The following is a 72,089-nucleotide window of genomic DNA, read 5'->3' on the forward strand; positions in this document are numbered from 1 at the left end:
GCATTTCTTGTAAGCTTTTGCTTATTCTTTACTACCCTTTCTTCTTCTTGTACTGAGAGTCTTGTAGGGCTTCTCCGCCCTCGGTAGTTACCGAAAAGGAGTGTTTTCATAGTGGAGGGTGCGTGCGTGGTGTGGATCCTTGGATTAGTCATCTCCGTTGGAGGTGGATACCAAGTAAACTCCTAGTGTTAGCGTGTTTGTGTTTGTTTATGTATTTTCCGCTGCGCATTCTTGAAGAAACAAGCAACACCGAGCAACGAGCACGCGACGAGCTATTCACCCCCCCTCTAGCTACTTTTGGTCCTAACAAGTGGTATCAGAGCAAGGCCGCTCTTCACCGGAATCATCGCCGGAAGGGTCAAGCATATCAAGAAAAGCTAGAGGGTGAAGAAGTTGGAGCAAATTCTTCAAGTTCAAGACTTTATCAAGCTCAACTTCAAGATGCAATTCCAAGATGGGCTTGGATTTGACGCAAGGGTGGCTCCACCATACACTTCTACGAGTTTCGATTCTTGGAAATCAAGAATCGAAAATTTTCTTATGATGGAGATAGAGCAATGGTTTGCTCTAATGGAAGGCTTCAAGGCTCCAAGAAATTCAAAGGGCAAAGTTCTAAAGAAAAGCAAATGGAGCCCGGAGCAAGTCCAAAGGTGCGAGGCAAATGACAAAGTGACCAAGCTTTTGGTCAATTTATTGCCAAGCACCATCCTTTGCAAAATTGGAGAGTTTGAAGATGCAAAGGAGCTATGGAGCAAATTGGCCAAGCTTCATGAAGAGATCCCCTCCACTGTACAAGATCATGAAGAATCCAGAGAGGGTGACTCTTTGGAGCAAGACCAAGAGGAGGATTCCGAGGTTGAGAGATGCTCAACCTCCGAAGAAGAGGAAATCCAAGAAGCTTCATCCTCAAGGGAATGCAACGAAGGGAACAAGGAGGGAGCATACTCCTTGTTTCATGTTCAAGATGATGAAGCCTCCACCTCTAGGATTGAGGGGGAGCAATCCTTGGTGACGCCGGATCAAGAAGAAGGAGAAGCTTCTACATCCGGGTCAAGTGAAGAAGAAGAAGATGGTGCCACCTCCGAAATTCAAGAAATAGCAAATGGAGGAGCAAGTGCCATCCCTACACAAGAAGGTATAAATGTTTCAATTAAAAATAAAAATCATATAATATGTTTTGAGTGTAGGGAAAGTGGGCACTACAAGAGCAAGTGTCCCAACTTGGCCAAGAAGAAGGGTCAAGTGGCACAAAAGGGCAAGGAGAAGCCGAGGAGACCATTCCGGAACAAAGAAGAGCAAGGAGCATATCATATGCTTCTCTTGCAATCAAAAGGGGCATTACCGGAGTCAATGCCTCAAGGGGAAGAAGATGGTCAAGGCTCAAGGAGGCATTAGTCAAGGGGGAGCCTCCAAGGTAAAGAAGAAGGTAACATTTATTGAGCCTACTCCTTTACATTATGGTAAAAAGCATGATAGTTCTAATTTTTATCATTTTAATGCGATTTACCATAAGAATAGGAAGCATGAGGGCTTTAAGGAAAAGCATGTGGCCCTACATGCCAAAACTACTACACCTAAGGCTAGGAATGTAGGTAAAAGTCTAGGCAAGAACTCTAAGGATTGTAGCTACAAGCCTAGAAACAAAAATGCTCATGGACTTAATGGAAAACCAAAAACTAAGGACTTAGTGATGGAAAATCAAGTCTTGAGGTCAAAACTTGATAAAATGGAAAAGACCCTAAGAAGGATGGAAAATATCTTATTAGGCCAAAATGAGCATAGCCTAGGTCTAGTAGCACAAAGGTCATCCAATGGTCATAGAGGTTTGGGATACAAACTCAAAGCTAAAAAGGATGTGCCTAGTTATCATAGGGTTCCATATAGCTATGGAACAAACCCTAAGTCTAGAGGTCAAGTCCAAGATACAAGGGAAGATATCCCTAGAAGTATCTTTGCAACCAAAGTGACTAAAACTTCTAAGAAGTCTAAGAAAGTCACTAACAAGGTCACAAGAGAGGCTATCCCTAGAGTTGACCTAGAAAATGTGACCAAGGCTTCTAAGAAGCTCAACAAAGTTACTAGGAAGGTATCTAGGGAAGTTATCCCTAGTGAGTACCTAGAGCATCCAAGGAGCACCAATAGGTGTTGGGTTCCTAGGAGCATCTTCTCTACCCCATAGATGGGTTAGAGAGTGTCAACTCCGATTAGAAGGGTAGTTAACCCAACTTTGAGGAAATTGACACTCAAGGAGCATTTTCAAGGTTTTTGTTAACCTTTGAAAATGAAATGGAATTATTATTTACTCCTTGAAAGAGTAAAATGTGCCTAATGGTGGAAAATTGATTTTATCTTAAAAAGGCATAAATTGGGAAAACCTAGAGAAATATCAAGTTGGGATTTTGGTATTCTCTTATAAATTTTAAGGCACTCCGGGCCTTGATTTATGTGATTACTCTTGAGGAAAAATGGAATATGTCAACATTTGAGGATAAGCTTAATTTCAATTGGCATAAATTAATCAAGAGAATTAGAAATGCCCATTTAGGTTTTGGCACTCTCTTGAAGCACTTTGGGCAATCTAGGGTTTAAGTTTTAGGATTAGCTAAGATTAACGATACTTAGATAGGTAATCTAGGTATATTTTATTTATGCTAAACCTTGCCATGATTGTTTGCTCATAATATGCCATGACATCATATTTTATCTTATTTGTATTTTGCATTCATGACTTATCATGAAAAATACAAAAATACCATGTCATGCCATACATACATCATGTAGTTATAGGAATCTTTCTTTTGAAAGCTATTTTATTTTGATGTATGCCATAACATTATCATGCATTATGTTTATTTCCTTAAAAATTAAGGACATATGGCATTAGTTAAACAAGTGGCATTTGTTTACAACAAGTGGAATAAACAAGTGACATTTGTTTAACAAGTAAATCAACAAGTAACATCCTTTGTGGATGTCTACCTCTCAAAATGCCTAGATAGATATGCATGATCCCTAGAATAGGGCAAAACCAAAATCTTACATCTCACAAAGACCTATAAGATGACTTGTATGTGTTTCAGTGCACATTAGATACAAGTGAGATGTTAGGATGATGAACAAAACTCAAGATGTTGATTTAGTGCATTCTTTTGAGTTTTAAGTTCATCAAAACACATAGTTATGTGTTTTCCCATCATTGGGAAAGCTAATGTACAAGTCATGTGCATTATGCCCAAGGAACATGATGGGATATTGGTTTTGAAAATATTTTAAAAATGTTTTTGGAAAACTTTGGTGAAGGCTATCTTTTGATAGTAATCACCATTGAATAGTTAGACACAAACTTGAAGAAAACGCTAAAGTTTTTGCAAGTTTTCAAGTTTGTGTCAATCTTTGAAAATATAAAGTATTTTCATAGAAAGCTATTTTTCCATGATTAAGTATGCCCTAAATAATGTCTACACGAAATTTCATGATTTTCGGACTTTTGTAGAATTTTCTAGGGGTTTCTGAAGTTGACTGAAATGGAATTTCAGCAACTATCAGAACTCCGATCGATCCATGGATCGATTGGAGTTCCTGAATCGATCCGTGGATCGATTCAGAAGGTAAATCTCGCAAGCAGAAGCTCGCTGGATCGATCAGTGGATCGATCCACACATACTGAATCGATTAGTGGATCGATTCGGTTGGTTCAATCGATTGGATCCCAACTCCAATCGATCCAAGTTGCTGATTTTGGTTGGGACTGACTTCAGCATCTTTGAACCATGGTTAGTCTATGTAACCATTCCAAACCCTTAAAATACATTTGTATACATAAAAAGGGTGTTTTCGTGTTGAAAACAAGGATGGAATGGTTAAGGAAGACTTCATTGAAGTTTAGGTTGAGGTTTGTTTCAAATTTTGAACATTTGAACCTCAAAACTTCTAAATCTGGGTTTCCTAAAGGTTTAGGGATTCCAAGTCATTGTTGGTGCAATGACAGAAGTTACCACCATATCTTTAGGGGGAGGGACTCTTTAAAGGCATGAAAATTATTTTTCATGAACCTTGGAAGGTGGTTAACCTTCTTTAAAGAAAATGCTCATGGACGAGCTTTTGAACTTGAAATGGGGAGTGGATATCCTCATTATTTCAAGTGGGAACTCAAGATGTTAGAAAATGCTCAAGGTTGGGTATTTGTCTACATTGAGGAAGAAGTTAAGGATAAATGAAGGGTATGGGACCTTCATTATCATGTTGGTTCAATGAGTGAAGTTGTAACCAATGATGAGCAACTCTTCAGGGGGAGAGTTTTCAACAAAAGGATTTGTTGAAGTGTGCCCAAAGAGGGGGCATAGGTTGATGTGTGCCAATAGGGGGAGAATGAAAGGACGTGTGAAAGGGAGTAAGTCAGGCTTTCATTATCTAAGAGGGAGTTTTCCCTCTTAGGGGGAGAATGAAAAGCTTAACTTATGCTTTCATTACCTAGTGGCATGAAGAATGAGGCTATGGGATTAGCCTAACTTACATGTGGCATTGTAAGTGTTATTGTGGTATTGTCAAACATCAAAAAGGGGAAGATTGTTGGTGCAACATCCCTCAGGTCAAGGTTGACCTGGTTGACCAAGCTGAGTCTTGGTTTGGGTTTAGATGTTTGACAATAAGATATTAATTGAAGAAGAGTCAAGTAGGTCAAGGATGACCGGATACTTGACTGGGAAGTCCTAACTGGGATGTTAGGCAGGAGGAAAATCATGGTGAGTGAAGCCAGGTGAAAGACCTAGTGAGTGAAGCTAGGCAATTGGGAAGTCCTAGTGAGTGAAGCTAGGCAGGAGAAAAATCCTGGTGAGTGAAGCCAGGTGAAAGACCTAGTGAGTGAATCTAGGCAATTGGGAAAGTCCTGGTGAGTGAAGCCAGGCAAGAGAAATCCAGATGGGTCAAGGTTGACCAGACATCTGGTGAGAGTCCAAGTAGGTCAAAGGGATTGACCGGATACTTGGCACGAGGAAGAAAAGTCCAAGTAGGTCTTAGGGAGTGACCGGATACTTGGCAAGAAGAGAAAAGTCCAAGTGGGTCAAAGGGATTGACCAGACACTTGGTGAGAGAGTCCTAGCTGGCCAAGGGTGACCGGATGCTAGGTCTTATGTACCAACAAGTCATGGTTGACTAGATGTTGGTTTAGGGGGCTTTGGGCTTGGTTTTGGGCAAAAACCAAGGTTTGGATTGATCCGTGGATTGATCCAGCAGGTTTGGATTGATCCAGCAGGTTTGGATTGATCCGTGGATTGATCCAGCAGGTTTGGATCGATCAGTGGATCGATCCAGAAGATCTGGATCGATCCACCGATCGATCCGGTGAGTCCCCACGAACAGAACCTCTCTGGATCGATCCGTGGATCGATCCAGAGGTCCCAATCGATCAGTGGATCGATTGGGAGCTTCGCGCGATAAGTGCTGGATCGATCCGTGGATCGATCCAGAAGTTTTTCCAGAGCACAGAGGCGCTCTGGATCGATCCGTGGATCGATCCAAAGCCTCCCCAATCGATTGGGAGCAATCCAATCGATTGGGATTCGACCGTTGGCGTCGTTTATAGCTGTTGGCGTGCGATTTCTTCAGCAGAACTTCACTGATTCATTCCAGATTCAACACAGCTCCTCCCCAGCACTCTCTAAGCTCCTCACCGCCAGTTCTTGAAGGTTCTTGGAGGTTCATCCAAGTCAAGAGGCGAGTTGCAACAAGAAGAAGAAGAAGCTAGGGTTTTTACTGCATTTCCTGTAAGCTTTTGCTTATTCTTTACTACCCTTTCTTCTTCTTGTACTGAGAGTCTTGTAGGGCTTCTCCGCCCTCGGTAGTTACCGAAAAGGAGTGTTTTCATAGTGGAGGGTGCGTGCGTGGTGTGGATCCTTGGATTAGTCATCTCCGTTGGAGGTGGATACCAAGTAAACTCCTAGTGTTAGCGTGTTTGTGTTTGTTTATGTATTTTCCGCTGCGCATTCTTGAAGAAACAAGCAACACCGAGCAACGAGCACGCGACGAGCTATTCACCCCCCCTCTAGCTACTTTTGGTCCTAACAAACACCACAAACAACAACCTTTCTGCCACTGCCCAACAACTCAATTGATCCAAGGTAGGATAAAAATTAAAGATTACAAATCCAAACAACAATCTAACCTTACCTCTTCCTCACAGCCGTGTTTGTTACTCCACAGCCCTCAACTAATTGCTCTTCCTCTCCACTGGTCGGAGATGATAAGGATCCGGCGACCACGCTAGGGCACGGTGAGGTTGGCTGGAAAAATCTTGGGCAAACGTGCGAGAGGAATCTCGACACTAGTGGCTAGCTCCTGTAGCGGCCGAAGGCGGAAGGGACTCGGTTGCCGGCGAGGAGGCGTCGGCTGGAAACTAGGGCACCGACAATGTCGGCTGCGGGAGTGTCGAGCAGAGACGCGACCTCGGCACTGCTTGGCTTGCCGTTATGGTGGTCAGAAGTGGGCGTGGAGCGTGTTGCCGACGCTAGGGCACAAGTAAACGAGAAGGTCGGCCGGCGTCGGTGTGTTCCCGATCTCAGCGGCGGTGACAAACAGAGGAAGCGTCTGAGTCGCCGGCGGCAGTGGAATAGGGTGTCGCGAGGGAAGAAGAAAGGAACTCGGCACTAGGGCTTCGACTTTGTATACGTGGAAGAAAGAAACCACCGGTTAGGACGGTTAGGGCATCGCCGTCGGGCCGAGGGGAAGGCGTCGGGGAGGCTCGGGCGTGTGAGGGTGAGAGAAGCAAAACTCAGCGAAATCAGAGGAAAAAGAAAAGAAAAAAGAAAATTTAAAAGAAATAAACAATTTCTTTCCTCGCTTAATTGGGTAGCCTAAACAGGCTTTCCCGGGCCTCGTTTCCATCCCCGTTAACTCGTCCATACGAGCTCCGAAAAATTCCCGAAAAATGTCCAAAAATTTCGGAAAATTCCCTTATTCATATTCGCCTATTTTCGGTATTTTACAACAAATGTGAGATGCACACTCGGTATCCAATAGCTATGAAAAAGAAATAGATAGATTGACTTCTATAGCATATATACCTGAGATAGAAGTCTTACTTTTCTTCCTTTTCAATTCCTCTGGGTGCGACTTGCAATTCCTCTTCTAGTGTCTGATCTCACCACAGTGGAAGCATGTTCCTTCCTTAACAGCTCTACCTTTGGGTTTCAATGCATGAGTCTTACCCTTGCCTTTGGCTTGGGTCCTAACCTTACCTTTGGGCTTCCATTTTCCTTTGCCCTTTTTCACCATCAAAATAGTACTTGGCTTTATCTTCTCAAGGTTGAGTTCAGTAGTTCTCAATATGCTCAACATCTCAGGTAATGACTTGTCAATTTCATTCATATTATAATTCATGACAAATCGACTATAGCTATCGGGCAATGACTGTAAAATAAGGTTAGTGGCCAATTCTTGGCCTAGTGAAAATCCTAACCTTTGTAGATTCTCCTCATACCCGATCATTTTGAGCACATAAGGTCCTATGGGACTTCCTTCTGCATTGAAATAGAGCATCCATGTTCTATTTCATTATATTGAAATAGAGCCTTGGAGATCTCAAATATCTCATGCGTTGCTTATCCTTGATATAATTGTCTATGATGTTCAACCATATCATAAGCATTCATGTTCTCATGTTGCTTCTAAAGCTCAGAGTTCATAGTGGTGAGCATAAGGCATGATACATCTTGATGCTTCTTATAAGCATCCCTATCAGCTCTAGTGGCAGCAGTGGGGGTAGTTCAGGAATAGGCTACTCTAGGATATAATTTTCTCTCTTACTTGAGAACTACTCTCAAGTTTTAGTACCAGTCTAGGAAGTTAGCTCCATTGAGCTTGTCCTTATTAAGGACAGATCACAGAGATAGTGTATTTGATGTATTAGTGACATGATGATCTATAACAATAAAATTCAGAAATAGGTATCATATTTAGATCATTTAATTAGGTCTTCAATTAAATAATTCTCCCACTGAATTCTAAAGCTTGGTAAGAGCAAGTCACTACTAGCTCTAAACCTAGGAGCAAAGACATTCAAGTGGGACAAGATCTATATTATATCTTATCTTGAGTTAGCTTTGGCTAATCACCCAAGACTTGTATAACTTAGGTAGGCAACATGTATCAATTTGACAAGATCCATATTATACCTTATCTTGAGTTAGCTTTGGCTAATCTCCTATGACTTGTATAACTTAGGTAGGTAACATGTACCAATTGGACAAGATTCATATTATACCTTATCTTGAGTTAGTTTTCGCTAATCGCCCAAGATTTATATAACTTAGGTAGATAATGTTTACCACTTAAATCCTATGTAACTCTTGTATCATTAGGTAAACAAGACTATTTGTTCATTTGCCCATCTTATGAATTCCACATTTTAACACATCTTGAGTTAGCTTTGTCTATTCACCCAAGACTAGTATAATTGAATTACATCGTATGGAATATGCATCTAAGTTCTCAATCTAATTGATGTAACTTAATTAAGTCACACTCAAAGTCCAATAGTCTGACATCACAATTGTCCTGTCGCATTCTACCAAGATAAAATGAGTCACTTTTCTTTAGCAAAACCTGACTACAAATGATCGAGGTAGTAGTGAGTACCAAACTTTGGTAGACATATGAAAGGGACCTAATTACGATAGCTACACGTGCATCACATACATTCATGACATATCTTGTTGGTATTAGCCCTAAGAGCCAATTATAAGATGATTAGACTTTTTGCGTTACTCATTAAGTTAGACTCAAATGAATCCACTCATTGGATTGAGTTCAATCCGAATTACATACATTGGATTAATGGGTTAGACTCATTGGATTATTGGATTAATGGGTTAAACTCATTGGGTTATTGGATTAATGATTAATCTAATATAATAATCTAACCCAATCAGAGAAATTCAAAAGACAAAAATCCTTGGTATTTATTAGATGAATATAAATAGGTTTTTGATTAGATTTTTTTATTATAGATGAAAAGTGTGACTCTTGATCTTCCCTTCTTCTTCCTCTTCTTGCTTCTTGGCCGAATCCCATTTTTGACCGAATAACCTTGTGTGGCTAGCACCACGAAGGTGGTTCTTCTCCGAAGACTTAGTTTGTGTGACGAACGAAGGACGTGTTCGTGTGGATACCATAGAGGTGTGAACACTTAATCATGCTGAGATCTGTATTCAAAAAAAGTTGTTGTCGAGATTGCAAAGGGCACGCAACAAAGATATAAATTTTCATTAAACTTAGTATATGTATTTTTCTCCTTCGCATGGATCTTTTGGAGATGATCTAGTAAAATTTTCGCTGTGCTTTTCACGTGTTTAGCGCGCTAGATCCCTACATTAGGCCCCGTAAGTCTAACCAGTTATACAGTCGACCGGCTATAGGGCTGACCGACTATATGCTATATATCTTGATATTAGGAAGTGGAGCATTAAGTCCCTTAAGCCCAATCGACCCTTGGGCCGATGACTCCATACTAAAGGCCATGGTGCTGAGGAATGATGAGCTAAGCCTTAGTGAGGATGACTCGTTCAACTGTATATACTCTGACTCTGATTACCACCTCATCTTAACTTTGACCGCCACCTCACCTTGACTTTAACCGTCACCTCACCTTGACTTTGACTGCTACATAACTTGCCACATCACCTCTGAGACCACTCACAACATACCGTATTATATATATATATATATATATATATATATATATATATATATATATATATATATATATATATATATATATATATATATATATATATTATTTTATCTACACTAGTTTTAATTTAACTCTAATATTGAGGTGATCAGTCCAATCTCATCGAATTTTTCCAATACCACCTTACCTTGACTTTGACCACCACTTCACCTTGATTTTGATTACTACATAACTTGTCAAATCACCTCTAAGACCACTCACAACATACTGTATCATATACATATATAGTTGACATTAGTTATCCAAATTATACTGATTAATATTGAGATGATCAGTTCAATTCTATTAAAATTTTTTACCGATCACTAAAATAAATCGGAAAGTACTTACCATGGACGACTTATAATGTTCTTATATATTAAATGAATAGTTGGGTCAAACTTTGATAGTCATTGAAGTGTCATTCTTAATTTGTAAAGACTTAACTTAATCCTTTATTTAAAGGAATAATTCACAGTGGTGGGCCGTCCACTAAGAGAGTTACATGTTGTCTTCATAAATACTTATTGTTGTTGCAGTTATACGTATGGCACTTTAATTGAACACACCATGATGAATTTTTCAACCTAATGATTGTATTCGAGTGAAGTTTGTCCAAGAAGTCGAAAACAAAGTAGTCGACCATATTCAATACTATGGTTTTAACGGCCTTAATTCCACAACCTAATTATTTTCTTATCAATTTTCATAAGTTTATAGATTAGCCTTTTCATTTATTTGATGTCCTTATATGATCAATTGAAGAGAATCACAAAGTGCTAAGCCAAACTGCATGTGAAGATCTTCTTGATCATCCTTGGAAGTTCAGACCCATAGAAAACTTAAGTATTTTAGTGCAGTACTCATACAAATTCTACTGCCAAAAGCTAGTGGGCTTTCAGGACGTCAGTTTAACCCATATGGCTTCCTGCTACGTGCGGCCATGAACTGGTAGAATAACGGCCTTCTTCTGCAAAACCGTGAGTTGTGCTATAGACAATTAGTAGTCCTTGGACAGTTCTCATGATGGGAACCAAAGACAATAGTAAATAAATAGTTATTTATTTTTTAGTTATAAGAAGATAATTATTATTAGAAAATAATTATTTATTTTCTAATTATTAGAGAATAATTATTATTAGAAAATATTTATTATTTTCTTAATTTATGTATTTTCTTATTTTCACTTGTAATAATATTTATATATACCGTCTGCTATCATTAATAATATGTGAATTTTATCGTCAATATGATATCAGAACGATAAACTTAACAGTAACCTTTTTTTATTTTTTTTTCTTTCTTTTTCTCCTCTTTTCCGTGTTTCCTTTTCTCACGATTAAAAAAAAAACTCTTAGCTTTCTTCTCCTTTCTCTGCCACTGACGCCAACGGGATTCACCGCTATCGCGTCTTTTCTACTGTTCACCTATTGCTGCGGCCAGAGGAGGCGTCATTGTCCAAAGGTAGCCAGCCCACCATCGGCCTTATCGCCATCAGAAAAAAAGTTCTTATTGTCCCTCCGCCACCGACGTCCTTGTTTCACCAGCCCCCTTTCCCTACAAATTTAGCGACTCCACCGCTTCCTTCGCTTTCTCCTTCATAGGTTCAAGTCCATCCTGTGACACCTCCTTCATCGGTGTCACCTTTTCTCAGGCTTTCTGTCCGACTGTTTCTGTGATCTCTTTAGCTTTCTCAGAATCTTCTTTCTCCCCTATTTTCCTTTCTTATGTTTTTTTGTCCTAAAAAAAATCTCTTTTCTGACTTCCTCTTTTCCATCGTATAATTATTTTATTTTATTCTTTCAAAAGATCCATTAATAGCGAGGTTCAATTCCTCCTCTTTTCTCTTTTTCTTCTTGTTTTTTTTATAGTAAGAGCAATATTATTATCTTTTTTCTTGAGTTTAAAGACATCAAATTTCATCCTTCTCTTCCTCCTCTCCTTTGTTTGTTTGTTTTTTTTAAGCAGCAGCCGCATTATAGAGTGGTCTTTCCTTGATGAGTATTGTTTTAGCCATCTTCTGATAGGCCAAATAATAAGTTTTTTTTCAAATTTTTTTCAATAGCAGATTTTCTATATCTGTTCCAGCATATGCAACCACCAAAATGCAGCCTTCTCTCTCTACTACTCTTATTTCGATGACAAGTCAGATTCCAGCCTTCAAACAACACAACCTCGTCTCCTTCTAGTTGTTGTCTTCTTTCATCAAAGGTAAAGTTCAACAAATCGTCATTTCGTTGATCGCACATGGTGGATTTTGCTCTAAAAGAATACCCATCGACTGCCTTCTACAATGTTTGTCGCTGACGACATCACTCACCGGCTATCTCTCACAAATACTCCTGATTCATCTTCCAAACAACGCAGGGTTGCGTGCTCTTCGACTGAAGCTGAATATCGCGTCATTGCCTTTGTAGCATCTGAGATCCAATGGATTAAGTCACTTTTGACAGATCCGCTTCTTCCGATTACCACGTCTGCTGTGCTTTTCACTGATAATTTGGACCTCCGAATTGTGAGTTACTCATATTTCTGCTGAGGATCAGTTGACTGATGCACTTACCAAGTTGCTTTTTCGACCTCGGCTGTTTGCTATTTGTAACAAGATTGGTATTATTTCTGGGACACCATCTTAAGAGGACGTATTAGGAAATAATTATTATAAGTAAATAGTTATTTATTTCTTAATTATTAAGAAATAATTATTATTAAAAAATAATTATTTATTTCCTACTTATTATGAAATAATTATTATTAGAAAATAATTATTTTTTTCTTAATTTATGTATTTTTTTATTTTCACTTATAATGATATTTATATATATATCATATGTTATCATTACTGAATTGTATCGTCAATAGCTATATGTACAGGCCACGAATACTCAAGAGTCAGACCACACTCAAGATGCTACTAGCTTGGATCGGGAAGTAGAGTTGACTAACGAAATCTTCGATTCTTGAATTTTTCTGAGTTCATGTTTTTATCGTTCTTGCAATTTGCCGATGGATCGATGGAAGTTGGTTTCTGTTTCTTTTTATCAAATTCAATGGGACGGATGCAAAAGGAAAGGTGTAAATGTTGGAAAAAATGAATGAAAATGGATGGATAAGATGGTTGGGAGTTAATTAGTCTCACGTTGAGAGTTTGTAATATGAAAGTTGATTTATAATGACTGAATCCTTTATGTTGTGGACATGTATAGGTGAGGGTTCTCTCTCATGTGCCTATAGAGATGTAGATATAGGATCTGGATTGGCATTAAACCACAAGTGACTCATGGGTAGATGCAATTTGCATTGCGTTATGTCAAACCAAGCGGATAAGTCAATGTTTTGCTACTTGATCATTTTGTTTACTGCTTGATCATTTTGTTTACTGTATGATCAAGTATGTGACAGATACATTAATGATCAAAATAAGGCAGGTTATTGATGGTTGGTTGTTGGCATTTCAAGCCAAGCAAGATAGTAACAACCTTTATTCGCCTATTAATTGTCAACTCTTCTGTTTCTTTCTATGATAGAGTTTGGATATAATCTCAGTTCGTCACAAACAATTAGTACTTATTGTAAATGTGATAGTTTCATTATATTTTGAGAAATAGATATCTATTATAATCTCGAAGCACTAACAGAGGAAGACAGTAATAACCTTTATTCGGCTATTAATTGACAACTCTTCTTTTTCTTCCTATAATAGAGTTCGGGTAAAAGCTCAATTCGTCACAAATAATTAGTGCTTGATTGCGAATATGATAGTATCACTATATCTTGAGAAATAGACATCTATTGTAATCTTGAAGCACCATCGGAGGAGACAAATGTATTTCAAGACTGTGTATTTGACATAGACCCAGGTTACTCATGTGTAAACATAACTTACATAGGTCGAATGTCAAACCAATCGAGACAAAGATTATCCAAATGGAAAAGCCAATGCTTTGCTATGGGATCAAAAAATGTTCTATCTAGTCAAGTGTGTAATAGATATGATCCTGCTTGAGATTGCTAGAGAACGAGCAACCGGTGAGCTATCTGGAATGTTAACGAAGTCACCTTAACCAGGAGGAAGGATAGGGTGAGATACTCTCGAGGTTAACTAAGTCACCGTGAGGCTAGGGACTCCGAGCCAGTTGTAAGGCTAAGTATCTTCCAATTGAGGAGTTAGGAAAAAAATCTCCGAGCCTATCATAAGGCTAAATATCTTCCGGCTAAGGAGTTGAGAAAAGAAGCTCTGGGCATGTCGTCAAGTGAATTGCTAGAGCAGGGCTAGAAGCTTTGAATCTGTTGTTGTTGGTGCAATATCCCCTGGGTCAGGTTGACCAGGTAGACTAAGCTTGAGTTGGCTCAAGCTTGAGTCTTGATGTTTGGGTTTCAATTTTTGATAATACATAGAGATTGCAGATGTAATCGTATGGTTGAGGAGATTGTTAATACAATTCCCCTTTGGTAAAAAACTGACCAGTTTGATGTGAAAAAGAGTCAAGTAAGTCAAGGTTGATCGGATACTTGACTGGGAAAGTCCTAACTGGAGGTTAGACAAGGGAAAATCCTGGTGAGTGAAGCCAGGTGAAAGACCTAGTGAGTGAAGCTAGGCAGTTTGAAAATCTTGGTGAATGAAGCCAGGTGAAAGACCTAGTGAGTGAAGCTAAGCAGGTGAAAGTCTCGGTGAGTGAAGCTGGGCAGTGGAAAAATCCTGATGAGTGAAGACAGGTGAAAACTCTAGCGAGTGAAGCTAGGTGAAAGTCCTGGTGAGCGAAGCCAGGCAGATGGAAAGACCTGGTGAGTAAGGCCAGGCGCGTGGAGATCCAGATGGGTCAAGGTTGACCGAACACTTAGCACGAGACGGTAAGTCCAAGTGGGTCAAGGTTGATCGGGCACTTGGCACGAGGAGAAAAGTCCAAGTGGGTCAAAGGGTTGACCGAATACTTGGCGAAGAAGTCCCGACAAGTCAAGGTTGACCGAATGCTAGGCATGAGGAGTTTCAACAGGTCACGGTTGACCGGATGTTAGAATTGGGGACCCTAGACTTGAGTTAAGCAAGTCAAAGGGAAGTTAATCGATCAACCGATCGATTGAACTATGGTTTAATCAATCAACCGATCGATTGAAGGTGTGCTGCAAAGAAGGCTGGCCCAATCGATCGACCGATCGATTGGGAAGCGAAATCACGAGCACAGAATGCTCCCCAATCGATTGGCAGATCGATTTGGCTCCCCAATCAATTGGGGCAAGTTTTCTCGCGCGGACGCGAGAGCACATAAGAAGGCTGAATCGATCAACTGATCGATTCAGCCTCCCTAATCGATCAGTCGATCAATTGGGATATGACCGTTGTGCAGGATGCAAGTTTTAGACGGCTGGGATCAGGCTGATCTGACGTGGCAATCAATTAGGAGTAAGCTCAATCAATTGGGAGCCCTAGAAGCACAAGGTATAAAGCTGTGGTGAGCCTTCGTCTTCGCAACACTTCTTCTCCGATCTTACTGTGGTTCTCTCTGACACTCACTACCGGACTTTGAGATTAGAAGAGAAGGGCCGTTGCACTTTCCAAAGGGTCCAGAGGCGATCTACATCAACAAGATCAAGCAAGAGAAGGTTTTTATTTATACACTTGTGTATTTTCTTCTTGTTTGGGTGTATCTTGTTGTATGAGTTTTGTACGAGGTTTCTCCACCTTTGGTAGTTACTGAGAAGGAGTGTTTTCTTAGTGGAGAGTACTCGTGTGTGTGGATCCTTGGATTAGTCACCTCATCTTGAGGTGGATACCAAGTAAATCCTAGTGTTAGCATTTCTTCAGTTACATTCCGCTGCATATCATCATCAAGGAGCAAGCAACGAAGTGCAATGAGCTATTCACCACCCCCTTCTAGCTACAAATAGACCCTAACAAGTGGTATCAGAGCGAGATCGTTCTTCACCGGAATCATCGCCGGAAAGGACAACAAGCTAGAGGGAGAAGAAGTTGAAGCAAATTTCAACAAGTCGAAGACTTCATCAAAGGCTCAACTTCAAATGGAATTCCAAGATGGACTTGGATTAGACACGAGGGTGCCTCCACCATTCATATTAATGAGCTTTAATTCTTGGAAATCAAGGATAAAAAATTTCCTCATGATGGAGATAGAGCAATGGTTTGCTCTAATGGAAGGCTTTGAAGCTCCAAAAGACTCAAACGGAAAAATTCTCAAGAAAAGCAAATAGAGCAAGGAGCAAATTCAAAGGTGCGAGGCGAACGACAAGGTAACCAAATTATTGATTAGTCTATTGCCAAGCACAATCATTTGTAAAATTGGAGAATACAAGGATGCAAATGAACTATGGAGAAAATTGACCAAGCTTCATGAAGAACCCTCCACTGCACCAAACCAAGAGAAATCCAAAGAGGGTGACTCATTGGAGCAAGACCAAGAGGAAGAGGACTCTGAAGTTGAGAGATGCTCAACTTCCGAAGAAGAAGTCCAAGAAGCTTCATCCTCAAAGGAGTGCAACCAAAAGAGTAAAGAGGGAGCATACTCTTTGTTTCATGTGAAAGAGGATGAAGATGATGAAACCTCCACATCTAGGATTGAGGGGGAGTGTAGATCATTGACTCTGGAGCGAGAAGAAGCCTCTACCTCCGGATCAAGTGAAGAATAAGAAGATAGTGCCGCCTCCACAAGTCAAGAAAAATCAAATGGATGATCATGTGTCACCCCTACAAGCAAAGGTATAACAATTTCAATTGTTAATAATAAAAATTATATTATTTACTTTGAGTGTAGGGAGCATGAGCACTATAAGAGTAAGTACCCTAAATTGATCAAGAAAAAGAGCCAAGTGACACCAAAGGGCAAGGAGAAGCCCAAGGAGACCGCCCCCACAACAAAGAAGAACAAGGAGCACATTGTGTATTTTTCTTGCAACCAAAAAGGGCATTACTGAAGCTAATGTCCTAAGGAGAAGAAACTAGTCAAAGTAAAATGAGGAAGCTCAAATCAAGGGGGAGCTCTCAAAAGCAAATCCAAGGTATCATTTATTGAGGCAATTCCTTTAAATCATGGTTAAAAGCATGCTAGTTCTAATTTATATCATTTTAATGTTATTTACCATAAAAATAGGAGGCATGATAGTGTTAAAGGAAAATATGTGGCCTATCATATTAAGACTACTACACCTAAGGCTAGGAAGGTACATAAATTAGGTAATAACTCTAAAGATTTTAATTATAGACATAAAATTATAAATGCTCATAGAAATCAAGAAAAATCAAAATCTAGGGATTAAGGTTGGAAAACCAAGCCTTGAGGTTAAGGCCTGATAAATTAGAAAAGACCCTAAAGAAAATAAAAAATATTATTAAGGGTCAAAATAAGCATAACCTAGGGATAATTAGACAAGAATCATCCAATGTAGGAGGGGTTTGGGATACAAAGCTAAAACCAAGAATGATGAAGAATCTTACCATAGGGTTCCATATAATTATAGAACCAACCCTAGATGTAGGAGTCAAGTTAAAAGTACAAGGAAAGTTATCCCTAGAAGTATTTTTGCCAAGACCAATGTGACTAAGACTTACAAGAAGTCAAAGAAAGTCATTAAGAAGGTCAAAAGGGAAGTTATCCCTAGAGTTGACCTAGAGGAAGTGACCAAGGCTTCTAAGAAGCCTAGAAAGGTCATTAGGAAAGTATCTAGGGAAGTTGTCCCTAGTGAATACCTTGAACATCCAAGGAGCACCAATAGGTGTTGGGTTTCTAGGAGCATATTTTCTACACCCTAGAAGGTTAGAGAGTGTCAACTCAAATTGAAAAGGTGGTTAACCCAACCTTGATGTAGTTGGCACTTGGAGATTTTGGCAATTGGAATCATATGTTACTCTTTGGAAGTGTAAAGTGTGTCATAATTTGAGGAAATGGATTTAATTTTCACTGGCACAAAAAGGAAAGAAATGCCAAGTTGGGTTTTGGCATATTCTTGAGAAAATGAGGGCAATCTAAAATTAGATTTTGATTTAGCTAAGGTTTAAGGAAACTTATATAGATAATCTAAGTATTTTATTTTATGCTAATTTACCATGTTTGTTTGCCCATCATATGCCATGACATCATATTTTACATTCATACTTATTATGAAAAACACAACAAAAATACCATGTCATGTCATACATACATCATATAGCTATAGCATATTTTCTTTTGAAAATGACTCATCTTGATGTATGCCATACAAAATCATGCATTATTTTAAATTCCTTGTAATTAAAGATAATGGCATTTACTAACAAGTGACATCCTACGTGGATGTTCATAATTCAAAATGCCTAGATAGATATGCATGATCTCTAGTTTAGGGCAAAAACCAAATTCTACATCTCACAAAGAACCATAAGGTGACTTGTATGTGTTTTAGTACACATTAGATACAAGTGAGATGTTAGGGTGATGAAAAAAACTCAAGATGTTGATTTAATGCATCTTATTGAGTTTTGAATTCATCTAAACACATAGTTATGTGTACTCCAATCATTGGAAAAGCTAATTTACAAGTCGTATGCATTGAACCCAAAGAACATGGTTGGAAATTGGTTTTGAAAAATATTTTAAATATACTTTGGAAAACTTTAGTGAAAGCTATCTTTTTATAGTAATCATCAATGAAAAGATAGACACAAACTTGGAAGAAACATTGAAGTTTTTACAAGTTTCAAATTTTATATCAATCTTTGAAAATAAGATGTATTTTCTTAGAAAACTATTTTTTTCATGATAGTATATATATCCTAAATAATGTCTACAACAATTTTCATGATTTTTAGAAATTTGTAGAATTTTTAGAATATTTCTAAATTTCGCTGAAATTGAATTTCAGAAAATCAGAGCCCCAATCTATCAGCCGATCGATTGGAGGGCCCCAATCGATCAGCCGATCGATTGGAGGGCCTCAATCAATCAGCCGATCGATTGGGATGTGTTTCCCGTGAGTAGTAGCTCATGGAATCGATCAGCTGATCGATTCATTCACATCTGGATCGATCGGGCAATAGATTCATGCAGTTTTTCTGCGAACAGAACCTTGCTAAATCGATCAGTGGATCGATTAAGCAAGTGTCAATCAATTGAGCCCCAACCTAATCGATTAAAAAAGCTGATTTTGGCTGAAAAAGCCTGATTTCAGCACTTTAAGTCATTATTAGCCCCTTTAGCCATTCCTAACCCCTTGAAACACATTTGTATACAACGTCAGCCGCTTGGAGAGATCTACGTCAGCCGCTTGGAGAGCGCCACGTGCTCAACGTCCGTTGATTTAGCTTTCGGACAGGATCAATTTGGCGCCGTCTGTGGGAACGCTCCTGCATCCGATCGGAAGCAATGGACGAGGCTGGACGACCGCACTCGGTGATGCTCTCCACAGAGGAGCTCGACGCTTTGATTGAGACAAGAGCCGCTAAACTGGTGGAATAAAGACAGAAGTCGCAAGCCGAGCGGATTGAACACGAAGCAACATCAGCATCAGGTGGCCGAGCGGAAGCACCGCAGGCCACAGTTCCATTCCATCGGGCTCTATTCCGCACTCCTGAAGCCGCAGCAGTTAATCGTGATCGAGGATCTTCTTCGGATGAAGTACCAAGACGAGATAGCAGAAAAGGCAAAGCCCTCCGAGCGGATTCCTCGCCCGAACGGATCAACCGTCAATTCTCAGAGACTATTCTACAAGATCCTCTGCCGAAGCACTATGTGCCCCCGGCGATCAGCGAATACAATCGAACTACCGACCCGGATGATCATTTGGGTAAGTTCGACAATACCGCTACCCTTCATCAATACACAGACGGGGTGAAGTGTTGAGTTTTTCTTACCACCCTCTTGGGATCGGCTCAACGGTGGTTTCGGAGGTTGCTGGACAGATCTATCTCAAGTTTCAAGGACTTCCAAACGGTCTTCCTTCACCACTTTGCTAGCAGTCGGCGCTATTAGAAGACTAGTGTCAGTCTGTTCGCCATCAAACAAGAAGCCCGCGAATCGCTCCGAGCCTATATCCAGCGGTTCAACAAAGTGGCCATGGATATCCCTACGGCCACCTCGGAGACTATGATGAATGCCTTCACACAAGGCCTCGTGGACGGGGATTTCTTCCGATCGCTCATTCGGAAGCCGCCCCGAGACTACGACCATATGCTACACCGGGCCAACGAATACATCAATGTGGAGGAAGCCCAGGCGGCCCGACGAAAAGAAGTTTCAACTGAGCGGTCAACCCCTGCCGAACGGAAGCCTCATACTGCTCATCATCCGCCCAGAGGACCGCGAGCTGAAGCAGCTCGTCCACTACAACAAGCAAGATCCCATGCCATCCAAGAAGTATTCGCCGAGCGGCCCAGACCAAAAAGGAAGGTATGGACCCCAATGTTCTGCTCATTCCACCGGACGGACACGCACAACACAAGAGATTACCGGAGTCTTCCCTTGATCGCTCATCCCGTTCCTCGAAGTGGCGGCCGTCGATCACCATCATCCGACAGGCGACAGAGGCCTCGAGAAGCCGATCGGATAGTAACCGACAGGCGACAACAACAGACTCCCGAGCGACATCACACTCCGAGGCGTGAGAATCCTCGGATGTCTAGGGAATGGCCCCGACCGTCCGCTCGGGAAGAAGAAAATAGAAGTAACACTTCCCGAGGCGAAATCAACATTATAGCTGGCGGGCCGGCCGGAGGCGATTCCAACCGAGCAAGAAAGGCGAGTGTCCGGCAGCTCCAGATCCATGCGGTCGGTTGCAGCCAGGAATGGGCGAGCGGACCTGAAATCAGCTTCAAGCCCAGGGACTTGGAGGGAGTCGAAGTGCCGCATGATGATGCTCTTCTCATCAAAGCGGTAATAGCCAACTATACTATTCACCGCATTTTTATTAACACAGGAAGCTCGGTTAATATCATATTCAAGAAGGCCTTCGATCAACTACAAATTGATCGAGCCGAGTTGCTGCCCATGACAACCCCCCTTTACGGGATTACGGGCAATGAAGTCTTGCCGGTCGGGCAGATCCGACTGGCTATTTCACTCGGAGAGGAGCCGCTCAGAAGGACACGGACTACAAACTTCATCGTGGTGGACTCTCCCTCGGCATACAATGTCATCCTGGGACGACCGGCTCTCAGTGAATTCTGGGCGGCCGTCTCCACCTTCCACCAGAAAATCAAGTTCCCGGTTGAAGACAAAGTAGGGGAAGTACGAGGAGATCAACTAGCGGCTCGGCGATGTTACGTCGAGATGGTCCGAGCAGAAGCCAATTCTGCCCGGAAGACGCCACGGATCGAGGTGAACACTATAATTGAAAAACCTCCCTCTTTAGTTTATGAAGAAAAAGAGAAAGTGCATATTCACCCGACCCGATCGGAGGCCACAACGTTCATTGCGGCCGATCTGGAGGCAAGCCAGAAAGAGGAAGTGATCAAGTGCCTATAGAGAAACCGTGATGTCTTCGTCTGGTCAACACATGAGCTGCCCGGAATTTCACCGAGCATAGCGCAGCATGAGCTCCATGTCCGACCAGACGCTCGGCCTGTGAAGCAGAGAAAGAGGGACTTCAGCTCCGAACAAAATGCCATCATCTGAGCGGAAGTCGAGAAACTCCTGGAGGCCGACCACATACGCGAGGTCCAGTTCCCCAGCTGGTTGGCGAACGTGGTACTAGTCTCCAAGCCGGGCAACAAATGGAGAGTGTGCATCAATTTTCGGGATCTTAACAAGGCGTGCCCAAAAGATTTTTACCCTCTGCCCCGGATCGATCAACTGGTGGACTCCACAGCCGGCTGCGAGTTGATATGCATGCTCGACGCCTATCAAGGCTATCATCAAGTGCCGCTCGCCCGAGAAGATCAAGAAAAAGTCAGCTTCGTTACAGCCGACGGCACCTATTGCTATAATGTGATGCCGTTCGGACTGAAGAACGCGAGAGCCACTTATCAGCGCCTGATGAACAAAGTGTTCAAAGAGCAGATTGGGCGAAATCTGGAAGTATACGTGGACGACATTCTCATCAAGTCCGTCCGAGCGGCCGATCTCTTAGAAGACATGGAGGAAACTTTCCGAATGCTAAGGAAATATGGAGTTAAGCTAAACCCTCAGAAGTGCCTGTTCGGAGCAAAAGGCGGGCGTTTCTTGGGATACATAGTGACTGAGCGGGGCATCGAGGTAAATCCCAGCAAAGTGAAAGCATTACAAGATATGTCGCCCCCATGAAATCTGAGGGAAGTGCAGCGTTTGATCGGTCGGATAACTGCTCTGTCCAGATTCATCTCCAAGACCGCCGACCGGAGCCTGCCTTTTTTCAAAATCTTGCGCAAAGCCACTAAGTTTCACTGGGATGAAGAATGCGATCGGGCGTTCGAAGATCTGAAGGCATACTTGAACTCTCTACCTGTGCTAGCCAAGCCAACTATAGGTGAGCCACTTTGTATCTATTTATCTTCAACTGAGCAAGCAGTCGACTCGGCACTAGTGAGGGCGAGCGGAGAAGAGCCTGTATATTTTCTGAGCCATATTTTAAAAGATGCTGAATCTCGCTACACCAGGCTCGAGAAGCTGGCTTTCGCTTTGGTCCTCGCCGCTCGGCGCCTCCATCCCTATTTCTTGGCTCATACCATCATCGTCCAGACGAATAGTCCATTGGGAAGAGTGCTATTGAACCCAGAAGCATTCAGACGGCTCATCAAATGGACAACGGAGTTGAGCGAATTTGACATCTAGTACCAACCCCGTTCGGCTATAAAGGCTCAATCCTTGGCAGATTTTATCACTGAAGTGCAAAGGCCAGAGCCCGAAGCCATGTGGAAGATATTTGTGGACGGATCGTCCACTAGGCTCGGGAGCGGGATAGGAGTACTGCTGCTCTCTCCCCACGAAGAAAAGATGTACCTATCCGTCCGACTGGATTATAGAGCTACAAACAATGAAGTGGAGTATGAAGCCCTCATAGCCGGCTTACAGGCAGCTCGGCATGTTGGGGCCGGTCGGGTGACGCTTCATTCGGATTCTCAGCTGGCCGCTCAGAAGCTCTCTCGCACCTTTGAAATTAATAACGCGCGGCTCAAACTCTATGCGGAAGCCTTCGAAAAGCTCAGGGTCGACTTTAGAGAGGTCATCATCCAAAAGATACCCAGGGCGGAAAACCAAGCGGCCGATGAGTTAGCCAAACTCGCAAGTTCAATAACGCCAGTCGCCATCCAGCAGCCAATTGAACAAGTATCTTTGGTGGCGCACGTCGACTGGATGGAGGGCCTCACGTTTCCAAGCGACTGGAGGACACCCATCATGGAGTTTCTTCGCTCGGGCGCTACACCGTCCGATCGGGATGAAGCCCAACTGCTAAGGAGGAGAGCCGGCCGGTTCTCACTCATCGGAGATCAACTTTACAAGAAGGCTTTCTCCCGCCCGCTTTTGAAATGCGTGAGCTTGGAAGACGCAGCGTACATCCTCCAAGAAGTGCATCAAGGGTCGTGCGGAGGACATCCGGGCGGACGATCGCTGGCTAAGAAGATCCTGCTGGCCGGATACTTTTGGCCAACCCTGCAAGCAGACACCGCTCGGACAGTCGCGACGTGCCTTTCTTACCAAAAGTATCATAACTTCTCTCACCGACCGGCGGAGGAAATGAAAACAGCTACCGTGTCCTGTCCGTTCGACCAATGGGGAATGGATATTGTGGGTCCGTTTCCTATGGCGACCGGGCAGCGGAAATTTCTACTAGTGGCGGTCGATTATTTTTCCAAGTGGGTGGAGGCCGAGCTGCTAGCCAAGATCACCGAGCAGATGGTCAAGAAGTTTATTTGGCAACATATTATCTGCCGGTTCGGCGTCCCCAGTCGACTTGTTTCCGATAATGGGCGGCAGTTCACAGGAAAGTTGCTCGAAGATTGGTGCAAAAGCTATGGCATCGAGCAACACTTCACGTCCGTGACGTACCCCCAAAGCAATGGTCAAGCCGAAGTAGCCAATGGGGAAATTCTTCGCATTCTGCGCGCTCGGCTCGACCATTTGGGAGGAAGCTGGGTGGATAAAGTGTCGGGCGTCCTATGGGCCATCCGAACAACCCCGAAGGAGGGAACGGGCGTCACACCATTCCACTTGGTGTATGGCGGCGAAGCAGTGATCCCGGTTGAAGCGGGGATCGAGTCCGTCCGGGTCCAGAATTACGACGATGATAACGCCGAGCGGAGGAACATGGAGCTTGATTTGGTTGACGAGGAGCGGGCCAAGGCGTCCGTTCGGCTGATGGCGTACCGGCAAAGAATGAAGCAGAACTATAACCGGCGCGTGATCCCTAGAGCATTCCAAGTCGGTGATCTCGTCTGGAAAAAAGTAAAGCCGCTCGGCGACGTCGGCAAGCTGGAAGCTCCATGGGCGGGTCCCTTCAAAATCATCGAAAAGCTCCGCTCGGGCGCTTATTATTTGGAGGATGAAGACGGGCGGCAGCTGGATCGACCATGGAGCGCGAATCATCTCCAGCCATACCGAGCGGTGTAAGAGGTGCGCAGATGTAATTTTGCATACGTTTCGGTTGCCTATGTGCTTTAATGCAGGCAGCAAAAATGATGAAAGGATGACAAATAACTTCGCCGAACGGTAGTGTTAAAGTTAGCCTTAAAGGCCGTCGAGCTCCGACGTTAAAAATCAAGAGACGAGCTGGCGTCTATAAACCCTCCGAGCGGAAGACCGTCGAGCTCCAACGTTAAAAATCGAGAGACGAGCCGGCGTCTATAAACCCTCCGAGCGGAAGACCGTCGAGCTCCGACGTTAAAAATCGAGAGACGAGCCGGCGTCTATAAACCCTCCGAGCGGAAGACCGTTGAGCTCTGACGTTAAAAATCGAGAGACGAGCCGGCGTCTATAAACCCTCCGAGCGGAAGACCGTCGAGCTCCGACGTTAAAAATCGAGAGACGAGCCGCCTATAAACCCTTCGAGCGGAAGACCGCCGAGCTCCGACGTTAAAAATCGAGACGAGCCGGCGTCTATAAACCCTCGAGCGGAAGACCGCCGAGCTCGACGTTAAAAATCGAGAGACGAGCCGCATCTATAAACCTCCGAACGGAAGACCGCGAGCCCGACGTTAAAAATCGAGAGCGCTGGCGTCTATAAACCCTCCGAGCGGAAGGCCGTCGAGCCCGACGTTAAATATCGAGACGAGCCGCCTATAAACCCCCGACGGAAAAGTCGAGCTCCGACGTTAAAAATCGAGAGACGAGCCAACGTCTATAAACCCTCCGAGCGGAAGACCGTCGAGCTCCGACGTTAAAACTCGAGAGACGAGCCGGCGTCTATAAACCCGCCGAGCGGAAGACCGTCGAGCTCCGACGTTAAAAATCAAGAGACGAGCTAGCGTCTATAAACCCTCCGAGCGGAAGACCGTCGAGCTCCGACGTTAAAAATCGAGAGACGAGCCGGCGTCTATAAACCCTCCGAGTGGAAGACCGTCGAGCTCCGACGTTAAAAATCGAGAGACGAGCCGGCGTCTATAAACCCTCCGAGCGTAAAAGGCAATAAAAAAGATTTGCAAATAAGTATCCAAAGGTATTCGCCATCGATAAGCGTTTGACCGCCTCTACGTTCCGCTCGACCCAGTACCCAAAGGTACTAACATCCAGCGAACATTCTGTCAAAGCAGGACATATTTAGCCGAGCGTACAAGCTATGCGAAATACTTCGTAAAAATCCCTATAACGGTATTTGATAAGGCGAGCGGACAGCACACAAGTAGACTTCTATTCACGATATCATATCAAGGGAACAGCAAGAAAAAGGAGATTATATTAAAGTAAATAAGGCCGAGTAGCCAAAGTACAAAAAAGAGGATAGTTTGTAGCCGAGCGGCTAGATTACATTTAATCTTCTACTCAATATAATCGTAAAGGTCCTTGGGGATGTTTTCCAGAAGCACCACTTGATCTGCAGCCGGGATGACGAGAGACTCGGGAAGTTGCCCCTTGGACTTCAAGTAGGTGGTGGTGGCGGTCATGGCAAGGTCGAAGGCAGTATACATTCGCTCGCAAACTTTTTCCGAAAATTCGAGCGAGCAGATGTAATTTTGTCTTAGAGCAGCGACCCGGCTCAGCTCGGCCTCTTGGTATTCTTTGAAGGCCAATTGAGACGCGGCGAGGGACTCTTGCAGAGTTTTCAGCTCGTCTATATGCTTGACTGCATCAGCCGAGCGGCCTACCTTCTCGCCATCAAGCTGGTCCATCAGCTCCTTTACTTTCTGCTCCAGGCCCCAAGCTTCCACATTCTTTTTCTCCAGGTCGGAGATAGCCGTGTTCTTCCGCTCGGTCGCCAAGTTTATCTTGTGATCCAGAGATTTTTTCACTCGCTCGAGCTCGGCCAAATGATGAGCATGGTCGGCTGTCTTCTTCTGCTCGGCCGCCAACAAAGCTTGAGCTTTCTTCAGCTCCTTTCACAGCTCAGCATACGAAGGGCCTTGAGAGCCGGATAGACCGCCTGCCACCTTCAGTTGCCTCAACTCCTCGTCCACCATAGCCAGGCGGTTCGAGACTGCTATCTCCTCCACCCATCTATGATGAAAAAGGAGAAGTTGTTAATCGCCGATCGGAAAAAATGCATGCAAAACTTTGAAGAAAACGAACTTACCCCCGTGGCCTCCTGCATGTGGCTATTGGCCAAATTTCGAAGGGGGATCAGCGCGACGCGCGCCTGAGCGTCTGCCCACATCTCAGCTAGGGGCCCTTTCAAGGTGATAGTGTGCTCGGGCGCGGTTGGGCGGTCGGCCTCTGGCAGCAGTTCTTCAGTTGGAAGATGAAGAGTGACCCGAACCGTGCGGCCATGACCGGGGGTCGTCTGACTGGCGGTCGAAAGAGGATCAGAAGCCGGCGCCGAAAACTGAGAATGAATGGTTGAACGCGGTGCTGGTTGACGAGCGGGCGGAAGGGTGCTGACCAGAATAGCCTCAATTGGGGCTGCCGGCTCGTCCCATTCAGAGGGCGTCCGGTCGGACGAAATGGCCTCGACCTCTGGAGCCTTGCCGCGAGCAGTTGTGGTGACCCGCTCGGATGGTTGGACTGCGGAGGTAGCCGATCGCAGGGAGTCTCCACTCGGCGCCTCTTTTGTCGAGGTTGCTCCTCCTCCCGAGCGGAACCTTCTTCTTGGACAGTTGGTCCTCCGCTGGGGGTGGCTCCGCTTGCCATGTTCTGATGGGAGGCTTGAGCGGCCGACTCTTCCTGAGTCCCGCTTTCCCCTTCATGCGAGCCGACCGGCTGGATGCCGAGCGTCTCCATTTCTTTGGCTGCCGCGGCTTCGAGCGCCGCCACCTTCTTCTTGAGAATGCCAACCATTACCGACTCCATGACGATGTCCGCTGCAAAGGAAAGAAGAGAAATCAGTTAGCAATCAAAGCATATGCCCAAGTAAAATTCTTACCGAAGCTGCTCAGAAGAGGAGTCCGCATTGGGCTCAGGCCGAAGATGTACATCACTCCTTCGTGAAGAAGCTTATTGATGTCAAGCCGCAGACCGGCTAGCATATTTGCAGCATGGAGGTAATTCGGTCGGGTCTTGAATTTCTTCAGCTCAGGAGTGGGGGGTAGGTCGACCTGCCACTTGGTCCGGAAATTGGCCTGATCTGGCATACGAATATAGAAAAAATACTTCTTCCAATGTTTATTGGAAGAATGCAGTTTATTAAAGAAGACTAAGTCGGGCCGAGCTTGGAACATGAAGGTGCCCGGCTCGGACTGCTTGGGGTAATAGAAATAATAAAAGACCTCCGGTCGGAGGGGGATGTTGTGGATTTTGAACAAAACAACAACACCACAAAGAAGGCGAAAGGTGTTGGGTACTAGACTGCCAAGCGGAACACCAAAAAAGTTACAAACATCTATAATGAAGGGATGTACAGGGAAACGCAGACTGGTAGTAAACTGGTCGCGGAAGACACAAAAAGCTCCGCGCGGCGGCCTGTGTGGCCGAGCGGAGGGACCGGCTAAAAGAAGTTCAAAATCACCGGGGATTTCAAAATTGTCTGTCAGAATATCAAAGTCACGATGATTGAATCGTGACTCCATGGTAGTGTACCACGGACCGAGTGACTGGTCTTCAGGATAAGAAGAACTAGCCATGGTCCGATCGGAAGGAATCAAAAAGGCCAAGGAAGGCAGAAGAAAGAAGACAGCAAACGAAGAGAGGCCCCAAGGATTGAAACTTGGGAAAGAAATGCAGAGAAAGCACAAAGACCAGAGAGAAAAGAGAACCTTACAAGGAAGAGGAGGATCGAAGGAGGACCACCGGAGATCGCCGGAAACAGGAGAACACGATCACCTGAACTCTCGACCGCGAGGAATAACCGGGGGCACGCGAGAGCATAAGTGAGACCGCGGAGGAGAAAGCGAAGCTCTTATAGGGTGCAGCCCGAGCGACCTCCACCGTCGGATCTAGGTCACGGGAGCCAAAGCACGCATCCAGCCGTTCATTTCAAACCTCCTCGATCTCGTCGCTTGACCATGCCGCCGCCGTACGATGATGGCAGTGCACCACGTGGCAGTCAGCTAATCGATGCATTTAATGAGCGCATGCTCAGCCTTAATGTCGGAGATTGGCGCAGATTACGAGGAGATTCGAGGAATGTTGCTGTTGACTAACCTTACGGCCATCCCTACGGGAGGCCGAGCGGAGGATAATGGCACGAAGGAGCCGCCCGGCTAAACTCGCAGTCCAGTCAGTCGGACTAATCGCCTCCTTCGACTAGACTTGAAGGGGAGGCAAGTGATCCGGCGGTAAGAACAGGGGACCCCCGTTCTGGGGAGTCAACGCCACGTGGAAGTCAAAGGGCCAGGTGGTCGATAGGAGAAGGATGAACCGACCGGACACCCGAGAAAAGGTTGGATCAATAGGCCGACCGGAGAAGTGTTGGCCGACCGCTCGGACGGCCGACCGGTGTCCAACTGATGGCAAAAGACGCCCCGGCGGGAGTCGGGGTTCCAGCGCTCGTTGAACAGGATCATAGGGCCGAGCGGATGTCACGCTCGGCCGAAGACATAAGGTAGCATACTGCTAACAGTCTCCACAGAGCACATTACCGAGAATAGCCCAAGTAGATCACTATATATGACCGGCCGGACGTAAGGCGCGTGCTGGCCAGTCGGACGACCGGCAGGGAGTAAGGAGAAAAGGACAAGGGACATCTTCTGACAGCGGGCATGCTCTATAATCCGGCCATACTTCAAATCTTACGACAAGGGGTTCCGCTGTCCCATCGAAGACATGCTTGGACTGTAGCAGTATGGTGTCAGGTAAGCCTTCTGACAAGCCCTTACTGAGGTATGGGCTGGGGACATGTATTCGCCTCGGTATATGTGCATGAGCTCCTTCCCAGCTCTATATAAGGAGCCTCGCACTTCACCGGAGGTACGCGATATCACATATTCGACGCCACTTTCTTGTTCGCTTACCTGACTTGAGCGTCGGAGGGTCGTCGCCGGGAACCCCTTCCCGGCCCGACTTCTGTGCAGGTTCACCGGAAGTCCGTGCGAACAGTCAGGAGATCTACGTCAGCCGCTTGTAGAGCGCCACGTGCCCAGCGTCCGTTGATTCAGCTTTCGGACAGGATCAATCTCATATTGACTTATTTAAACATGGTCATGCATTTTAGTAGTCCTAATTAATCAAGGGACCCACAAATATCACTTTCATCATATTGAAGGGATAGACTCCATCTATATCACTCACATCCCTTTGCATAACTTATTCCATATCCAATGATTGACTTTATAGTCCACCTTGTTATATATGACGTTTATCGACACTACAACAAAAACCCTCATAGACATCGGTTTTCCACTGGTGTCTATTACATTTTCGACCGATGTCTATGAAGGCGATGTAAAAGGTCTGTCATTTTAGACATCGGGTTAAAACCGGTGTAGTATCACTTAACGACATCGGTGTTCGAATCGGTTATTAACCGGTGTAGTATCACTTAACGACACCGTTTCATCAACGGTGTAAAACCGATGTAATATTATATGTTAATGACATCAATTTTGGCAGCGGTATACGACCGATGTAATATTAGTTAATGACACCGCTTTTACAACGGTGGAAAACCAATGTAATATCAGTATTGTTTAACAGCACAAATTTGATTTCCGAAACAGTGAAAAACCGACAGTAACCAAAAAAATATACAAATATTCATAAATTACACAAATATTATTCATTCAACAGTATCCATAAAATACACAAATATTCACAAATTACATAAATATTCTTTTTACAACAGTATCCATAAAATACATAAACATTTTTTTTACATCAAAAGCTAATAGATATCAAAATCAAGGTAGAACAACATTCTTTTAACAACACATCAAAGTAGAACATCGTGAGTCAAAAATCAAGTTGAGGCTACATTAAATTATGAGAATCAGAATCTGTTTAACTTGCTATACTGCTCCATTCTTCTTGCGCCTTTCATTTCCCTAATCTCATCGCTTTTCACCTTCAAATGCCTAGTTTTCTGAGTTAAAACATCGACTGTTCTAATCTGTCAAACAAAAGTATCATTTGATCTACTTAACTACAGCAAAGAACAAAATCAGAAGAATTATACATGTGACTATAGAGTATTACTTATAGTCAAGTAATCGTCTGCTTCTTTGCACGCTTGTTCTTAGCTTTTGGTTGTTCTTCTTTATCGTCATCTTCATCTTCTTCAGCGTCTGCCAGTTTGGTCAGCTCCTCCTGGATCATGATTTGGTCAGCTCCTCCTGGATCATGAGCTTTATCGATGCCTTTCGCGGAGTCAGATCAGTTTTGTAATGACCAGCTAATGAGGAGAATTGCAGCAATTGTGTTACATTGGATTGATGTTAAATGCAATAAAGACAACAAAAATCAAAAAGTAAATACCTAGCCGCTTCAGAATGTCAGTAAAAGTTGCCTGAAACAAACAGTAGGGCAGGGTCATGAACTGATGAAACCAAACTAAGACCAATAGTATGAGAAATTTGGCATGCAAAATGTTGCATTGTTAAACAAACATCAACGACGGTCGGGTAAAATCCTGTCTGTGTAGGCAATTACTGAACATATTTCTAAGAAAAAAATTAGAGTAGGAATGAAGGACCACCAATATCAACATCTCTTGCAGACTAACTAGAACAACCTAGGAAAAAACTGCCTATCTCAAATATATTCTATCGACCAAGAGTTCCTAAAAGACAAACATACTACATAGCTCTATGTTTAACCTAATCACTGTGGGACAGTGATGGAGGCTGTGGCCCATTGTCAGGTGAGTTTTGATCCCAAAACTGCACTATTTGTGCAAGAAACTGTCACTTTTGGCCTATTTTCATAATGAAAAATAAAGAAAAAATACTAACTGTGTTGAAGTCAACTTCTTTCAAAATTTCGCATATTTTCTTTCTCAGTTCCTCTTTGCTTGGTTGTTGAATCTCTGATTTTGCTTTATCTTTACCGACCTTTTTACCTTCATGAAAAACAAAAACATTTCAGATCAAATTCACTCATAAGTAATTGTAGTGACATCCAGGAGAAATTCATCCAACTCAAAGGTCTAATAGTAAAGGAAAGATAATCAATTGAAAGATTCAGGAAAAGAAGAAAAAAGCCATTAGATAAAGAACCTCAAGATTTCAGCAACATATGTTGGCATCAGTCACATCATATGGTAATGCTCAAATACTCAGCATTAAATCCATAAAATCATCACATTTTAAAGCAGTAAACTTATGTTTACAGAGTGCTATTACAACTTACTAAGTTGTTAGTAACGGGGCCAGCAACAACATACCTTTTCTATATTGTCCATCATTATTCCTTTAACCTTAGTTATATGAGCTTTCAGTTTTGAAAGTTTACTCATTTCCTTTGGATGATTTATGCAATACTCCATATGCTCCTTCAGCCTTGGACTGTAAAAAGCAGTCACATGTTAAAGTATGACCAAACAACTACAACTAAACTAACAAACTGTAAAATCCCACTATTTCTAGTTGCAAATGTTTTTAACTGAAAATTCCAATCAACCCTGTGAAGATCATCTCATGTTATACCAAGGGCAAAGAAATTGATAAACTAGAAGCTTAAGTGCAACAATGTGTACATTCCCAAATTCCCTATCAAGACTGTAAGCAGTGCTAAATCTATCCCCAAACATATCAGCATCTTCCTCATCAATGAGTGGATGGGAGTTGTTACCACTGATACTTTGTCCATAGCGGTGCATGAAATCATCCTTGACACGTTCTAGAAACACAAATGGAACACTTCTTCCAGCTGCTTCATCAGCTACCACGAGGAACACTGCACAAAAGAAAAGCAGGTATATGAAAAAAAATATCCAACACGATACAGAAGTAAAATTTCATTTACTGTACCAAATTCTTTGTCAACCAGGAAGTTGAATGTGTGGCAATCAGATGAGAAGGTGAATTTCTTATTATTTTGAGGCAAATTCTGTAAGCATTGGACAGCAATAGTGCCGAAATTCCCCGAAAAGGGAGTGTATTCAGCAAGCACAACACTCCCTTTAGCCACAAAACTACAAATTAACAGTGGTTGGCTCATGTTTCTTGAAAAATTACCAATTAATCGGCAAAAAAAATCTGTCTTCGCACCTATAGATGAGAAACAAAAGACAAGATCTCAACTTTCACAAGCAATAAAACCAACATCACAGCAGAAATAGGAACGAAGAAAATACATTAATAATAATAATTTTACTAAAATCGCCCAAAACAGTCTTCTAGGGCAAAATTTCCAAGGAAGTACAACCCAACACCTAGCCAAAGGCTCAGACAATCACCATTAAAATAATATTACAATAGAGGAGAATATTAAATTAAGAATTACTAATATCAATACGTATATATAACAATTGTACCCTTAATCAATTAAAACAAGTTCACAATCATAAACAAACAAAACATAAAGCACCAAACACATAACAACAATATAATACGACGACCAACAAAAACAATCAATCTAGAAAAAAATATTCTAACTGTATTAAAATTAAAATAAACTGGAATTGAATAAGAAGAAGAGATCAGGCACACCTTTGCTAGCAATCTCATCGACATGGTTATCCTGACCTTTGCTCTTGATGTTGAACCATTTTTTAACAAAGGCCTTGGACCAAGACAGCTGCTCCCAAGAAACTGAGGGAACAAAGCATGCCCAAATCAACCATCTTAGAGATGAAGAAAATAGAACTAAAGAAGAGAAATATATTATTTTTTTATCTTGCAAAAAAAAACCTTGCTTTTCTTTGGATCATCATCTCTCATCGTTGCAGCACTCCTTCATGCAGTGACTGTAAGTTAGCTCGCCAAACACTCCCAAGGACCTGCGGCAATCTGAACCTCGTGGGAAGAAAGAGGTCTATTGAAGAGGTCTAGGGAAGAAAGAGGGTCAAGAAATACTAACTCGCAAGGAGAAAGAAGAAAGAAGACAAAGCTATGAATGGGCTAGAACAAGTAGATGTGATATAATATTCCTAATGTGCTACATTACTCACGAGCTTCGCACATACAACAGATCGAAGACACAGTCGGATACCCAAATCAGAAGGAAAGAGATTACAATGGATAACTTCTGAACTAGATAAGAAAATCTATCAAATATACAGTGAAAAGTTTAAAGGTGTCAACTAGCCTAGTCCATCTGAGCCATAGAAGTCATCAAAGCCTTGAGTTTAAATCTATTCCTCTCTTAAACAAAGGAAACTAAAATAAAACATTAGTATTTTGATCGCTATAGCAAGCTTTGAGAATGCTAACAAAATTGTGCATCTTGTGGCTTTCAGTACATATTGTTTAGGTTATTGTAGCTTCAAATGAATTTATTTATGCTTGCCTAAATGACGCAAATTGAGTATCAACCTCAAGTAGCTATAATATTACAACAGAAGCACAGTGATTTTGATATGCTCATCTAAGGCCAATTTTGTTGCAGCTGAAGAGAAGAAGATGATCTCTTTACAGAAAACACTTACTTTTGGGCATCTTTAACCAGATTAAGTGCAAAGTTCTCCACAGGTCCAATGGAACGGTCACTTCTAACAGAAAAAAGAGTTTGATCAAACTCTTCAGGCGCCCCATCATATGGAGACATCTGCAAGAAACATATATTGAATTACAACAAAGCAGGTTAGGTTAGCTATTATGCTGAAATATGGAAAGTGACAGTCTTTTTCTGAGACGACCACAAAATTGACATACAACTAATGCATCATAATGTAGGCCATCGTATATCAGCATCACCCTTTCACTGTAGTTCTTCTCCTGTTTCCCAGTCACAAAGAAAGGGGGAAAACATAAAATCCCTTGGCTACAGAAAAGAAAAAGTAGTAGATTCAAATCTTATGATGATACATTACCTGGCCATACACATCACACCGAGTCGATCTTATGAAGGCACAGTCGGACGAGCTCTTCCTGTACCTGCTCGTTGAGCTGGCCGGAGCTAGATTGCACGAAGTCGACGAGCTCTGACAGCGTCTGCCGCTTCACCTCCTTCTCGCGGGCCGACTTGAGCGTGTCAGAGAAGTCGAAGAGCACAGAGAAGATCCAGAGTTTGCGGAGAAAGAGCGCCTGGCGCTCGAGTATGGCCACATCGCGGAAGAGTGGGAGGGACTCGATTTGCGGGACGGCACCGGGGGCTGGGGAGGAGTGCAATTGGCAGGGGGAGCTGGGATCGGTGCCTGAGGAGCGGGAGGCAAAAGAAAGCACCTGAGGAGTGGGATAGGCGCCTAAGGATTAGGGTTTCGATTTATAATGGGCGAGGAGAAGCCCAAAAAAAAGTGTGCTAAGAAAGTCCGCCAGAATTTTGGTTCATAGACATCGGATTTTAAAAACTGCTGTTAAAATCGATGTCTATTAACGAAAAAAAGACGTTCATAGACATCACCTAAAAACCCGATGTCTATGAGCGAAAATTTGCGCTTATAGACATCGGTTTTTGGAAAAACCGGTGTAAAATACTCAAAGACATCGGTTTTTGCTTAAAACTGTTGTTACTCCACCGATGTCTATAAGGATTTTTCTTGTAGTGCGATACTAAAGTACACAACTCCTTATGTAAAGAACTGTAGTGACTTCAGGTCAAAGGACTATTCATACCAATAGTCACTATGAGAATGTTAGGGTTGATTTGTAGCAGGGGGTCAATAGCTTGACGCGCTTCATTTTCTTGCTTCGTGATGATGATGATGTGCAGTGGAAATAACACGAAACAAAAATACAATGCTAACAAGTAGATTTACTTGATATCTACCTCAAGATGAGGTGACTAATCCAAGGATCCACACACACAGCGCTCTCCACTATACTCCTTCTCTATAACTACTAGAGGTGAAGAAACCTTGTACAACACTTACACAAATAATACAAGAAGAAAGAAATACAAGCTAATACAATATCAAATCTTACAAGATCTACAATGAGAAACCCTAGCTTGCTTCTCCTTATTGTGTGGAACGTCTCTTAACCTTGAAAGTGCAGCAACACTCAGCTCTAAGAAAGCTTCAAGAACTAGCATGAACTTGTGAGAATGATCGCAAGAAGTGGAGAGGAAGAGATGCTGAATCACTGCAAAGAAGACGACTTTAAACTCGATGCTTCCTTCACAATGGTCACATCCCAATCGATTGATCAATCGATTAGGGAGGCTTGAATCGATCAGTCGATCGATTCAGAGCGCCTCTATGCTCTGCTGGAGAAGGTCTAAATCGATCAGCTGATCGATTCATCCTTTATCATGACGCGCACGATTTCCAGCCCCCAATCGATTGATCGATCGATTGGCGGTGCCCAATCGATCGCCTGATCGATTGGGGAAGCTTCTGTACCCACGATTCAGGCTCACAATCAATCGACTGATCGATTGAGCTAGCCTTCACTCGCGGCACACCTTCAATCGATCGACTTATCGATTGAACCACAGTTCAATCGATCGGCTAATCGATTGAACCATAGTTCAATCGATCGGTTGATCGATTGACTTCCCTTTGACTTTCTTAAACCAAGTCTAAGGTCCCCAAATCCAATATCTGGTCAACTGTGACCTATTGAAACTCCTCATATCTAGCATCCGGTCAACCTTGACTTGTCAGGACTTCTTCGCCAAGTGTCCGGTCAACCCTTTGACCCACTTGGACTTTTCACCACGTGCCAAGTGTCCGGTCAACCTTGACCCACTTGGACTTACCGTCTCGTGCCAAGTCTCTGGTCCTCCATGATCCACTTGGACTTCCACCAGATGCCCGGTCACCCTTGACCCATCTGGATTTCCTTGTGCCAAGTATCCGGTCAATCATTTGACCTACTTGGGCTTTCCAACATTAGGTGTCCGGTCAACCTTGACCCACCTGGATTTTCACGTGCCTAGCTTCACTCACCAGGTCTTTCCTTCTGCCTAGCTTCACTCACTAGGGCTTTTCATCTGCCTTGCTTCACTCACCAGGAATTTCCATCTGCCTAGCTTCACTCACTAGGTCTTTCACCTGACTTCACTCATCAGGATTTTCCAACTGCCTAGCTTCACTCACTAGGTCTTTCACTTGGCTTCACTCACCAGGATTTCCAACTGTCTGGCTTCACTCACCAGGAGTTCCCCTTGCCTAATCTCCAGTTAGGACTTTCCCAGTTAAGTATCCGATCAATCCTTTGAGCTACTTGCCTCTTCTTCACATCTAACTAGTCAGTCCTTGACCAGAGGGGAATTGTGTTGGTGCGGGAAGCATCCGATGATCGAACCTAGGTTTTGATAATGGCAAAGGGATTCAAAGTTAAGATTTATTGTTATCTAATGTACTTAAATGAGGTTTCAGGAAAGTCCTAACTACGGTTAGGTAGGTGAAAACCTTAGTGGGTGGTAACCCTAGGTCCTATGGGGTGGTAACCCTAGGTGAAGGAAAACCCTAGGGGGTGGTAACCCTAGGTCCTAGGGGGTGGTAACTCTAGGTGGAGGAAAACCCTAAGGGGTGGTAACCTTAGGTCCTAGGGGGTGGTAACCCTAGGTGAAGGAAAACCCTAGGGGGTGGTAACCCTATGTCCTAGGGGGTGGTAACCCTAGGTGGAGGAAAACACTAAGGGGCGGTAACCTTAGGTCCTAGGGGGTGGTAACCCTAGGTAGAGGAAAATCCTAAGGGGGTGGGGGGCAACCTTAGGTCCTAGGGGGTGGTAACCCTAGATGGAGAAAAACCCTAGGGGGTGGCAACCCTAGGCAGAAAATCCAGTCGGTCTGGAGGACCGGACTAGCATCAGGTAATCTCTCCTGAGGGGAGTAGGTGAGGACGCGTTCCCCGTAGAGGGAACAGTAGGCGTCTGGTCAACCTAGGGTTTCCGGTCGGAGATCCGAAGTCAGACCCGGACAGTCCAACGACTGTCAAATACTGCTTTTACTATATTTTATGTGTGCTAACTTTGTCTTGCAGGGTATGTGTGTGTTTTGTGAACTAACATGCTTTGTAGGGATAAATGAGCAAGGCCAACCTCGGATGAACAATGTCCGAGGCGCCTCCATGGAGCTTGGAGGCGTCTTGGGTGCAAAGGAGCTGAAGTCTGCGCGGCAAAGCTGGAGGCACCTTGGACTAAGCTGGAGGCGCCTTGGACCGCAGCTTGGAGGCACCTTTGACCAGCTTTGAGGCGCCTTCAAGTGGATCAGAGGAGAAGAGTGCAGCGTTGATCCACGCGGTTGACTCGGCTGCTTTGAGGTGCCTCGGAAGGGCTTTGAGGCGCCTCCAGCACTGTTTAAAAGGGGCATTCGAGCAGCAGGTTGAAACAAGGAATTAAAAAGCAATCTTCTCCTGTGTGCTGCGAACAAGATGACCCAGAAGTGCTGCTACAAGTGCCCGACGACCCAAAGCTTCAAATCTTCAATTTTAGTTGTTGGTACAACGTTTAATACTGTTAAACTGTAATACTTTTGTAACTAAATTTGTGCGATATAGTTGTTGCCCACAGAAAGCGATCAACGATCGCGGGCCTTGGAGTAGGAGTCGCCCTAGGCTCCGAACCAAGTAAATAGCTTGTGTTTGTGTGTTGTTTTTCTTTCTATTTCCGTTGCATTTACTCGAATGATTTCCAAATCTGAATCGTGTGAAAGCCACGAGCGCTATTCACCCACCCTAGCACTTCTCGATTACAATTGGTATCAGAGCGGGGTAACGGTGATTTGGTGCAACCACCAATCATGCATTTCTTTCGTGGTGTTTTTTGTTTTTCGGAGTCGATTGGAATTAGCATAATTGCTATTTTCTGATCAAGTTCTTTTCATTATCGAATTCTTTTCTCTAGGTCGGTACAACACCACTCGAGAACGTAATTTACCCTTACTTTCATACCGCACTGCTAATCCAGGATCAAGTTCTGGGATATTCTTGTGTTATTTTTCTGTGTCAGATCTAAATGGCTTTCCAAGAAGGTTTTAGCACTGCTCGCCCACCACTCTTCTCCAGAGATGATTTTGGATACTGGAAGGGCTGGATGAAGGCGTATCTCCAGACTCACTTTGAAGTCTGGATGATCGTCAAAACCGGCCTTGAACTACCAACTAACGGCGCCGGCAAACCGGTACCTTACGAGAACTGGAACGCAAACATAATCAAGATGGTCGAGGCCAATGCTAAAGCAACCTATACTCTTCAATGCAGCTTAACCAATGAAGAGCTGAACCGCGTCGGCCCCTTCTCAAGTGCAAAGGAGTTATGGGAGAAGCTGATTGAGCTACACAAGAGTACATCAGACATGAAAGTAAGTAAGTGTAATTTAATAGATGAATTATTTGAGTAGACTAATACTACTCCGGCCGAGAAAGGTGTTATGTTATTTGTAGGAATAAGCAAGACGAACAAAGCACCGAAGGCAACGTGGTCCGAGCCATCAGACGAATCCGACTCCAACGAAGAAGAATCGGCAAGCTTCCTCGTTCTACGAGTACTAGCATCTGTGGCGGAAATCGAGTCCGAGTTCGAGATCAAAACTGAGAGTGAATCAGAGACTGAGTCCGAGCGAAGCCACAAATCTGTATCCGTTTCCGAAGGACCCAAACCCACTGTAAGGTCTCTAATTTCTGGTACAAATGTAGATAAATTAGAAAATTTAGTTTCTTATTTGTTAAATAAATTAGCAAAATCCAACATTCGGGTCAAGTCGCTTCTAAAGGAAATAACATCCCTTAAAGAAGTGACTAATACCGAATCCTTGGATTGTTGGTGCGGGAAGCATCCGACGATCGAACCTGAGTTTTGATAATGGCAAAGGATTCAAAGTTAAGGTGTGTGGTGATCTAACAGTCTGAATGAGATTACAGGAAAGTCCTAAGTGTACTTAGGCAAAAGCCCTAACTGTGGTTAGGCAAGGTAAAAATCCTAGGGGGTGGTAACCCTAGGTCATAGGGGGTGGTAACCCTATGCGGAAAGTCTTGGTGGGTCGAGTGCTTCAGGCAAAAGTCCTAGGGGGAGGTAACCCTAGGTGGAAAGTCCTGGTGTCGCGAACCAGGTGAAAGACTGGACCAGCCGTGAAGCGGAAGTCCAACAGAAAGTCCAGAAGCATCGAGCACCGAGCAAAAGTCCAGTCGATCTGGAGGATCACACTGGCAACAGGTAAATCTCATGAGTGGAGTAGGTGAGGCCGCGTTCCCAGTAGAGGGAACAGTAGGCGTCGGGTCGACCTAGGGTTTCCGGTTGGAAATTCGAAGTCAGACCTGGACAGTCTAATGACTGTCAAACTTCATATTTATGATATTATATGTGCTAACTTTTGTGTTGCAAGATATGTTTGTGTTTTGGATCTAACATGTCTTGCAGGTACGAAAGAACAAGGTTAAGCCTCGGATAAACAGTGTCCGAGGCGCCTCCATGGAGCTTGGAGGCGCCTCGGGTGCAAAAGATGAGCTGACTGCGAAGCAGGCTTGGAGGCGCCTTGAAGGGAGCTCAAGGCGCCTTGGACTGGTGTGATAAAGGCGCCTTGAGGAAGCATGAAGGTGCCTTGAACCTGATAAGGTTCGACCAGTTTAGCCCCTATCTCAGCGTGTGACTCGGCCAGCATGGAGGCGCCTTGGATGACTTTCAAGGCGCCTTGAACACCCTTTATAAGAGGGTTTCGACCAGCAGCTCATAACAACTCATGCCAAGCAATCCTTCTGCGACTAGATGCTAACGACACGATCCCGAAGTGCTGCGACAACCCCACGACGACCCGGAGCTCCAAATCTTCAGTTATTCATATTGTCATCGGTATAATTTAATCATTTCTTATTGATTATTGTACTTCACTTGTAAATCTATTCAAGCTATTAGTTGTTGCCCACGGTAAGCGATCAAGGATCGCGAGCCTTCGAGTAGGAGTCGAGCTCGGCTCCGAACGAAGTAAATACCCTCGTGTTTGTGTTGTTTTTCTCTTTTATTCCTGTTGGTGCAACCTTAGGTCAAGGTTGACCTGGTTGACCCGACTCGAGTTGACTTGACTCGAGTTGTATTTTGATGTTTGACTTGGGAAGATTGTCGGTGCAACCTTAGGTCAAGGTTGACCTAGTTGTGTTGCATGTTGATGTTTGACACTCGTGAGAGAGTTCTATTCTTGATGTGGGACAAGAATAGATGTTTGGGAGATTATTGGTGCAACCGTAGGTCAAGGTTGACCTGGTTGACCTGATTCGGGAAAATTCCAAGTATGGAGACTTGGCACGGAAAAGTCCAAGCAGGGAGCTTGGCACTGGAAAAGTCCAAGTATGGGGACTTGGCACGGAAAAGTCCAAGCAGGGAGCTTGGCACGCGAAAAGTCCAAGTATGGAGACTTGGCACGGGAAACTCGTGAGTGAATCCAGTGAAAATCCTAGTGAGTGAAGCTAGGTGAAGGTGAAAGTCCGTTGAGTGTGCATTCGGGAAAATCGTGAGGAAGCGGTGAAAATCCTAGTGAGTGAAGCTAGGTGAATGGGAAGTCCTAACTGGATGTTAGGCGGTGTGGAAAATCCTGGTGAGTGAAGCCAGTGAAAATCCTAGTGAGTGAAGCTAGGTGAATGAGAAAGTCCTAACTGGATGTTAGGCAAGGTGGAAAGTCCCGTGAGTGAAGCCAAGGTGGAAAGTCCCGTGAGTGAAGCCAGCAAGGGGAAAGTCCTAATGATGTTAGGCAATGTGGAAACTCGTGAGTGAAGCTGTGAAAGTCCCGTGAGTGAAGCCGTAAGGAAAATCCAGATGGATCGTGGATGATCGGACTGGTGTTGAAAGTCCAAGTAGGTCAAAGGGATTGACCTGACACTTGGTGGAGATCAGGTCAAGGAGTGACCAGATGTTAGGATAAAGTACCAATAGGTCAAGGTTGACCGATATTGGTTTGGAAGTCTTGGGACTTGGTTTGGGCTAAACCTGCCCGATCGGTCACCAAACCGATCCGGATACTTTGTTTGCTCGATCGGTCCGTGACCGATCGATATCGGAAGTTTCGGTTACATCGACGGCCCCGTGACCGATCGCCAGCTAACGTAGGCAAAGAGAGCTGATCGGTCCACGCATCGACAAAGTTATGTCCCGATCGGTCGTGGACCGATCGAGCCATGGAGAGAAGGAAGGGGGATCGGTCCGTGGACCGATCTGGGGTTCTGATCTCGAATCAGACGTAGTACGCATGCACGTTCGGTAGCATCGATCGATCGGTCCGGGGACCGATCGCAGGGCGATCGGTCCACGCATCGATCAGAGTTCTAGCTGCAACGCAACGCCAGTTTCTTCGCTGCTTCTTCTTCGCAGTATAAAGGAGACGAGGGCATCTTCCGTGCTAACTTCTTCCTCTTCTCTTCTGCGAGTGCTGTCGTGCTTGAGCTTTGTTGAGCTCTTCTTCGCAGCTTCGCGTGAGCTTCTTCCTTCGGCTGGGACTCCGACTGAGCTGCTGCTGTGGTTGGCGTCTGAGAAGCTGTTGCTTCTTCAACAGTCGACAAGAAGGCAAGGGTTGTTTACATTTGCTGTGTATTTACTTCTTGTTTCTCTTGTATTTGTACTCCTTATCTTGCTGTTGCAAGAAGTAGTTGTGGCGAGGTTTCTCCACCCATAAGGAGCTCATATTTAGCCGGTTCTCCGGGGACTCATCCACCGACGGATTGACCGGACTCGTCCACCTTACGGACACGCCGAGGAGTAGGAGCCCTAATCTCCGAACCTCGTTACATCCATCGAGTTTGAGGTTTGATTTCTTTCTTTGTCGCTTCTATTGTTTTATTTCCGCTGCGCTAACTCGACATTGTAGAAAGAATCGAACGAATTGGGGTCGGCTATTCACACCCCCCTCTCTAGCCGTACAAAGGATCCTAACAAGTGGTATCAGAGCGAGGTCGCTCTTCATCGGATTCACACCCGTGGGAGCACAAGCGCTAGAGATGGATCAATTCGGAGAAGACATCACCATTCCACCCTTCTACAACGACAACTTCGCATATTGGAAGGTAAGGATGATGTATTTTCTTAGGACTAATATGTGGAATTGGTTTTGTGTACAAGAAGGGTTTACTCCTCCAATGGATAAAGAAGGAGAGCCTCTAGAGAAGAACAAGTGGACAAAGGAACAAGTCCATCAATCAACGATCAACAATGAGGTAACTAAAACAATTGAATTTTCATTACCTACTAATATTTTGCGTAAGATAGGTGAATACAACAATGCCAAGGAGTTGTGGGATAACTTGGCCAAGTTCCATGAGGAGAGCTCAAATTCAAGCCATGAAGAGGAGCTAAGTGAGCCAAGTAGCTCACATCATGGAGGGAGCGAATTGGGAGTTGAGGGCTACTCAACATCCAAGGAAGAAGAGGAGGAGAGTTCCTCTTGTTCAAGTTCGGAGCAAGAAGAAGAGACATCTACCTCCGGAAGGGATGAGGAAGAGAGCTCACACCCATCCCCAAACCTAGGTAACTCAAGCATTTCAATTTCAAATAAGTTACATATAATATGCTTTGAGTGTAGGGAACATGGACATTACAAGAGTAAGTGTCCAAAGAGGGTAAGAAAGACTCCACCGGCGCCAAAGGTCAAGGAAGCCGGAGTCCCGAAACGCAAGGGCAAGGAGCACATCGTGTGCTTCCAATGCAAGCAAAGGGGACACTATAGGAGCCATTGTCCGAGGGGGAGGCAACCTCACAAGGGCAAGAGACCGGGCACATCGATAGGGGGAGCTAAGGCAAACCCTAAGGTAATCTCTAAGGTTCATTATTGCAATTCTAATAAAACTCATGCTAGTAGTTTTGTTGCAATTGTTAATAATGATAAGCATGTTAACTTTAGGAACCAATACATGTGCTTAGGAGCTAAACATGTTAGCCTAGGTAAGGATAACACTAGAAATACCAACCCTAGGATTAACGCTTCTAAAGTTAAGGAAAACCTAGGTAGAAATCCCAAAAAGACTAGACACATGCCTAGGAATATCTCAAGAGAAAATGACAAATTAAAACTTGAGGTATTAGAGAGGGAAAATCAAGTCTTGAGGTCAAGACTTGATAATTTAGAAAAGGCTCTTAAAAACATGGAGAAGTCATCTCTAGGGTTTAAGGGTCAAAAACCAAAGCCCAAGGACAAGAAAGGTTTGGGTCACAAACCTAAGTCCCAAATGGTCAAGCCCACCTATCATAATGTTCCATTCGATTATGGAACAAAACCTAGGGCTAGGAAGACCACCACCAAGGTCACAAGGGGAGTCACCCCTAGAGTTGATCTTGATGAGACCCAAATGACCAAGGCTTTAAAGCCTAAGAGGGTCATTAGGAGGGTTGCTAGGGAAGTCATCCCTAGTGAATTTTTAGTGAACCCAATGAGCTCAAGTAGGTATTGGGTTCCTAGGAGCATTTTCTCTACCCCATAGATGGGTTAGAGAGTGTCAACTCCAAGAAGAAGGGTAGTTAACCCAACTTTGAGGAAATTGACACTCAAGGAGCATTTTCAAGGTTTTTGGGAACCTTTGAAAATGAAAGGGGATAATCTTTATCATTCACTCCTTGGAAGAGTAAAGTGTGCCAAAGTGAGAATATTTTAATCTTATTTGGCACAATTTAAGGAAACCTAGAGAAAAACCATAATTGGGATTTTGGTTTTCTCTTAGGGATATATGGGCAATCTAAGATTAGAATTTAAGTTAACTAAGAGATTAAGGATACTTAGATAGGTAATCTAGGTATTTTATTTGTGTTAACTTACCATGGTTGTTTGCCATATGACATGTCATGACATCATGTTTAGTTTTATCATCATTTGAAATGTCATGATAGTGCTAAGCTAGTTTATATGTCATGCTTTATTTAAGTTTTCAAACTTTATGCCATGACATCATGACATTGGCACATGTTTTTACTTATGATATCATTATATGCCATGTCATCATCTCTTGCATTATAATCAATGTAATTGATTTAAGGAAAAACACATTTTGATATTGAGATCAAATTGATGTTTAGAAAATGCATGAGAACTTAGCCTAAGTTGACCTTAACCCATATCTCACATCAAATTGACTTGAATGTGGTTTGATACACTTTAGATGTGTGTGAGATATTAGGATCATGAGTTAGGATCAAGGTGCATAATTCTTGTACCTAGATGACCCTAATTCAAGAAATGAGGGATCATAGGGAAAGCTTGTGTACAAGTCATGTACATTTAGCCCTAAGATTATGGTCCTAAATTCAAATGGTTTTAAAAGCATTTTAAAATTGATTTGAAAAACCTTGATGAAGCTTTCCTAGTGATAGCATTCATCATTGAACATTGTGATACAAAGTTGAGTTAAAACTTGAACTATTTCAAAGTTTTTGAACTTTGTATCAAGATTTGAAAATGGAAACTATTTTCATAGAAAATTATTTTTCCATGATAGTGTATGATATGAGGAATGTATCCTCAAAATTTCACAATTTTTCGAATTTTCTGGAATTTATTAGGGTTTGAATTTCGGGAGAGAAAAATCGAAATCCCGAGTCTGATCGGTCGCTGGACCGATCCAGAGGGCTGGATCGGTCACCGGACCGATCCAGAGGCTGTGGATCGGTCCGTGACCGATCCGGAGGTCTCGATAGGCACAATGTGTCAAATTGACCGCATGTCTAAAATTTCTACCGAAAGTTGGTTTTAGATTTCTAAAGGTTTGAAACTCTCCAAGACATTGTTGGTGCAATGGTCAAGGGGAGTTGGCCTTTAGGGGAGTTTTAACTATTAGTCAAGGGAGTTGACTTTTAGGGGAGTTTTACTCCTTGAGGATTAGTGATATGGGATTATCACTAAGTGGATTGTTGAGCTTAGTATCAAGGGAAAATAAGAGTTTCAATGAAAGGTATGGGACTTTCATTAGGAAGAAACTCTTGACCTTGATACCTTCTTATTCCTTTTGATGTGTGTCAAAAGGGAGAGTGTTCATTGGAGAATTATTGGAGAACCCAAGTTAGGTTATCGGTTTAACCTAAGCTAGGGAAGATTGTCAAGGAATGTTCGAGGAAGAACATTGGAATACTTTTGATGTGTGTCAAAAGGGGAGAATTATTAGAGAACCCAAGTTAGGTTATCAGTTTAACCTAAGGGAGAATGTCTAGAGAATGTTCAAGGAAAGAACATTGGACATTGGAAGATGGTTGAAAACCTAAGTTAGGTTATCGGGTTAACCTAACTTGATTATGGTTTTGTCAAACATCAAAAGGGGAGATTGTTGGTGCAACCTTAGGTCAAGGTTGACTGGTTGACCCGACTCGAGTTGACTTGACTCGAGTTGTATTTTGATGTTTGACTTGGGAAGATTGTCGGTGCAACCTTAGGTCAAGGTTGACCTAGTTGTGTTGCATGTTGATGTTTGACACTCGTGAGAGAGTTCTATTCTTGATGTGGGACAAGAATAGATGTTTGGGAGATTATTGGTGCAACCGTAGGTCAAGGTTGACCTGGTTGACCTGATTTGGGAAAAATTCCAAGTATGGAGACTTGGCCGGAAAAGTCCAAGCAGGGAGCTTGGCACTGGAAAAGTCCAAGTATGGGGACTTGGCACGGAAAAGTCCAAGCAGGAGCTTGGCACGCGAAAAGTCCAAGTATGGAGACTTGGCACGGGAAATCGTGAGTGAATCCAGTGAAAATCCTAGTGAGTGAAGCTAGGTGAAGGTGAAAGTCCCGGTGAAGCCAGGCATTCGGGAAAATCCTGGTGAGTGAAGCCGTGAAAATCCTAGTGAGTGAAGCTAGGTGAATGGGAAGTCCTAATGGATGTTAGGCGGGTGGAAAACCGGTGAGTGAAGCCGTGAAAATCCTAGTGAGTGAAGCTAGGTGAATGAGAAAGTCCTAACTGGATGTTAGGCGGTGGAAAGTCCCGTGAGTGAAGCCGAAGTGTGGAAAGTCCCGTGAGTGAAGCCGGGCAGTGAAAGTCCTAACTGGGATGTTAGGCAATGTGGAAATCCTGGTGAGTGAAGCGGTGAAAGTCCCGTGAGTGAAGCCGGGCAGATGGATCAAGGATGATCGGACACCTGTGTTGGAAAGTCCAAGTAGGTCAAAGGGATTGACCGACACTTGGTGAGTTCTAGCAGTCAAGGAGTGACCAGATGTTAGGATGAAGTACCAATAGGTCAAGGTTGACCGGATATTGGTTGGAAGTCTTGGGACTTGGTTTGGGCTAAACCCAGCTCCGGATCGGTCACCAAACCGATCCAGGATATTGTTTGCTCGATCGGTCCGTGACCGATCGATATCAAGGTTTCGTTATCGATCGGCCCGTGACCGATCGCCAGTTAACGAGGCAAAGAGAGGTGCCGATCGGTCCACGCATCGATCAAAGATGTCCCGACGGCCCGTGGACCGATCGAGACGAGCATCGCGAAGGAAGGAAGGGGATCGTCCGTGGACCGATCAGCAGGTATTCGATCGTCCACGCATCGATCGTAGTACGCACGTATCGTCTTCAGATCGATCGATCGGCCTCGGGACCGATCGTAGGCCTCGATCGGTCCACGCATCGATCAGGTTCTAGCTGCTGCAACGCAACGCCAGTTTCTTCGCTTCTTCTTCGCAGTATAAAGGAGACGAGGGCATCTTCGGTGCGACTTCTTCTTCTCTTCTCGCTACCAAGCTGTCGTGCTTGAGCTTTGTTGAGCTCTTCTTCGCAAGCTTCGCGTGAGCTTCTTCCTTCGGCTGGGACTCCGACCGAGTTGCTGCTGTGGTTGGCGTCTGCTTCTTCAACAGTCGACAAGAAGGCAAGGGTTGTTTACATTTGCTGTGTATTTACTTCTTGTTTCTCTTGTATTTGTACTCCTTATCTTGCTGTTGCAAGAAGTAGTTGTGGCGAGGTTTCTCCACCCATAAGGAGCTCATATTTAGCCGGTTCTCCGGGGACTCATCCACCGACGGATTGACCGGACTCGTCCACCTTACGGACACGCCGAGGAGTAGGAGCCCTAATCTCCGAACCTCGTTACATCCATCGAGTTTGAGGTTTGATTTCTTTCTTTGTCGCTTCTATTGTTTTATTTCCGCTGCGCTAACTCGACATTGTAGAAAGAATCGAACGAATTGGGGTCGGCTATTCACACCCCCCTCTCTAGCCGTACAAAGGATCCTAACAATTCCGCTGCGTTACTCAAGTGTTTAATCGAACGATTTACGATTCCGAACTGAGTGAAAGCTACTAGCGCTATTCACCCCCCCTCTAGCGCTTCTCGATCCAACATGGATGACCCTATTCAGACTGGAACCTCAACTCAAGTCCAAAAGCTTGAGGAAGAGAATTCCAGCCTGAAAAATCAAGTCAAGGATTTGAAGACTACATTGGAACGGTTTACACTGGGTTCCAAGAATCTTGACTTTATTGTTGGAAAACAGAAAGTCGTATACAATCGATCTGGACTTGGATTTAAAGCTAAAAAGAAATATCGGTCTTATTTATCGCTTATTAACAGATCGAATAGTAAGATAGTCCAAGCATGGGTACCAAAGTCTAACTTGGTCAATCAAGTTGGACCTGGTCAATATTGGGTCCCCAAGGATCAAGTTCATCACCTTAATAGACCATATCGAGGCTATGATCTAGGAGGAGCAAATAGAAAAACTATTTTTAAAATTGGGTTATGCTTGTTTTTTATTGCTTTTTATTATACATGTCTAGGTTAGGATGGATTAAGGACCTAGGCATAATTTACACTTGTTAGTTAAACCTAGGGGTTTCAAAAAGAAAACTAAATATATAATTTCTTTGAGTGATTCTGTCTAGGAAGTGGTGGATGATCCCTTACCCAAGAAGGTCGAGTGCCTCATCACGACCTGGGAACCAATCTTTAAAATGCGTATTTAATTGACTAATTGAAAAACATAAGTTTAACTCAAATATAAATTAATCCTTAGAAATAATCTAAATCAAAGATAACCATCTCACAAAACTATTTAAGGTTCCCTGATTGATAACGTAGAATCGGGTGAGATGAATCTAGGTTGAACTTAGTCAAAATCAACTAAACATAATCAATCTAATTAATTCAAATAAATTAATAAAGTCAAATATATAAAATCATTTTAAAAATTATTTAAAAATCATTTTAAAAACTTATTTGAAAATCATTTTTAAAACTTTTTTAAAAATTATTTGAAAAATTATTTAAAAATCATTTTAAAAATTATTTGAAAGATTATTCAAAAATCATTTTAAAAATTATTTGAATTTTTTTTTTAAAATCATTTTAAAAATCATTTTAAAAATCCTTTGAAAATCATTTAAAAATTATTTTAAAAAATCTTTTTGAAAATCACTTAAAAATTATTTTAAAAATCCTTTTGAAAATCATTTTAAAAATTATTTTAAAAATCCTTTGAAAATCATTTTAAAAATCCTTTGAAAATCATTTTAAAAATTATTTTAAAAATCTTTTGAAAATCATTTAAAAATTATTTTAAAAATCCTTTGAAAATTATTTTAAAAATTATTTGAAAAGTCATACTCAAACTTTCAATTTTCAAAATTTTAAATGTTTTACTCATTTGAAAGTCATACTCAAACTTATTTTAAATATCAATTTAAAATAAAGATAACTCCATCTCACACTCACTCATAAGTTGAACATGCTTGATAACCTAAAATGGGTGAGATGGAAAATTTTTCAAAACTATTTCAAAATTAGCTAAGTTACTTTTCAAAGTCAAAAATATTTTTTCTTAGCTAAAGTATGTTTCAAACTTAATAGTTCTCAGCAATTTTTCCCTTTACACATGTAATGAATCTTTTAATTTCACTTAGCTAAAAAGTTTTACAAGAAAATCAGTTCTAAAAAGCTAAGTGTTTATTAAAGTTTTTCCCTCTATTTAAAAGTTTTTTTTCAAGCTAAACTTTTCATCTATCTTCTTAAAGTTGTTATGGATAAAAATTATTAATTCTCAAAACAAGCTAAGGCTTATACTCAACTTATCCTTTACTCTTTCGTTTATTTTTGATATATGACAAAGGGGGAGAGTATAAGAAAATTCAAAGAAAGTGTAAGAAAATTTAAGAATAGAAATTTTTGAATTTTAAGGGGAGCTTTTGTTAAGGGGGAGTCTTTATACTTAAGTTTTTTTACTAAGGGGGAGCTCTGCACTTAATTTTATGCTTGTCTTTTCAAGCTTATCTTTTTATGACATTATTTTCTTAACTTTGAATTTTTTGTTGCCATAATCAAAAAGGAGGAGATTGTTGGTGCGGGAAGCATCCGACGATCGAACCTAGGTTTTGATAATGGCAAAGGGATTCAAAGTTAAGATTCCTTGTTATCTAACGTGCTTAAATGAGGTTTCAGGAATGTCCTAACTGTGGTTAGGCAGGTGAAAACCCTAGGGGGTGGTAACCCTAGGTCCTAGGGGGTGGTAACCCTAGGTGGAGGAAAACCCTAAGGGGCGTAACCTTAGGTCCTAGGGGTGGTAACCCTAGATAGAGGAAAATCCTAAGAGGAGGTAACCTTAGGTCCTAGGGGGTGGTAACCCTAGGTGGAGGAAAACCCTAAGGGGCGTAACTTTAGGTCCTAGGGGGTGGTAACCCTAGGTAGAGGAAAATCCTAAGAGGGGGTAACCTTAGGTCCTAGGGGGTGGTAACCCTAGGTGGAGAAAAACCCTAGGGGGAGGTAACCCTAGATTCTAGGGTATGGTAACCCTAGGCAGAAAGTTCAGTCGGTCTGAATGACCGGACTGGCATCAGGTAATCTCTCCTGAGAGGAGTAGGTGAGAATGCATTCCCCGTAGAGGGAACAGTAGGCGTCGGGTCGACCTAGGGTTTCCGGTCAGAGATCCGAAGTTAGATCCGGACAATCCGATGACTGTCAAATACTGCTTTTACTATATTTTATATGTGCTAACTTTGTCTTGCAGGGTATGTGTGTGTTTTGTGAACTAACATGCTTTGCAGGGACAAATGAGCAAGGCCAGCCTCAGATGAACAGTGTCCGAGGCACCTCCATGGAGCTTGGAGGTGCCTCGGGTGCAAAGGAGCTGAAATCTGCGGGGCAAAGCTGGAGGCGCCTTGGACTGAGATGGAGGCGCCTTCAAGTGGATCAGAGGAGAAGATTTCAGTGCTGATCCACAAGGCTGACTTGGCTGCTTTGAGGTGCCTCCAACACTGTCTAAAAGGAGCATTCGAGTAGCAGGTTGAAACAAGGAATTAAAAAGCAATCTTCTCCTGTGTGCTGCGACCAAGATGACCCAGAAGTGCTGCTACTAGTGCCCGACGACCCAGAGCTTCAAATTTTCAATTTTAGTTGTCAGTACAACGTTTAATACTGTTAAAATGTAATACTTTTGTAACTGAATTTGCGCGATATAGTTGTTGCCCATAGAAAGCGATCAACGATCACGAGCGTTGGAGTAGGAGTCGCCCTATGCTCCGAACCAAGTAAATAGCTTGTGTTTGTGTATTATTTTTATTTTTATTTCCACTGCATTTACTCGAACGATTTCCAAATCTGAATCGTGTGAAAGCCACGAGCGCTATTCACCCCCCCTAGCACTTCCCGATCCAACAAATTGTATCAACAATCTCCCCAATCGGATGATTGCATCTGCAATCTTCATGTATTGTCAAACATCGAAATCCAAACATCGAGACTCAAGATTGAGTCAACTCAAGCTTAGTCAACCTGGTCAACCTTGACCCAGGGATATTACACCAACAATCTCCCTTTTTTTTATTTTTGACAATACCTTTAAATTAGGCTAATCCCATAGTCTCAACTTCTTCTTCATACCAATGCATGAATGAGGGTTTTCTTCATTCTCTCCCTTTCAAAGAGGGCAAACTCCCCCTTTAGATAATGAAGGCATAATTTAGACCCTACATTGTCCCCCAAACTTTTCTTGAGAGACAAAGGTCTAACTTAACCCTACATTCTCTCTCTATTGGCACACATTATAAACTCTTCCCCTGAAAAGTTACTCAATGTTGTTCATAACCTACCATGTTGGTCACAACACCATAATGAAGGGCTCATACCCTTTAATATATCCAACACTCACTCTTGAGCACTAAACCTCTTCACAATGCTCATCCTAGAGTATTCATCATTCCAACAATGAAGGTCTCATACCCTTCATTGTAGCCAATGCTCCCCCTTGAGCATTAATCCACTTCATAATGCTCATCCTTGAGCATTCACAACTTAACAACGAAGATATCCACTCTTCATTATTTTTTAATGCTCAACCTTGAGCATTTACTCTAAAGAAGGTTAACCACCTTCCAAGGTGTTTGAAAAATACTTTTCATGTCCTTAAAGAGTAACTCCCCCTAAAGACATGCTCTAAAATTATGTCATTGCATCAATAATGACTTGGAATCCCTAAACCTTTAGGAGACCCAAAAACTTGAAGTTTTGAGCTTTAAGTATCAATATTTGAATGCAAACCTCAACCTAACTTCAATCTAGTGGTGCTTAACCATTTCTCCTTGTTTTCATCATGAAAATTATCCTTAAATGTATATAAATATATTCCAAGAGTTTAGGAGTGGTTAATGAGGCTAAGGTTGACTTAAAGTGTTGAAATCAGACTTTCCCAATCAAAATTAGCCTTTTCAATCGATTGGGTTGGGGCTCAATCGATTGACACTTGCTCAATCGATCCACTGATCGATTCAGTGAGGATTTGTTTGTAAAAAAACTGCATGAATCGATCCACTGATCAATCCAACCAGGGTTGAATCGATTAGCTGATCGATCCAACCAGGGTTTAATCGATCAGCTGATCGATTCAACGAGCTTCTGCTCATGATAATACCTTTCTCAATCAATCGCCCAATTGATTGAGATACTCCAATCGATCGGGCGATCTATTGAAGCTCTAATTTCCTGAAAGTGAATTTCACCGAAATTCAGAAGTGCTTCAAAAATTCTACAAAATTCTAAAAATCATGAAAACTCTTGTAGACATTATTTAGGGTATATACTATCAAGGAAAAATATTTTTCTAAGAAAATACTTCCTATTTTCAAAGATTGACACAAACTTGAAAACTTGCAAAAACTTCAATGTTTTCTTTTAGTTTGTGTCTAACTTTTCAATGATGATTGCTATCAAAAGATAGCCTTCACCAAGGTTTTCCAAAGTATATTTAAAATATTTTTCAAAATTAATTTCCAACCATGTTCTTTGGGCTCAATGCACATGGCTTGTACATTAGATTTTCCAATGATTGGAGTACACATTAACTATGTGTTTTGATGAAATTAAAACTCAAATAGATACATAAAATCAACATCTTGAGTCTTGTTCATTATCCTAGCATCTCATTTGTATCTAATGTGTACTAAAACACATACAAGTCACTTTATAGTCTTTGTGAGATGTAGATTTAGGTTTTACCCTAAACTAGGGATCATGCATATCTATCTAGGTATTTTAGGAATTATGAACATCCACTTAGGATGTCACTTGTTAGTAAATATCATTGTCCTTAATTACAAGGAAATTAAAATGATGCATGATGAGTTATAGTATACATCAAAAAGAAACAATTTTTAAAAGAAAATATACTATTGCTACATGATGTATGTATGACATGAAATGATATTTTTATTTATTTTTCATAATAAACATGAATGAAAAATATGATGTTATGGCATATGATTGGCAAACAAAACATGGTAAATTAGTATAAATAAAATATACCTAGATAATCTATCTAATTATCCTTAATTCCTTAGCTAAATTAAAATCTAATCCTAGATTGCCCATATTTTCACAAGAAAATGTCAAAACCCAACTTGACATTTCTTTTACTCTTGGTTAGTTGTGCCCATTTAAATTAAATCCAATTCTTCAAATTTTGATACCTTTTACTCTTCTAAAGAGTAAACAATTTATCCTTTTCATTTTCAAAGGTTAACAACAATCTTGAAAATACCTCCAAGTGTCAACTTTATCAAGGTTGGATTAACTACCCTAACCAATTTAGAGTTGACACTCTCTAAACCCATCTAGGGTATAGAGAATATGCTCCTCGGAACCCAAAACATATTGGTACTCCTTGGATGCTCTAGGTACTCACTAAGAATAATTTCCCTAGATACCTTCCTAATGACATTTCTAGGCTTCTTAGAAGCCTTGGTCACTTTCTCTAGGTCAACTGTAGGGATAGCTTCCCTTGTGACCTTCTTGGTGACTTTCTTTGACTTCTTAGAAGTCTTAGTCACATTTATCTTGACAAAAATACTTCTAGAGATAACTTCCCTTGTATCTTTGACTTGACCCCTAGACCTAGGGTTGGTTCCATAACTATATGAAACCCTATGATAAGAAGGAACATCCTTCTTGACTATGGATTTGTATCCCAAACCTCTATGACCATTGGATGGTTCTTGTCTAACTCTCCCTAGGTTATGCTCATTTTGACCCTTAATAATATTTTTCATTTTCTTTAGGGTCTTTTCTAATTTATCAAGCATTGACCTCAAGGCTTAGTTTTTCAACCTTAAATCCTTAGATTTTAATTTTTCTTGATTTCTATGAGCATTTCTATTTTTAGGCCTACAACTAAAATCCTTAGAATTATTACTTAATTTGTTTACCTTCCTAGCTTTAGGTGTGGTAGTCTTAGTATGATAGGCCACATGATTTCCCTTAATTCTATCATGCGTCCTATTTTCATGATAAATAGCATTAAAATGATATAAGTTAGAACTAGCATGTTTTTTTACCATGATTTAAAGGAATTGACTCAATAAATGATACCTTGGATTTGCTTTTGAGAGCTCCCCCTTGATTTGAGCTTCCTCCTTTTACTTTGGCCGATTTCTTCCTCTTAGGACATTTACTCCGGTAATGTCCTTTTTGATTGCACAAGAAACACACTATGTGCTCTTTGCTATTCTTTGTCATGGGGGCAGTCTCTTTGGGCTTCTCCTTGCCCTTAGGTGCCACTTAGCCCTTCTTCTTAGTCAATTTGGGACACTTGCTCTTATAATGTCCACTTTCCCTACACTCAAAGCAAATAAAGTGTCTTTTATTCTTTAAAATTGAAATAGTTATACCTTCTTTGCTTGTAGGGTTGGCACATGATCCTCCATTTGATTTTTCTTGATTTGTGGAGGTGGCACCATCTTCTTCTTCTTCACTTGATCCGGAGGTAGAGGTTTCTTCTCGCTCCGGAGTCAATGATCTACACTCCCCCTCAATCCTAGAGGTGGAAGCTTCATCATCATCATCCTCATGTATATGAAACAAGGAGTATGCTCCCTCCTTGTCTTTTTCTTTGCACTTTGTAGAGGATGAAGCTTCTTATTCTTCTTCTTCCGATGTTGAGCATCTCTCAACCTTGGAGTCCTCTTCCTCTTGGTCTTGATCCAATGAGTTGCTCTCTTTGAATTTCTCTTGATTTGGTATAGTGGAGGGAACCTTATGGATTTTAGCCAATTTTCTCCATAGCTCCTTGGCATCCTCAAATTTTTCCACTTACTCCAAGATGTTGCTTGACAATTGATTGACCAATAGCTTGGTCACTTTATCATTGACCTCACATCTTTGGATTTGCTCTTGGCTCCACTTGGTCTTCTTGAGAATTTTGCCTTTGTTATTTGTTGGAGCTTGGAAACCTTCCATTAGAGCAAACCATTGCTCTATGTCGATCATAAGAAAATTTTCGATCCTTGATTTCCAAGAATCGAAGCTCATTGATATGAATGGTGGAGGCACCTTTGTGTCGAATTTGAGTCCATCTCGGAATTTCATCTTGAAGTTGAGCCTTTGATGAAGTCTTTGAATTGTGAACTTGCTTCAACTTCTTCTCCCTCTAGCTTGTTACCCTTTTCGACGATGATTCTGGTGAAGAGCGACCTCACTCTGATACCACTTGTTAGAGTCGATTTGTAGCTAGAGGGGGGTGAATAGCTCGTCGCGCTTCGTTTGCTTGCTTCATGATGATGATGTGCAACAGAAAGAACACGAAACAATAGTACAACGCTAATAACTAGATTTATTTGGTATCCGCCACAAGATGAGGTGACTAATCCAAGGATCCACATACACGACGCTCTCCACTAAGAAAAATACTCCTTCTCGGTAACTACCGGAGGTGGAGAAACCTCATACAACAGTCACACAAATAATACAAGAAGAAAGAAATGCAAGCTAATACAATATCAAATCTTACAAAATCTACAATGAGAAACCCTAGCTCGTTTCTCCTTCTTGTGTGGAATGCCTCTTGACTTTGGAAGTACAACAACACTCAGCTCCAAGAAAGCTTCAAGAATTGGCGTGAACCTGTGAGAATGATCGCAAGAAGTGGAGACAAAGAGATGTCGAATCGCTGCGAACAAGACGACTTTAAACTCGACGCTTTCTTCGCAACGGTCACATCCCAATCGATTGACTAATCGATTGGGAGGGCTTAAATCGATCGACCGATCAATTCAAAATGTCTCTGTGCTCTACTGGAGAAGGCCTGAATCGATCAACTGATCGATTCAGCCTTTATCGCGATGCGCACGATTTCTAGCCCCCCAATCAATTTGCCGATCGATTGGTGGTGCCCAATCGATCGGCTGATCAATTGGGGAAGTTTCTGTGCCCGCAATTCAGGCTCTTAATCGATCGGCTGATCGATTGAGCTAGCCTTCACTCGCGGCACACTTTTCAATCGATTGGCTGATTGATTGAACGACTTCCCTTTGACTTGCTTAAACTAAGTCTAAGGTCCCCAAATCCAACATCCGATCAATCGTGACATGTTGGAACTCCTCATGCCTAGCATCCGGTCAACCTTGATCTGCTTGAACTTCTTCGCCAAGTGTCCGATCAACCCTTTGACCCACTTTGACTTTTCTCCTCGTGCTAAGTGTTCGATTAACCTTGACCCACTTGGACTTACAGTCTTATACCAAGTGTCCGGTCCTCCATAACCTACTTAGACATCCACCAGATGTCCGGTCACTCTTGACCCATCTGGATATCCTCGTTCTAAGTATCCGGTCAATCCTTTGACTTACTTGGACTTCCTAACATCAGGTGTCCCGTCAACCTTGACCCACCTGGATTTCCATGTGCCTGGCTTCACTCACCAGGTCTTTCCTTCTGCCTAGCTTCACTCACTAGGGCTTTCCAACTTCCTGGCTTCACTCACCAGGACTTTTCATATGCCTAGTTTCACTCACTAGGTCTTTCACCTAGCTTCACTCATCAGGATTTCCCAACTTCTTAACTTCACTCACTAGGTTTTTCACCTGGCTTCACTCACCAGGATTTCCAACTGTCTGACTTCACTCATCAGGACTTCTCCTTGCCTAACCTCTAGTTAGGACTTTCCTAGTCAAGTATCCGGTCAACCCTTTGACCTACTTACCTCTTCTTCACATCTAACTGGTCAGTTCTTGACCAGAAGGGAATTGTATCAACAATCTCCCCAATCGGATAATTACATCTGCAATCTCCATGTATTATCAAAAATTAAAACCCAAAAATCAAAACTCAAGTTTGAGTCAACTCAAGCTTAGTCAACCTGATCAACCTTGACCCAGGGATATTGCACCAACAGAGAATGTTTATGACAATCATATAACGATTCATGAAATATTCTCATGACGGATAGAATCAGTATATATTCACTAATATATACCTATATGTCAACTTAATATTTTATATTCATGACTTGGGAGATTAAATCATCAATTGGCTTATATGCTAGTCTCAACGCATTAATATTGTCCTTATATATTAATGCTTGACTAGAAATAATTAAGAGTAGTATGCTCTATATATCTATAGTTTTCCACTATTAATTTAATTAAGTTGTACTTGGATCTAGATTAACGAAGTAGAACAGAGATGCACTGGATCGGCAAGGCCAAATGGCGTATTGGATCTGTGGGAGGACAAGATGACAATGAGGGAGCAGAAGGAGACGACGTCAACGTGCGGTGGCATGAGGAAGAGACATGCACGGGTGGAGTGTGACATCATGAGGCAAAAACAAAGAGAGGAGAGATAGAGGTGGTGAGAGAGGAAGAGGCCGGAGGGAATGGCGCACGACAAAGTTCATTGAGGAAGGGGTGCTAGAGGTGGCATGACAGGGGGCGGAGATCGCATCCTGGCACCCGATGGTCGCATTGGAAAAAAAAAAAAAAGCTCTCCTCCAAGAAACCACGCGAAGAACAAAATCCTAACCCCTCCCTCTTCCACATTAAATAATTAAGAACGGATGATTAATAATGGATTTGTAACCTTTTGGATGGAAATGGACTACCACGTGTCGGCATTTCAAGCTAAGCGGGTAAGACCGTAATAATCTTTATTTGGCTATTAATTGACTGTTTTTTCTTTTACGATTATTACTCGGCTATTAATTGACAGTTTTTCTTTTACTTCTTATAATACAGTTCAGGTAAAAGTTCAGCTCATCACATCACTAATAAGTAGTGTTTGATTATGAACGTCATAGTATTATCTTGAATAATAGATGTCTATCGTAATCTCTCAAATCAGCGGAGAAGAACGTATATTTTAAGTGATCCGGCGGTAAGAATGGAGGGCTGGCCCAACGGATAATGGTCCGAGTGGAGCTATAGATAACCCATCCATGAGCTTGGGTTTCTGACGCCAAGGCAGGAGGATCTAAGGGCCGAGCAGGAGTCCGCTCGGCTGGACCTAAGGGCCGAGCGGGTGGTCCGCTCGGCCAAGATAAGGGCGAGGGTACAAAGGTAGTCGAGCGGCCTATGCGCTTGTCTCGAGATATGGGATGTCAGAGAAGGCACGTCTGATGATAAGGCCGTACACGAGATTGCACGATGGAAGATCCCGCTGTCACATCAGGGAGAGGTGGATACAGTAGCAGTATGGTCTCATATATGCTCTTCTGACAGGCCCATACTTGGGTATGGTCTAAAGCAGATGACTGCTTCGATTGACGTGCCTGGGCTCTTTCGATAGTTCTATATAAGGCCTCCATTTCTTCACCGGAGGTACGCGCGTCTGGATCTCTGAAGCCACTTCTTTGCTATTTCCTCGCCTGACTTGAGCGTCGGAGGGCCGTCGCCGGGACACCCCCTCGGCTCGGTTTCGTTGCAGGTTCACCGGAGCATTCGAGGATCTAGCAGGAAGCGCCACGTGCCCAGCGTCCACTGATTCCCGGTTCGGACAGGATCAAATTGGCGCCGTCTGTGGGAACGCTCCTGCATCCGATCGGTAACAATGGACGAAGCTGGACGACAAAACACGGTGACGCTTTCGAGGGAAGAGCTCGACGCTCTGGTCGAGATAAGGGCCGCCAAACTTGTTGAACAAAAACAGAAAGCAGCGGCCGAACGACAGGAGCAACAAGCGACATCTGCGTCTGGTGGCCGAGCGGAAGACCGACGAGCACCGTCGTTAAAGATCGAGAGTCGCGCCGACCGGCTATAAATAACCGCGCCGTCGAGCACCGACGTTAAAAATCGAGAGACGAGCCGGCGTCTATAAATCCCGAGCGGAAGACCGACGAGCACCGTCGTTAAACATCGTGAGCCGCGCCGACCGGCTATAAATAACCGCGCCGTCGAGCACCGACGTTAAAAATCGAGAGACGAGCCGGCGTCTATAAATCCCCGAGCGGAAGCCGACGAGCACCGTCGTTAAACATCGAGAGCCGCGCCGACCGGCTATAAATAACCGCGCCGTCGAGCACCGACGTTAAAAATCGAGAGACGAGCCGGCGTCTATAAATCCCCGAGCGGAAGACCGACGAGCACCGTCGTTAAACATCGAGAGCCGCGCCGACCGGCTATAAATAACCGCGCCGTCGAGCACCGACGTTAAACATCGAGAGACGAGCCGGCGTCTATAAATCTCCGAGCGGAAAGCCGACGAGCACCGTCGTTAAAAATCGAGAGCCGCGCCGACCGGCTATAAATAACCGCGCCGTCGAGCACCGACGTTAAAAATCGAGAGACGAGCCGGCGTCTATAAATCCCCGAGCGGAAGACCGACGAGCACCGTCGTTAAAGATCGAGAGCCGCGCCGACCGGCTATAAATATCCGAGCCGACGAGCACCGTCGTTAAACATCGAGAGCCGCGCCGACCGGCTATAAATAACCGCGCCGTCGAGCACCGACGTTAAAAATCGAGAGACGAGCCGGCGTCTATAATTCCCCGAGCGGAAAGCCGACGAGCACCGTCGTTAAAAATCGAGAGCCGCGCCGACCGGCTATAAATATCCGAGCCGACGAGCACCGTCGTTAAAAATCGCGAGACGGGCCGGCGTCTATAAATAATCCGAGCGGAAAGCCGACGAGCACCGTCGTTAAAAATCGAGAGCCGCGCCGACCGGCTATAAATATCCGAGCCGACGAGCACCGTCGTTAAAAATCGAGAGACGGGCCGGCGTCTATAAATAATCCGAGCGGAAAGCCGACGAGCACCGTCGTTAAAAATCGAGAGACGGGCCGGCGTCTATAAATAATCCGAGCGGAAAGCCGACGAGCACCGTCGTTAAAAATCGAGAGCCGCGCCGACCGGCTATAAATATCCGAGCCGACGAGCACCGTCGTTAAAAATCGAGAGACGGGCCGGCGTCTATAAATAATCCGAGCGGAAAGCCGACGAGCACCGTCGTTAAAAATCGAGAGCCGCGCCGACCGGCTATAAATATCCGAGCCGACGAGCACCGTCGTTAAAAATCGCGAGACGGGCCGGCGTCTATAAATAATCCGAGCGGAAAGCCGACGAGCACCGTCGTTAAAAATCGAGAGCCGCGCCGACCGGCTATAAATATCCGAGCCGACGAGCACCGTCGTTAAAAATCGAGAGACGGGCCGGCGTCTATAAATAATCCGAGCGGAAAGCCGACGAGCACCGTCGTTAAAAATCGAGAGACGGGCCGGCGTCTATAAATAATCCAAGCGGAAGAACGAATATCGGAGTAAGAAACTGCGGAAACTATAAATATTAAAGCATTCAGGCCCGAAGGGGGGTTGGTCCTTCGACACTCGGCGTCTGTTGACTCCACGCAAGCAGGATACGTGCAGAGCGAGTAGGTCTGCTCACTCGCACTTTATGCAATGAGCCAAGCCGATCGGACGCGTGAGGGAGAAAGCTTAAGAGCACGACTGGCGAAAATTTTACAAGCATTAATGTTAAGCAAACAGAAGAATATTATGGACAATGAGTAAGAAGACAGGAAAAGGGACATCGTTTCATTAGAAGAAAAATTATGTCGAACGGCACGTACAAAAATTTCACATCCGCCGAGCGGAGGAAGTACAAAAAGTGCTTGAATAACCCACATCACTCCGGATCCTCAAAATTAAAAAAGGTGTCCGGGATGTCATCGATCATGGCCGCCAGTTCGGGAGGGGGAATGCTCAGGTCAGCAGGAAGATGCCCCCCCTTCTTGAAGTACGCCGTGGTGACCTTGACCGCCTCGAGGAAGGTTGAGGAGACGTTGCCACCAAACTTTTCGCCAAATCGCTCTGAGCGGATGTATTCTTGGCGCGCTACGGCTAGGCGACTCGGCTCTCCCTCCTTGTATTTTCTGAGCAACGCCCGGGAAGCAGTTAAGGAATCTTGGAGGGCCTTCAAGTTTGCTTCAGCCTTTGTGCATTCAGCCGAACGGACCTCCCGTTCGGCGTTCAGCTGGGCCTCCAGATCCTTAGATCGCTGATTTAGCGCATGGACATCTACTTTCATTCTGTCCAGGTCAGCGATCGCCTGCCTCTTCCGGCTACCGGCGCGCTTCACCTCTTTGTCACGCTTCTTCACCAAGTCCTCTAGCCGAGCTACCTCAACAGCCAGGTCGGCAGCCTTCTTTTGTTCGGCCTCAAGAGCTTGTTTCTCCCGCTCGGCCGAGGGACCTTCCGACACTTGGAGTTTTTCCAGAAGGCCCTCCAACTCGGCTAGCCGACGGCTAGTGGCAATTTGTTCAGCCCAGCGCTGTAAGGGAAATAATAATATCAGGAATCAAACAATAGCATGACACGGGAATGAAGATGGGTTTACCTGAGTGGCCTGCTACATATTGTTATCGCCGAGCTGCTTGGGCGTCATAAGGGCCACCTGAATCCGGGCGTCCTCGAACAGCTTGGCAAGCGGACCAGTCAGGGTTATTTCGTGAACGGGGCTCGATGGCCGATCGGCAGACAGCAAATATTCCTCCGATGGGAATCGGAGAGTAGTCTTGATAGTAGGGTGGCCGGACGGCGCTTCTTCAGTCGCGGCCGCCTGATGCGAGGACTCCCCTATGGTGGAAGTTTCGCCCAACCGACGTAAGCGGCGGCGAGGTCGAGGAGGAGAGCCAGAAGACTGTGCGGCAGGCGAAGCCATAGGGGTCCCGATCCGTGACGGCGTGCGGTCGGAAGAAGTTACGCCGATCGGTGCCTGTGGTTCCCCCTCTTGGGCTGAGTGAAGGCGGGGGTCTCTTCGACGTTTCCGCCGAACCTCCAAAGGCGGATCCCCGACCTGGGGGACTCCCAGCTCTGCTGGAGCAGAGGAAACAGGATCCGCCTCAACCTCCGTTGAAGCGGCTGAGGTGACTTCTGTTTCAGGGGCAGACTGCGTCCCCCCCTCTCCTGTAGCTGCCGGGCGGCTGGGGATAAGACCCCGCTCGGCGAGTTCTCTTTTAGTCGCCGCTCCGTCGCCAAGCACAATTAATGCGCCCATACCGCGCATGCTTCGACTTAATGAAAAGGATTTGCGTGATTTTCGAGAAGATCTAGACAAGCAAACACCCATGTTGAGCGACAAGACAACCGGAATGAAGAGCCGAACGACTGAATTTGGATGAAGGGCTGAACGGCCCCACGGATACTATAAGCAACGGAAAGGCGACGACCGCCCGCTCGGACACATAGTCCAGTCAGTCGGACTCACTGCCTCCTTCGACTAGACTTGAAGGGAAGGCAAGTGATCCGGCGGTAAGAATGGAGGGCTGACCCAACGGATAATGGTCCGAGCGGAGCTATAGATAACCCATCCATGGGCTTGGGTTTCTGACGCCAAGGCAGGAGGATCTAAGGGCCGAGCAGGAGTCCGCTCGGCTGGGACCTAAGGGCCGAGCGGGTGGTCCGCTCGGCCAAGATAAGGGCGAGGGTACAAAGGTAGTCGAGCGGCCTATGCGCTTGTCTCGAGATATGGGATGTCAGAGAAGGCACGTCTGATGATAAGGCCGTACACGAGATTGCACGATGGAAGATCCCGCCGTCACATCAGGGAGAGGTGGATACAGTAGCAGTATGATCTCATATATGCTCTTCTGACAGGCCCATACTTGGGTATGGTCTAAAGCAGATGACTGCTTCGATTGACGTGCCTGGGCTCTTTCGATAGTTCTATATAAGGCCTCCATTTCTTCACCGGAGGTACGCGCGTCTGGATCTCTGAAGCCACTTCTTTGCTATTTCCTCGCCTGACTTGAGCGTCGGAGGGCCGTCGCCGGGACACCCCCTCGGCTCGATTTCGTTGCAGGTTCACCGGAACATTCGAGAATCTAGCAGGAAGCGCCACGTGTACAGCGTCCACTGATTCTCGGTTCGGACAAGATCATTAAGCAAACTGTGTTTGACATAGACATCGACGGCACTCTGGGCAGACTCTCCCACTCAGATTCGACAGTTGAATGACTCCTACTCAAAATCCGTGTCGATAATTGGGTGACTAATTGACCGCAGCAGTTGAATGTTTAGACACTCGGCACCTAAACTTGTCCTTCGAAATTTCAACGCTCGAGATGCTCGACTCTTGAATGGAGCACTCGGCACTTCGTACTCGAACTTTCGGCGCTCAGACTTGAGCACCCCCAACACTCGAGCCCACAATCAACTGCCTCGGCACTCGGGCATCCAGGTCCAGCCAGTTGACAGAGATAAATCTCAATTTAATTTTTGTATAATTTTAAATTCAGTACGCAAATATCTCCAACAGTGAAAATGCTTTCATTTTCAGGGTGTCAAATCATCGGATGCGACTCGGCGGCAGGTGATGCGGCGGCCGTCTGCTACCGAGGAGGGGAAGCCAAGGCACTGCGAAGAACCTGGACGATGACGGCGGGGGCGCTGAGGTGGGGGAGGTGGCCTTCGACGGGGAGGAGCTCCACGGTGGTGCGGCCGCCGAGATGGTGCTTGAGGTAGGAGGCGACTGAGAGGGGGACGGAGACGTCCTTGGTGGTCTGCACGACGACGCAAGGAGTGCGGACGAGGCCGAGCACGCCGCGCAGGTCGCTGTTGAACACCGTCCTACACACGAAGAGCGAGATGTCCGGCCGCATGTTGAACAGCGTCCGGCTGAACTCCTGCACCGCCGCAGGCACGTCCGCACCCACCGCCAGCGGCGCGAACCCCTGCACCCACGCCTTGTAGTTGGACTCCATCGCCAAGAACACCTCCTCGATCTGCGCTCTATCGAACCCCCCGTGGTAGTCACCGTCGTTCAAAAACCTGGAACCCCAATTTCCCGACCCCAACAAATCAACACGGAATGAGTTACAGGAAATTGATTAGATCTAATACCTAGGGGAGCCGCCGATGAGGATGAGCTTGAGAAAGAGGTCAGGGCTGCGGATGGCAGCGAGGATGCCGATCATGGCGGAGACAGAGTGGCCGACGAAGAAGCACCGGTCGACGCGGAGGGCGTGGAGGACGGCGAGGAGGTCGTCGACGTAGGAGTCCAGGGTGGTGTAGCGTCGGAAGTCGAAGTGGTCAGGGTCGACGCTGCCGGCGCAAACGAGGTCATAGAGGACGAGGCGGTAGTCGCGGACGAAGAAAGGGAGGATGCGGTTCCAAACCGACTGGTCCGTGCCGAAGCCGTGCGACAGCACCACCACTCGCTCTCCGCTGCCCACCACCTGCACGTTTAGCATCTGCAGCAGCTTCGCGGCGCTTCTGCTGCCGCTGCCTCCGCCGCCGCCGCCGCAGCCCGCCGCCATGTCCGAAGCATCGTAATTGCTGTTGCCCCCCATCGCTCCGAGCCACCTGATTCTGAGCCCACCCACTCTACTCTGCTTGTTTTAGCAAATACCAAATTGATCGAAATCAAGCAATCCTCCGCCTTGAATTGGATGCTTTATTGGTCGAAGCTCTTTCTATTGCTCTGTTTCTCTTTTTCTGCCCCCATTGATCAATTCAGTAACCATACATGTGATTGTGAAGAAGACATCGCGATTTGTCCTTTCCTCTTTCTTATCTTGGAGTTGTGCCAAAAGAGGTGAATAGGATGCCCCTCTTCCTCCTTTTGCGATTGGATTGCAGGATCTTTCTTGCCCTACTGTTGATATGATTATGGCAGAAGAACTTGTCCAGTGGCCAAGAGACCGAGTTTATCCCCGAAAGAAAGAAGGATTTTCTCATTAATGATTAATTTATATATATTACTAATTTAGATAAATTCAAAACACAATTTATTCTCTGTTTTTACTATTATTTTATTTGGTGATATGTGAATGACCTCTAACAGCGATCGCTTAAATTAAAATTTTCGTATCGATGTTTACGGAGGATGGATTTTATGGTCTGTAATTTACGAATCATAAGTTGATTCATTTTTTTTTTAGACGTTTGATTTGAATGGATCCTATTTATTTAAAGGTGGAGTCTATCTAAATCAAAGGTCCTCATATAAAGGATCATCCCCTGGTCCATAATTTACGGACCAGAGGATCCCTACTAGTGTTTACTTCTCTCCACAATATAATAGATCTATATTTAAATTAATTATTAATTGTTGCAGCGCTACATGTTATCCAGGATGACCTCAGGGTCATGGTACAATGATAGAGTATTCAGATTATCACTCAAGTATCTACAGTTCGATTCCCCGTTATAATAAATTTGTAGAAATTTTCCTCCAAATGAGATGCGCAACTAAAGGATGTTAGGTTTCCGGGTTGTCCACCATGAGCACTTTTTGATTTATCCTGATGGTCAGTGTAAAATTTTCATAGGATCGGATCGGTCACCCCAAGACTAGTTGACTAGTTGAATTTAACATTTTTTTTAAATTAATTATTGATGGTATCCAAAGGTATCGCTAAGCTGATTATTTGATATTTTATCATACTTCATTCGATTGTATTCTTTAATCCGACTTGAGGGGAACATGTGATCATATCTAAAGTTACTACCAAGCTGATTATTTTCGATCCAATATTTAATCAGACTTCATTCGATTTTACTTTTCAGTCCGACTTGAAGGGGAACATGTGATGATCCAAAGTTATTATCGAGCAACTCAAGTCATCAGAGTCCTTATCCAAGTGGTCAGATTCATTGGTTGTCTTTTTCGAGGACCTGACCTTGCTTCCCAAGTACTCGGCCTCACTCCCTGAGTAGCCAGAATCCTATCCCAAGCACCTTGACTCGTCAATTTTCCCAAGCACCTCGACTCGTCAATTTTCCCAAGCATCTCGGCTCACTAATCTTCCTAAGTACTCGGTTTCACTACTCTCGAGCACTCAATCCTTTCGTCATGCCCATTCATAATCGAGAAGCATAGAGGCGACAACTTACTACTCACCTTAATCTCTGGCAATTCTCAACGGCCCGACAACCTCTAATAACTTGTTTGTCAACGGCTTGACAATGTCAGTGTATGGTCCAACAGTTGTCTCCCTTGGCCCCCAACAGTCAGACAAGGCATGTGGAGATTCCCTTCCAATGGATTATATAAAGATGGACAAAGATAAATGAATGAGGTGAGTTGTATTTTTGTGAGCGGAGGTAACTCTTCTCCCCTAGCTCTTTTTCTTTTAAGCATTTTCTTTCTTTCTTCTTGGCACTAGTCTTTCATCTCGGATCAGAATTGACTTGGGTATCAGAGTGGCCACGTCGATAGGGCTGGCCAACTCTAACGCTCTTGCTTCTCGGACCTTTGGATCTTAGACATAAAGGAGGCAATCGCAGTGTCATTGGAGGTTTGCGGAGAGGAGGAACCGAATCAAATATTGTTGGATACGATTTTGAAAACCAAAATCTTGGTGTCATCGTTCGTTGAAAGTCAAGTTTGACTTCAAAATCGAAATCTATGTTTCACGTAGATAAATCTGGACTATTAATTTGCTCAAAACCGATTACGGGTGAATGAGAAATTAATTGTTCAAAGATATGCTCAAATTAACATTAAGGAAAAAGATGGGGTTTTAGTCCTACATCGTTAACCGGCGAGAGCCAGCGTTTCCTTATATGTGTTGTTGTGTTAATGTTGTTAATACAAAAGCATAGGTGCTCTCTACCCTTGGGGGAGCAGGTGCGGGTGACCGTCGGATCAAAGATGAAGATAGATCGCAAGTAGATGCGATCTGGAGCATCGGATTCTAATCTAGCATTGAAGAGGAAGGCTTGATCTGAAGCGTCGGATTAAATATTGTAATCTGACGGCTGGGATCAAGATGAGATCTGATGGCTGAGATCAAAGGACCTTTAAAGAGTTATACCTTTTCAAAATGAACGATCCAAATCAGTCCAAACCAAGGGTTACTTACCTCTTCACCCAATATAAATAGATCCCTCTCCTTCTTGGAAATCATTCATTCAAAAAGCATTTACATTCAAACCATTCGTCCATCTCTTGCATAAGAAGAGTCCAAAAAGCGTACAAGAAGGTTCGTCGGTCTCAAAATTTGAAGTGCTACTATTTCGAGACGTCATCATTGTATCTTGAGAACGAATTGCTGCTATCAGTGAGCACCGTAGCGGAGCAATATCATTTTACAGAGATAGTGTCAAACACTAGCCTCGACGACAACTCATCTTGCTGCCGGTTTCCTCCCGGCAGCAATCTCCCGGAAGTCCCGACAGTCAAATAAAATCGACTATGTCAAATACCGAGGAGCAAATCCAGAGGTTCGAGGACCTCATAATCGTAAAATGATATCAGCAAACTGATTTGGCCGAGATCAACGACGTACCAACCGTCATCCCTCATGCTGAGAAGCCAGAGAAATTCAACGGAGCCGACTTCAAAAGATGACAGCAGAAGATGCTGTTTTACTTAACCATGCTGAACCTTGTACGGTTTCTGCATGAAGACCTGCCAGCCGCTACGGAAGATAATTCCGGTAGTAAGGCTACTCGCGATGCATGGTCACATGGCGACTTCCTGTGCCACAATTACGTTCTTAACGCGCTGGACAATGCGCTATATAACGTATATTGCATGATAGAGATGACCAAATCTCTGTGGGAATCACTAGAGAAGAAATACAAAATCGAAAACGCCGGACTGAAGAAATTCATCGTCGGTCGATTTTTGGATTTCAAAATGGTTGATTCCAAAAGTGTCACGTCTTAAGTCCAAGACATGCAACTGATAATGCATGATCTGGACGTCGAAGGAATGTCACTGAACGAGTCATTCAAGGTTGTTGCGGTAATTGAGAAACTCCCTCTATCATGGAAGGATTTCAAAAATTACCTAAAGCACAAGCAAAAGGAGATGAGACTTGAAGACCTTATCCTGCGATTGCGGATAGAGGAGGATAATCGAAAATTATCCGACTCTAGAGGAACGAAGCGGACAGTCGACGAGATGTCCAACCTTAAGGAACAAAAAGCCAAGAAGCCGAAACAACTGAAACAGAAGGCTCAAGGTAAGAACTTCAAGGGCACATGCTACAACTGTGGAAAGTCAGGACATATGTCCAAGGACTGCAAACGCCCGAAGAAGACAACCAAGAGTCAGAAGAATGTTGCGAACCAGGTCGCAACTTCTACTGACATAGATCTCAACACCATGGATCTCACTGTGGTCGTGTTTGAAGCCAACATGGTGGACAACCCGAAGTAGTGGTGGATCGATACTGGAGCAACCCGTCATGTCTGTTATGACAAGGCGATGTTCTCCAAGTACAACCCAATAAGTGGAAGAAAGCTCTATATGGGCAATTCCATGACGTCCCCGATTGTTGGACTCGGAAAAGTAGTTCTAAAAATGACGTCTGGGAAGGAGCTAACTCTCATTGATGTGCTCCATGTTCCCGACATTAGGAAGAACTTAGTTTCTGGATCGACACTTGTTAAAGCCGGATTCAAACTAGTGTTCCAGTCCAACAACTTTGTACTTACGAAGAACGGTGTCTTCGTAGGAAAAGGGTATTTGGAACAAAATTTGTTCAAGATGGTTGTAATGACTGTACACCTTGATTTTGATGGTAATAAAATATAAGCTTCCAGCTATGTTACTGAGTGTTTCAATTTATGGCATGATCGGGTTGGGCATGTCAATAATAATACTCTGAAACATCTCGTCAAACTAAATTTATTACCAAACATCAATTTTGATGAAACACACAAATGTAAAGTGTGCGTGGAAGCGAAAATGATGAGACTACCTTTTCATTCAGTGGAAAGGTCGACGACTCCTCTAGAATTAGTACATAGTGATCTATGTGACTTAAAATTCGTGCAAACTAGAGGAGGTAAAAAGCACTTCATTACTTTTATCGATGACTGTACGAGGTTCTGTTATGTCTTTCTTTTAAAAAGTAAAGAAGAATCCCTAGAAGCTTTCAGAACTTATAAAACGGAAGTTGAGAATCAACTTGATAAACGAATTAAAATAATTTGTAGCGATAGAGGAAGAGAATATGGTGCACCGTTTGAATAATTCTGTTCAGAATCTGGAATTATCCATCAGACAACGACACCTTACTCACCTCAATCGAATGGTGTTGTCGAACGTAAAAATCGTACACTAAAGGAGATGATGAATGCTTTGTTAATAAATTCAGGCTTACCCCAGAACTTGTGGGGGGAAGCCAATTTATCAGCAAACCACATTCTCAACAAAATCCCTCACAAGAAAAATGATAAAACATCATATGAACTATGGAAAGGTCGCGAGCCATTGTACAAATACTTGAAAGTGTGGGGGTGCTTAGCAAAGGTCGAAGTACCTAAGCCAAAGCAAGTTAAGATCGGACCTAAAACGTTCGATGCGATATTTGTCGGATATGCCCAAAACAGTAGTGCATATCCTTTTATAAGTCAGACATTCCTGATATTCATATGGGTACAACCATAGAATCTCATAATTCAATATTCTTTGAAAACGTGTTCCCAAATAAGAAGGAAAATGTCCAAAGTAATGACAACGGAAGTTCTAACAAAGATGATGTTCTAGAACTTAGTTGTCAGAAAAGGACTATTGACAATCAAAGCGAAGAGCCACGTCGGAACAAACGGGCTAGAGTTGAGAAATCGTTCAGGTCAGATTTCATGACGTTTATGTCAGAAATGGACCCAAGAACATTAAGCGAAGCTCTCTCTGGTCCCAACGCCCCACTGTGGAAGGAAGCTGTCAATAATGAAATCGAGTCCATCATGAATAACCATACTTGGGAATTAGTAAACCTTCCTTCTGGTACTAAACTATTAGGTTGTAAATGGATACTAAAACGTAAGTATAAAGTTGATGGATCGATTGACAAGTATAAGGCTAGACTTATAGGCAAAGGGTACAAGCAAAAGAAGGCCTTGATTACTTCGATACCTACTCACCAGTAACAAGGATTACATCCATACGAGTGCTGATAGTCATTGCAGCATTGTATGACCTTGAAATACACCAAATGGATGTTAAGACTGCATTCTTAAATGGTGAGTTGAAAGAAGAAATTTACATGGAGCAACCTGAGGGGTTCGTAGCTCCTGGAAATGAGGGAAAGGTGTGTCGACTTGTTAAGTCTTTGTACGGACTTAAACAAGTGCCAAAACAATGGTACGAAAAATTTGACAAAATAATGCTGTCAAACGAATTCAGAATAAATGAATGTGACAAATGGATTTATGTCAAAAGCATACCTGAAAGTTATGTAATCGTCTGTCTATACGTAGACGACATGCTCATAATGGGAAATAATCATGATGTAATCATGAGTACTAAGAAAATGTTGACAAATAATTTCGATATGAAAGATATGGGTCTAGCAGATGTCATATTGGGAATTAAAATTCTCAGGACATCCGATGGGATAGTTTTAACACAATCCCATTATGTAAAGTCAATATTGAAAAGATTCAATGCATACGATCTCTCTACTGTAAAAACTCCTATGAATCTAAGTCAACACTTAGCGAAAAATCATGGTGGGCCCATATCGCAATTAGAATATTCTCGAATAATTAGTAGTTTGATGTATCTCACAAACAGCACGCGACCAGATATTGCCTGTGTGGTCAACAAACTGAGTCGTTTTACGAGCAATTCAAATGATTCTCATTGGAAAGCACTGATGCGAGTTCTTAGATATTTAAAATATACTATAAACTACAGATTACATTACGGAAAGTATCCCACAGTGTTGGAGGGATATTGTGATGTTAATTGGATATCAGATACAAAAGACTCCAAATCCACTAGTGGATATGTATTCATGATCGGTGGGGGAGCAGTATCTTGGAAATCCATTAAGCAGACGTGCATAGCTCGGTCAACAATGGAATCCGAGTTTATAGGACTTGACAAAGCAGCTGCAGAAGCTGAATGACTACGGAATTTCTTGGAAGATGTTCCGAGCTGGATGAAACCTGTGTCCGCCATACTTATCCACTGTGATAGCCAATCAACAATTGGAAGGGCACAGAGTAGTATGCATAATGGTAAGTTATGACACATACGTTGTCGACATAATACCATTAGGCAGTTGATCTCGAACGGAGTGATTGCAATCGACTATGTCAAATCTAAGGATAATTTGGTAGATCCCCTTACAAAGGGGCTAAGTTGAGATCAAGTATACTGCTCATCAAGAGGAATGAGATTAAAAATCTACAACTAAAAATAATTGTAGTGGTAACCAAACCTTGTTGACTGGAGATCCCAAGATCTTGGTTCAATGAGACAACGAAGTTACAGAAGTTGTGTAACAACACAAGAGAAATAATTATCTCTACTATCCGAATCCTAGGATGATTTGGTGTTGTCCTACCACATGTAGTGAGGATAAACTTATGCTTTTAATGACTTCTATACCTTATAAAGGTGGAGTATGGTGGGATACTCTTGATAGAAGTGTCACCTATGCGAGTGTGATGACAGACCTCTTCAATGAAACACTCATGAATCCAAGATGGTGTCCATGGCCGAAACAGAACCAACCATGAGAACCAAAAGTGGATGAGATAAGTCTCTGTGTGGATGTTATTGTCTTAGTATACACCAACAGCTGAGCAATTTATGACATCATGTTCACTGCGCAGCCTAGCATGCTTGATAGCATTCCACTACGGAAGGTTCAAAGCCACAAGCTACTTTTCACGATGCATTGACTTATCGATTGGACTCTTGTAAAGTGTCAGCATGCATACATGCATTAATTTCCATTCATGTGGGGGATTGTTGGATACGATTTTGTAAATCAAAATATTGGTGTCATCGATCGTTGAAAGTCAAGTTTGACTTCAAAATCAAAATCTACGTTTCATGTAGATAAATCTGGACTATTAATTTGCTCAAAACCGATTACGGGTGAATGAGAAATTAATTGTTCAAAGATGTGCTCAAATTAACATTAAGGAAAAAGATGAGGTTTTAGTCCCACATCGTTAATCGGCGAGAGCCAGTGTTTCCTTATATGTGTTGTTGTGTTAATGTTGTTAATACAAAAGCACAGGTGCTCTCTACCCTTGGGCGAGCAGGTGCTCTCTACCCTTGGGCGAGCAGGTGCTCGCACTTGCGAGCCTGCCACCCGCGCAACGGGCGCTTTATTGGCGCACTTCGCATCATCGCGAGGAGCTTTAATTTATGCTCCACGTGGCGGTGACGTAGCATGTAGGGTGACAATGCAGTGCATATGTGGCACGTGACTGTGTAGAGAGCAATGACTGGATTGGGTGAACAGATGGTGACCGTCAAATCAAAGATGAAGACAGGTCGCAAGTAGATGCGATCTGGAGCGTCGGATTCTAATCTGGCGTTGAAGAGGAAGGCTTGATCTGAAGTGTCGGATTAAAT

At 43.5% G+C, this 72,089-nt stretch overlaps 2 protein-coding genes and 2 long non-coding RNA genes across 4 annotated transcripts; all 4 read right to left on the reverse strand.

The window, feature by feature from the left end:
• Positions 1-30,453: 30,453 nt before the first annotated feature.
• Positions 30,454-31,226, reverse strand: LOC122025311. Its single transcript, XR_006123662.1, has 3 exons — positions 31,095-31,226; positions 30,619-30,649; positions 30,454-30,535 (listed from the first exon to the last, which is right to left on the reverse strand). It is a non-coding gene; the product is annotated as an uncharacterized LOC122025311 (long non-coding RNA).
• Positions 31,227-31,234: 8 nt separating this feature from the next.
• LOC122023238 (vesicle-associated membrane protein 727-like) lies at positions 31,235-32,301 on the reverse strand. The gene is made up of 4 exons (XM_042581311.1): positions 32,112-32,301; positions 31,842-32,037; positions 31,526-31,646; positions 31,235-31,288 (listed from the first exon to the last, which is right to left on the reverse strand). Exons 1-4 carry the CDS (start codon positions 32,299-32,301, stop codon positions 31,235-31,237), a joined length of 561 nt encoding a protein of 186 aa, XP_042437245.1.
• A 463-nt stretch (positions 32,302-32,764) lies between these two features.
• On the reverse strand, positions 32,765-33,837 carry LOC122025382. Its single transcript, XR_006123682.1, has 3 exons — positions 33,731-33,837; positions 32,994-33,130; positions 32,765-32,880 (listed from the first exon to the last, which is right to left on the reverse strand). It is a non-coding gene; the product is annotated as an uncharacterized LOC122025382 (long non-coding RNA).
• A 29,175-nt stretch (positions 33,838-63,012) lies between these two features.
• Positions 63,013-64,476, reverse strand: LOC122025167 (strigolactone esterase D14-like). Its single transcript, XM_042583938.1, has 2 exons — positions 63,653-64,476; positions 63,013-63,580 (listed from the first exon to the last, which is right to left on the reverse strand). The coding sequence occupies exons 1-2, from the start codon at positions 64,099-64,101 to the stop codon at positions 63,142-63,144; spliced, it is 888 nt and encodes a 295-aa protein (XP_042439872.1). The 5' UTR covers positions 64,102-64,476; the 3' UTR covers positions 63,013-63,141.
• Between the last annotated feature and the right edge of the window lie 7,613 nt (positions 64,477-72,089).

Source organism: Zingiber officinale, chromosome 9B (assembly GCF_018446385.1).
Source record: "Zingiber officinale cultivar Zhangliang chromosome 9B, Zo_v1.1, whole genome shotgun sequence".
Lineage (NCBI taxonomy): Eukaryota > Viridiplantae > Streptophyta > Magnoliopsida > Zingiberales > Zingiberaceae > Zingiber > Zingiber officinale.

Bases quoted from the DNA above. Each gene is read 5' to 3' on its own strand.
- LOC122025167 (XM_042583938.1), bottom strand. From the start codon at position 64,101: ATGGGGGGCAACAGCAATTACGATGCTTCGGACATGGCGGCGGGCTGC. The intron at 63,581-63,652 runs GTATTAGATCTA...TTGGGGTTCCAG, and splicing joins CTCATCGGCGGCTCCCCTAG to GTTTTTGAACGACGGTGACT.
- LOC122023238 (XM_042581311.1), bottom strand. From the start codon at position 32,301: ATGAGCCAACCACTGTTAATTTGTAGTTTTGTGGCTAAAGGGAGTGTT. The intron at 31,647-31,841 runs GAATGTACACAT...TGCTTTTTACAG, and splicing joins AGTCTTGATAGGGAATTTGG to TCCAAGGCTGAAGGAGCATA. The intron at 31,289-31,525 runs GTATGTTGTTGC...CTTTACTATTAG, and splicing joins TGATGGACAATATAGAAAAG to ACCTTTGAGTTGGATGAATT.